The 72,089-nt window shown below is 43.3% G+C and overlaps 1 non-coding gene and 10 pseudogenes across 1 annotated transcript; 1 reads left to right on the top strand and 10 right to left on the bottom strand.

The window, feature by feature from the left end:
• LOC138364083 (pre-mRNA-splicing factor 38A pseudogene) overlaps positions 1-152 on the bottom strand; it is an 11,995-nt pseudogene extending 11,843 nt beyond the window's left edge.
• Positions 153-3,260: 3,108 nt separating this feature from the next.
• LOC138364082 (pre-mRNA-splicing factor 38A pseudogene) lies at positions 3,261-4,214 on the bottom strand (annotated as a pseudogene).
• Positions 4,215-7,320: 3,106 nt separating this feature from the next.
• On the bottom strand, positions 7,321-8,274 carry LOC138364081 (pre-mRNA-splicing factor 38A pseudogene; annotated as a pseudogene).
• A 3,108-nt stretch (positions 8,275-11,382) lies between these two features.
• On the bottom strand, positions 11,383-12,336 carry LOC138364080 (pre-mRNA-splicing factor 38A pseudogene; annotated as a pseudogene).
• A 3,108-nt stretch (positions 12,337-15,444) lies between these two features.
• Positions 15,445-16,398, bottom strand: LOC138364079 (pre-mRNA-splicing factor 38A pseudogene; annotated as a pseudogene).
• Positions 16,399-19,507: 3,109 nt separating this feature from the next.
• On the bottom strand, positions 19,508-20,462 carry LOC138364078 (pre-mRNA-splicing factor 38A pseudogene; annotated as a pseudogene).
• Positions 20,463-23,572: 3,110 nt separating this feature from the next.
• Positions 23,573-24,526, bottom strand: LOC138364077 (pre-mRNA-splicing factor 38A pseudogene; annotated as a pseudogene).
• A 3,109-nt stretch (positions 24,527-27,635) lies between these two features.
• On the bottom strand, positions 27,636-28,361 carry LOC138364076 (pre-mRNA-splicing factor 38A pseudogene; annotated as a pseudogene).
• Positions 28,362-31,707: 3,346 nt separating this feature from the next.
• LOC123748632 (pre-mRNA-splicing factor 38A pseudogene) lies at positions 31,708-32,655 on the bottom strand (annotated as a pseudogene).
• Positions 32,656-35,770: 3,115 nt separating this feature from the next.
• On the bottom strand, positions 35,771-36,718 carry LOC123748631 (pre-mRNA-splicing factor 38A pseudogene; annotated as a pseudogene).
• Positions 36,719-59,552: 22,834 nt separating this feature from the next.
• TRNAT-AGU (transfer RNA threonine (anticodon AGU)) lies at positions 59,553-59,625 on the top strand. The gene has a single exon. It is a non-coding gene; the product is annotated as a tRNA-Thr (tRNA).
• Positions 59,626-72,089: the final 12,464 nt, after the last annotated feature.

Raw genomic sequence — 72,089 nt, 5'->3', positions numbered from 1 at the left:
GCTTTGTCGACTAGTAATTCCGCCGAGAGGGCAAAGCATTCTTCTTTCCAGTATCTAGAGTCGTATATCCTAGTTCTTATAATTTTCTCAACTAAATACTGGGGGTTTGTGCCGTGAGTGGCCCGGGCTTCCCTGATCGTGCGGTTGGCCATGTCGCCTACTGATTACAGAGGCCATGTTCAGATTGATTGATGAGAGAGAGAGAGAGAGAAGATTAAGCCACCCAAAAGGTGGCACGGGCATGAATAGCCCGTAAGTGGTGGCCCTTTTGAGCCATTTCCAGTATCAATAGATGATACTGGAGATCTGTGGAGGTGCGACTGCACCCTGCGTGACGGGAGATGTCTCCCGGACCAAGTGGTGACCAGATGGTGTGCCATGTTTAGGATGGAGGCGTATTTATTAGTGTCCTAGAGAAGAGGGTAGGAGTCAGGTGTCAGTGAGGGATAGAAGACGGGTGGGGAGGAGCAAGATTATGAGAGCATATGAATATAAAAACAAAGATAACTGCAGAAGGCCTATTGGCCCGTACGAGGCAGCTCCTATTTATAACCACCCAATCCCACTCATAAACATGTCCAACCCGCGCTTGAAACAATCGAGGGACACCACCTCCACCACGTTATGCGGTAATTGGTTCCACAAATCAACAACCCTGTTACTGAACCAGTATTTACCCAAGTCTTTCCTAAATCTAAATTTATCCAATTTATACCCATTGTTTCGTGTTCTGTCTTGTGTTGATACTTTTAATACCCTATTATTATCCCGTTTGTTGTGTCCATCAATCCACTTGTAAACATAAGAACATAGAACAAAGGCAACTGCAGAAGGCCTATTGGCCCATACGAGACAGCTCCTATTTATAACCACCCAATCCCACTCATATACATGTCCAACCCATGCTTGAAACAATCGAGAGACCCCACCTCCACAATGTTACGTGGCAATTGGTTCCACAAATCAACAACCCTGTTACTGAACCAGTATTTACCCAAGTCTTTCCTAAATACAGATTTTTAAAAGTTTCCCAAAAACGTATGCAACAAAATGAAGTGTATCATTATTTATAAAATCAATAAATCTACGTAGATAAGAATAATGACGTAAGTTTTTAGAGGCGTAAACTCTACATATAGTGTGCAAGTTTCATGTAAATTGAATAATAAATAAAGGCTGTGAAACCAGATCTAGTTGTAAAAGTTGGAGTTGCGTAGCGCGCGCGACAAGTTACTCTACTCGCGGTCACTCGTGACAATGCGTGATTTACGCATTTGCGGCCAGCTCGTACCTTCTATGGAGAGCTCGCATGCATCTAGCTTTCAATGCTTGTCTCTTGTTCGTTTGGTAAGTCATATTGCAGTACAAATAACAATAATAGCATGAGTTCTGGGAGATATTGTGAGAGCGCGTCAGCGATAGAACCACTCCCCACGAGAGACATACAGTCACTGAGGGCCTGAGCCACGTACCACCCTCTCTCTCACACAATACTGTTGCCAATGAGTGAGTTTATATTCATTTTATGCATAACATGTTATTTTCAACGCTATTACGAAAAATAAGACTTCTACAACGTAAGATACAATACCCCGCGGCGCACTCACGCCGCGAGGACCAGATTCACGAAAGTTGCAGCGGGAAATTTGACTCTACGTTATTTTTCAAGATATCATTAAACGGTTTGGACCACAGTGTTGCCAGAACGTTGTAGTATTTTTCGTAATTTTTCGTAAATATTCCATTTTTCTTCAGGTTTTCGGTTACCATGGCTCCTTAAGCTCTTTCAGTTTAGCATCATCATAGTACTGGTTGTGTCTGACCTGTTTACTAGTACTTCTTTTTGTTTGGCGTGACTCACTATTTTTGATGGCCTCATAGGTATTATTTATGAGGTCATCATAAAACTGTTGTACATTCTCAGGCCCATAATTGTTATACCAATGTTCTATGCTGTCTATAAAGAATTTTTCTTGCTCTTTCCTTACTGTTAGCCTGCGTCTACTCAGCTTAAATTCTTACTAATCATAACTCCCAGATCCCTTTCGCAATCTCAACACCATCTAGCTCGTATCTTGTAACTCTATCATCATTACCTAACCTCAGAACTTTACATTTATCAGCATTAAACTGCATCTGCCAATCCTTTGACCATTTCAAAACCCTATCTAGATCAACTTGAAGTGATAGTAAGTCTTCTTCCGAATTAATTTCCCTACCGATTTTCGTATCATCGGCAAATTTGCAAATGTTGCTACTCAAACCTGAATCTAAATCATTTATATATATATTAAACAACAGAGGTCCCAGGACCAACCCGTCCTCGACTCAAGTCCATTACATTCAGCGGTCAACCCCACAGACGCATTCATAAATTTTAACATGCTGTTCATTCAAAACGGGCTAACCATCCAGTGTGATGGGGAATTTTTAGCATCACGTAACTAGCTTTTTGACACTGTACTCCCCCTTCATGTAGTCTAGGGTAGCTGCACAAATGCAGATGTACCTAATGTATTAATAAAAAAAAGGAATACCTCCATACACCTATTCTTGTAATGGTAGTGCTTACATATTTGCACTTTAACATACACATCAAAAGTACACGCACACACACAGACCAGCACAACCCCACACATGCACAAAACCACCCACATACATTAAGCATTTTTACTTAATTTAAAATAGAAACGTTTAAAAACATTAGTTATACGTTTGCACCAAAGGTCCATGAATTGAGTGACTGAAATTAACGTATTTTATATGTTAAAAACGACTTTATATAAATACCTTATATAAATGTCACCTTTCTGCGACCAACGTCAAAAACATCAAAAAACACATTTAAGATGGTTTTCACATTTTTCATCCAGATGAAGACCCTAATCACAGCTACTCTCCAAGCACCAGGCGCTAAGATATTTAAATATTTTATTTGTACTTGAATAAAGGTACATATTATTCTTTGGGATGGTAAATAATGAGATGTAAATAATAGCATTCATTTATTACAACAGTGTTTATTAATACATAGTTCTTATAAGACAGAAACGTGAATACAGGTCTTCAAATACATACAAGAGTCCAAAGAAGGCTTCGTGTATAATTATATATATAATGATAACACAGGAAGCTTGAGGTTCATATCATGAGGCGGCAGTCAAGTGTGAGGTCAACTCATGAGAGGGCAGTGAGATATTAGTGAGGTTGCAGGTCAAATGGAGCACTGTCAGCTCCTACCACATCCTCAAAAAGGTATCTCATTTACTACGTCCACTGCGATATTGTTTTCCTTTGCGTTCACAACGATTCCAATCCCTTCCTCTCTCTCTATTTGATTCTCTTTCTCCACGATTTTTTCGGTGATGGGGACGATGGGCTGGAGATCCTCGTCGCTGACGTTGTTCTGATCTGCTGCGATGTCTCTTTCTCGACCTTTCCTTGCCTCTTTCATGATCTGTCTTCTGTGAGTGACTTCTGCGAAGCTTTTCTCTTTCTCTGTCACATGGAAGGCCTCGGTGTGGGGAGCTAGAGTGGCCTCTGCCATCCTGGTCGTCACAGAGTGTTGTTCGGGATGGCTCTACTGGATCATTTCTTGGTCTTGGTGGAGGAAAGATGTCCTCCTCATCACTTTCCCTCTCGTGGTTGTCCAAATCATCATTTAATACGGATACTCGACCTTTAAGCTCGTTGTTGGCTTCATGAATCGGTCTCTTTTGGATCCTCGGTAAAATTATATCACATGAACATTCATCTCTTAATAAACAATCAATATATTCATCCATGTGAGTAAACTGGAACTGGCCGGAACGGTCAATAACGCGTAGTTTCCTAAAGTCATTAAGGAGAGGTTCCAGGTACTTGTAACAATTCAGTGATCCACATACAAGTCTCAAGTAAAATGCCCCCAAAGCACGAGCATACTTAAAATCCTCTTGTGTGATGAATTCTATAATTATGTCAGTCTCAGGTTGGATCTGGAGCATCTTTAGCACGAGACATAGGAATGGCGTGGGTATGCTGTTGGCTCCGTGAACACCACCAATACACCTGAGGGCTATTGCTTTGTCGACTAGTAATTCCGCCGAGAGGGCAAAGCATTCTTCTTTCCAGTATCTAGAGTCGTATATCCTAGTTCTTATAATTTTCTCAACTAAATACTGGGGGTTTGTGCCGTGAGTGGCCCGGGCTTCCCTGATCGTGCGGTTGGCCATGTCGCCTACTGATTACAGAGGCCATGTTTAGATTGATTGATGAGAGAGAGAGAGAGAAGATTAAGCCACCCAAAAGGTGGCACGGGCATGAATAGCCCGTAAGTGGTGGCCCTTTTGAGCCATTTCCAGTATCAATAGATGATACTGGAGATCTGTGGAGGTGCGACTGCACCCTGCGTGACGGGAGATGTCTCCCGGACCAAGTGGTGACCAGATGGTGTGCCATGTTTAGGATGGAGGCGTATTTATTAGTGTCCTAGAGAAGAGGGTAGGAGTCAGGTGTCAGTGAGGGATAGAAGACGGGTGGGGAGGAGCAAGATTATGAGAGCATATGAATATAAAAACAAAGATAACTGCAGAAGGCCTATTGGCCCGTACGAGGCAGCTCCTATTTATAACCACCCAATCCCACTCATAAACATGTCCAACCCGCGCTTGAAACAATCGAGGGACACCACCTCCACCACGTTATGCGGTAATTGGTTCCACAAATCAACAACCCTGTTACTGAACCAGTATTTACCCAAGTCTTTCCTAAATCTAAATTTATCCAATTTATACCCATTGTTTCGTGTTCTGTCTTGTGTTGATACTTTTAATACCCTATTATTATCCCGTTTGTTGTGTCCATCAATCCACTTGTAAACATAAGAACATAGAACAAAGGCAACTGCAGAAGGCCTATTGGCCCATACGAGACAGCTCCTATTTATAACCACCCAATCCCACTCATATACATGTCCAACCCATGCTTGAAACAATCGAGAGACCCCACCTCCACAATGTTACGTGGCAATTGGTTCCACAAATCAACAACCCTGTTACTGAACCAGTATTTACCCAAGTCTTTCCTAAATACAGATTTTTAAAAGTTTCCCAAAAACGTATGCAACAAAATGAAGTGTATCATTATTTATAAAATCAATAAATCTACGTAGATAAGAATAATGACGTAAGTTTTTAGAGGCGTAAACTCTACATATAGTGTGCAAGTTTCATGTAAATTGAATAATAAATAAAGGCTGTGAAACCAGATCTAGTTGTAAAAGTTGGAGTTGCGTAGCGCGCGCGACAAGTTACTCTACTCGCGGTCACTCGTGACAATGCGTGATTTACGCATTTGCGGCCAGCTCGTACCTTCTATGGAGAGCTCGCATGCATCTAGCTTTCAATGCTTGTCTCTTGTTCGTTTGGTAAGTCATATTGCAGTACAAATAACAATAATAGCATGAGTTCTGGGAGATATTGTGAGAGCGCGTCAGCGATAGAACCACTCCCCACGAGAGACATACAGTCACTGAGGGCCTGAGCCACGTACCACCCTCTCTCTCACACAATACTGTTGCCAATGAGTGAGTTTATATTCATTTTATGCATAACATGTTATTTTCAACGCTATTACGAAAAATAAGACTTCTACAACGTAAGATACAATACCCCGCGGCGCACTCACGCCGCGAGGACCAGATTCACGAAAGTTGCAGCGGGAAATTTGACTCTACGTTATTTTTCAAGATATCATTAAACGGTTTGGACCACAGTGTTGCCAGAACGTTGTAGTATTTTTCGTAATTTTTCGTAAATATTCCATTTTTCTTCAGGTTTTCGGTTACCATGGCTCCTTAAGCTCTTTCAGTTTAGCATCATCATAGTACTGGTTGTGTCTGACCTGTTTACTAGTACTTCTTTTTGTTTGGCGTGACTCACTATTTTTGATGGCCTCATAGGTATTATTTATGAGGTCATCATAAAACTGTTGTACATTCTCAGGCCCATAATTGTTATACCAATGTTCTATGCTGTCTATAAAGAATTTTTCTTGCTCTTTCCTTACTGTTAGCCTGCGTCTACTCAGCTTAAATTCTTACTAATCATAACTCCCAGATCCCTTTCGCAATCTCAACACCATCTAGCTCGTATCTTGTAACTCTATCATCATTACCTAACCTCAGAACTTTACATTTATCAGCATTAAACTGCATCTGCCAATCCTTTGACCATTTCAAAACCCTATCTAGATCAACTTGAAGTGATAGTAAGTCTTCTTCCGAATTAATTTCCCTACCGATTTTCGTATCATCGGCAAATTTGCAAATGTTGCTACTCAAACCTGAATCTAAATCATTTATATATATATTAAACAACAGAGGTCCCAGGACCAACCCGTCCTCGACTCAAGTCCATTACATTCAGCGGTCAACCCCACAGACGCATTCATAAATTTTAACATGCTGTTCATTCAAAACGGGCTAACCATCCAGTGTGATGGGGAATTTTTAGCATCACGTAACTAGCTTTTTGACACTGTACTCCCCCTTCATGTAGTCTAGGGTAGCTGCACAAATGCAGATGTACCTAATGTATTAATAAAAAAAAGGAATACCTCCATACACCTATTCTTGTAATGGTAGTGCTTACATATTTGCACTTTAACATACACATCAAAAGTACACGCACACACACAGACCAGCACAACCCCACACATGCACAAAACCACCCACATACATTAAGCATTTTTACTTAATTTAAAATAGAAACGTTTAAAAACATTAGTTATACGTTTGCACCAAAGGTCCATGAATTGAGTGACTGAAATTAACGTATTTTATATGTTAAAAACGACTTTATATAAATACCTTATATAAATGTCACCTTTCTGCGACCAACGTCAAAAACATCAAAAAACACATTTAAGATGGTTTTCACATTTTTCATCCAGATGAAGACCCTAATCACAGCTACTCTCCAAGCACCAGGCGCTAAGATATTTAAATATTTTATTTGTACTTGAATAAAGGTACATATTATTCTTTGGGATGGTAAATAATGAGATGTAAATAATAGCATTCATTTATTACAACAGTGTTTATTAATACATAGTTCTTATAAGACAGAAACGTGAATACAGGTCTTCAAATACATACAAGAGTCCAAAGAAGGCTTCGTGTATAATTATATATATAATGATAACACAGGAAGCTTGAGGTTCATATCATGAGGCGGCAGTCAAGTGTGAGGTCAACTCATGAGAGGGCAGTGAGATATTAGTGAGGTTGCAGGTCAAATGGAGCACTGTCAGCTCCTACCACATCCTCAAAAAGGTATCTCATTTACTACGTCCACTGCGATATTGTTTTCCTTTGCGTTCACAACGATTCCAATCCCTTCCTCTCTCTCTATTTGATTCTCTTTCTCCACGATTTTTTCGGTGATGGGGACGATGGGCTGGAGATCCTCGTCGCTGACGTTGTTCTGATCTGCTGCGATGTCTCTTTCTCGACCTTTCCTTGCCTCTTTCATGATCTGTCTTCTGTGAGTGACTTCTGCGAAGCTTTTCTCTTTCTCTGTCACATGGAAGGCCTCGGTGTGGGGAGCTAGAGTGGCCTCTGCCATCCTGGTCGTCACAGAGTGTTGTTCGGGATGGCTCTACTGGATCATTTCTTGGTCTTGGTGGAGGAAAGATGTCCTCCTCATCACTTTCCCTCTCGTGGTTGTCCAAATCATCATTTAATACGGATACTCGACCTTTAAGCTCGTTGTTGGCTTCATGAATCGGTCTCTTTTGGATCCTCGGTAAAATTATATCACATGAACATTCATCTCTTAATAAACAATCAATATATTCATCCATGTGAGTAAACTGGAACTGGCCGGAACGGTCAATAACGCGTAGTTTCCTAAAGTCATTAAGGAGAGGTTCCAGGTACTTGTAACAATTCAGTGATCCACATACAAGTCTCAAGTAAAATGCCCCCAAAGCACGAGCATACTTAAAATCCTCTTGTGTGATGAATTCTATAATTATGTCAGTCTCAGGTTGGATCTGGAGCATCTTTAGCACGAGACATAGGAATGGCGTGGGTATGCTGTTGGCTCCGTGAACACCACCAATACACCTGAGGGCTATTGCTTTGTCGACTAGTAATTCCGCCGAGAGGGCAAAGCATTCTTCTTTCCAGTATCTAGAGTCGTATATCCTAGTTCTTATAATTTTCTCAACTAAATACTGGGGGTTTGTGCCGTGAGTGGCCCGGGCTTCCCTGATCGTGCGGTTGGCCATGTCGCCTACTGATTACAGAGGCCATGTTTAGATTGATTGATGAGAGAGAGAGAGAGAGAAGATTAAGCCACCCAAAAGGTGGCACGGGCATGAATAGCCCGTAAGTGGTGGCCCTTTTGAGCCATTTCCAGTATCAATAGATGATACTGGAGATCTGTGGAGGTGCGACTGCACCCTGCGTGACGGGAGATGTCTCCCGGACCAAGTGGTGACCAGATGGTGTGCCATGTTTAGGATGGAGGCGTATTTATTAGTGTCCTAGAGAAGAGGGTAGGAGTCAGGTGTCAGTGAGGGATAGAAGACGGGTGGGGAGGAGCAAGATTATGAGAGCATATGAATATAAAAACAAAGATAACTGCAGAAGGCCTATTGGCCCGTACGAGGCAGCTCCTATTTATAACCACCCAATCCCACTCATAAACATGTCCAACCCGCGCTTGAAACAATCGAGGGACACCACCTCCACCACGTTATGCGGTAATTGGTTCCACAAATCAACAACCCTGTTACTGAACCAGTATTTACCCAAGTCTTTCCTAAATCTAAATTTATCCAATTTATACCCATTGTTTCGTGTTCTGTCTTGTGTTGATACTTTTAATACCCTATTATTATCCCGTTTGTTGTGTCCATCAATCCACTTGTAAACATAAGAACATAGAACAAAGGCAACTGCAGAAGGCCTATTGGCCCATACGAGACAGCTCCTATTTATAACCACCCAATCCCACTCATATACATGTCCAACCCATGCTTGAAACAATCGAGAGACCCCACCTCCACAATGTTACGTGGCAATTGGTTCCACAAATCAACAACCCTGTTACTGAACCAGTATTTACCCAAGTCTTTCCTAAATACAGATTTTTAAAAGTTTCCCAAAAACGTATGCAACAAAATGAAGTGTATCATTATTTATAAAATCAATAAATCTACGTAGATAAGAATAATGACGTAAGTTTTTAGAGGCGTAAACTCTACATATAGTGTGCAAGTTTCATGTAAATTGAATAATAAATAAAGGCTGTGAAACCAGATCTAGTTGTAAAAGTTGGAGTTGCGTAGCGCGCGCGACAAGTTACTCTACTCGCGGTCACTCGTGACAATGCGTGATTTACGCATTTGCGGCCAGCTCGTACCTTCTATGGAGAGCTCGCATGCATCTAGCTTTCAATGCTTGTCTCTTGTTCGTTTGGTAAGTCATATTGCAGTACAAATAACAATAATAGCATGAGTTCTGGGAGATATTGTGAGAGCGCGTCAGCGATAGAACCACTCCCCACGAGAGACATACAGTCACTGAGGGCCTGAGCCACGTACCACCCTCTCTCTCACACAATACTGTTGCCAATGAGTGAGTTTATATTCATTTTATGCATAACATGTTATTTTCAACGCTATTACGAAAAATAAGACTTCTACAACGTAAGATACAATACCCCGCGGCGCACTCACGCCGCGAGGACCAGATTCACGAAAGTTGCAGCGGGAAATTTGACTCTACGTTATTTTTCAAGATATCATTAAACGGTTTGGACCACAGTGTTGCCAGAACGTTGTAGTATTTTTCGTAATTTTTCGTAAATATTCCATTTTTCTTCAGGTTTTCGGTTACCATGGCTCCTTAAGCTCTTTCAGTTTAGCATCATCATAGTACTGGTTGTGTCTGACCTGTTTACTAGTACTTCTTTTTGTTTGGCGTGACTCACTATTTTTGATGGCCTCATAGGTATTATTTATGAGGTCATCATAAAACTGTTGTACATTCTCAGGCCCATAATTGTTATACCAATGTTCTATGCTGTCTATAAAGAATTTTTCTTGCTCTTTCCTTACTGTTAGCCTGCGTCTACTCAGCTTAAATTCTTACTAATCATAACTCCCAGATCCCTTTCGCAATCTCAACACCATCTAGCTCGTATCTTGTAACTCTATCATCATTACCTAACCTCAGAACTTTACATTTATCAGCATTAAACTGCATCTGCCAATCCTTTGACCATTTCAAAACCCTATCTAGATCAACTTGAAGTGATAGTAAGTCTTCTTCCGAATTAATTTCCCTACCGATTTTCGTATCATCGGCAAATTTGCAAATGTTGCTACTCAAACCTGAATCTAAATCATTTATATATATATTAAACAACAGAGGTCCCAGGACCAACCCGTCCTCGACTCAAGTCCATTACATTCAGCGGTCAACCCCACAGACGCATTCATAAATTTTAACATGCTGTTCATTCAAAACGGGCTAACCATCCAGTGTGATGGGGAATTTTTAGCATCACGTAACTAGCTTTTTGACACTGTACTCCCCCTTCATGTAGTCTAGGGTAGCTGCACAAATGCAGATGTACCTAATGTATTAATAAAAAAAAGGAATACCTCCATACACCTATTCTTGTAATGGTAGTGCTTACATATTTGCACTTTAACATACACATCAAAAGTACACGCACACACACAGACCAGCACAACCCCACACATGCACAAAACCACCCACATACATTAAGCATTTTTACTTAATTTAAAATAGAAACGTTTAAAAACATTAGTTATACGTTTGCACCAAAGGTCCATGAATTGAGTGACTGAAATTAACGTATTTTATATGTTAAAAACGACTTTATATAAATACCTTATATAAATGTCACCTTTCTGCGACCAACGTCAAAAACATCAAAAAACACATTTAAGATGGTTTTCACATTTTTCATCCAGATGAAGACCCTAATCACAGCTACTCTCCAAGCACCAGGCGCTAAGATATTTAAATATTTTATTTGTACTTGAATAAAGGTACATATTATTCTTTGGGATGGTAAATAATGAGATGTAAATAATAGCATTCATTTATTACAACAGTGTTTATTAATACATAGTTCTTATAAGACAGAAACGTGAATACAGGTCTTCAAATACATACAAGAGTCCAAAGAAGGCTTCGTGTATAATTATATATATAATGATAACACAGGAAGCTTGAGGTTCATATCATGAGGCGGCAGTCAAGTGTGAGGTCAACTCATGAGAGGGCAGTGAGATATTAGTGAGGTTGCAGGTCAAATGGAGCACTGTCAGCTCCTACCACATCCTCAAAAAGGTATCTCATTTACTACGTCCACTGCGATATTGTTTTCCTTTGCGTTCACAACGATTCCAATCCCTTCCTCTCTCTCTATTTGATTCTCTTTCTCCACGATTTTTTCGGTGATGGGGACGATGGGCTGGAGATCCTCGTCGCTGACGTTGTTCTGATCTGCTGCGATGTCTCTTTCTCGACCTTTCCTTGCCTCTTTCATGATCTGTCTTCTGTGAGTGACTTCTGCGAAGCTTTTCTCTTTCTCTGTCACATGGAAGGCCTCGGTGTGGGGAGCTAGAGTGGCCTCTGCCATCCTGGTCGTCACAGAGTGTTGTTCGGGATGGCTCTACTGGATCATTTCTTGGTCTTGGTGGAGGAAAGATGTCCTCCTCATCACTTTCCCTCTCGTGGTTGTCCAAATCATCATTTAATACGGATACTCGACCTTTAAGCTCGTTGTTGGCTTCATGAATCGGTCTCTTTTGGATCCTCGGTAAAATTATATCACATGAACATTCATCTCTTAATAAACAATCAATATATTCATCCATGTGAGTAAACTGGAACTGGCCGGAACGGTCAATAACGCGTAGTTTCCTAAAGTCATTAAGGAGAGGTTCCAGGTACTTGTAACAATTCAGTGATCCACATACAAGTCTCAAGTAAAATGCCCCCAAAGCACGAGCATACTTAAAATCCTCTTGTGTGATGAATTCTATAATTATGTCAGTCTCAGGTTGGATCTGGAGCATCTTTAGCACGAGACATAGGAATGGCGTGGGTATGCTGTTGGCTCCGTGAACACCACCAATACACCTGAGGGCTATTGCTTTGTCGACTAGTAATTCCGCCGAGAGGGCAAAGCATTCTTCTTTCCAGTATCTAGAGTCGTATATCCTAGTTCTTATAATTTTCTCAACTAAATACTGGGGGTTTGTGCCGTGAGTGGCCCGGGCTTCCCTGATCGTGCGGTTGGCCATGTCGCCTACTGATTACAGAGGCCATGTTTAGATTGATTGATGAGAGAGAGAGAGAGAGAAGATTAAGCCACCCAAAAGGTGGCACGGGCATGAATAGCCCGTAAGTGGTGGCCCTTTTGAGCCATTTCCAGTATCAATAGATGATACTGGAGATCTGTGGAGGTGCGACTGCACCCTGCGTGACGGGAGATGTCTCCCGGACCAAGTGGTGACCAGATGGTGTGCCATGTTTAGGATGGAGGCGTATTTATTAGTGTCCTAGAGAAGAGGGTAGGAGTCAGGTGTCAGTGAGGGATAGAAGACGGGTGGGGAGGAGCAAGATTATGAGAGCATATGAATATAAAAACAAAGATAACTGCAGAAGGCCTATTGGCCCGTACGAGGCAGCTCCTATTTATAACCACCCAATCCCACTCATAAACATGTCCAACCCGCGCTTGAAACAATCGAGGGACACCACCTCCACCACGTTATGCGGTAATTGGTTCCACAAATCAACAACCCTGTTACTGAACCAGTATTTACCCAAGTCTTTCCTAAATCTAAATTTATCCAATTTATACCCATTGTTTCGTGTTCTGTCTTGTGTTGATACTTTTAATACCCTATTATTATCCCGTTTGTTGTGTCCATCAATCCACTTGTAAACATAAGAACATAGAACAAAGGCAACTGCAGAAGGCCTATTGGCCCATACGAGACAGCTCCTATTTATAACCACCCAATCCCACTCATATACATGTCCAACCCATGCTTGAAACAATCGAGAGACCCCACCTCCACAATGTTACGTGGCAATTGGTTCCACAAATCAACAACCCTGTTACTGAACCAGTATTTACCCAAGTCTTTCCTAAATACAGATTTTTAAAAGTTTCCCAAAAACGTATGCAACAAAATGAAGTGTATCATTATTTATAAAATCAATAAATCTACGTAGATAAGAATAATGACGTAAGTTTTTAGAGGCGTAAACTCTACATATAGTGTGCAAGTTTCATGTAAATTGAATAATAAATAAAGGCTGTGAAACCAGATCTAGTTGTAAAAGTTGGAGTTGCGTAGCGCGCGCGACAAGTTACTCTACTCGCGGTCACTCGTGACAATGCGTGATTTACGCATTTGCGGCCAGCTCGTACCTTCTATGGAGAGCTCGCATGCATCTAGCTTTCAATGCTTGTCTCTTGTTCGTTTGGTAAGTCATATTGCAGTACAAATAACAATAATAGCATGAGTTCTGGGAGATATTGTGAGAGCGCGTCAGCGATAGAACCACTCCCCACGAGAGACATACAGTCACTGAGGGCCTGAGCCACGTACCACCCTCTCTCTCACACAATACTGTTGCCAATGAGTGAGTTTATATTCATTTTATGCATAACATGTTATTTTCAACGCTATTACGAAAAATAAGACTTCTACAACGTAAGATACAATACCCCGCGGCGCACTCACGCCGCGAGGACCAGATTCACGAAAGTTGCAGCGGGAAATTTGACTCTACGTTATTTTTCAAGATATCATTAAACGGTTTGGACCACAGTGTTGCCAGAACGTTGTAGTATTTTTCGTAATTTTTCGTAAATATTCCATTTTTCTTCAGGTTTTCGGTTACCATGGCTCCTTAAGCTCTTTCAGTTTAGCATCATCATAGTACTGGTTGTGTCTGACCTGTTTACTAGTACTTCTTTTTGTTTGGCGTGACTCACTATTTTTGATGGCCTCATAGGTATTATTTATGAGGTCATCATAAAACTGTTGTACATTCTCAGGCCCATAATTGTTATACCAATGTTCTATGCTGTCTATAAAGAATTTTTCTTGCTCTTTCCTTACTGTTAGCCTGCGTCTACTCAGCTTAAATTCTTACTAATCATAACTCCCAGATCCCTTTCGCAATCTCAACACCATCTAGCTCGTATCTTGTAACTCTATCATCATTACCTAACCTCAGAACTTTACATTTATCAGCATTAAACTGCATCTGCCAATCCTTTGACCATTTCAAAACCCTATCTAGATCAACTTGAAGTGATAGTAAGTCTTCTTCCGAATTAATTTCCCTACCGATTTTCGTATCATCGGCAAATTTGCAAATGTTGCTACTCAAACCTGAATCTAAATCATTTATATATATATTAAACAACAGAGGTCCCAGGACCAACCCGTCCTCGACTCAAGTCCATTACATTCAGCGGTCAACCCCACAGACGCATTCATAAATTTTAACATGCTGTTCATTCAAAACGGGCTAACCATCCAGTGTGATGGGGAATTTTTAGCATCACGTAACTAGCTTTTTGACACTGTACTCCCCCTTCATGTAGTCTAGGGTAGCTGCACAAATGCAGATGTACCTAATGTATTAATAAAAAAAAGGAATACCTCCATACACCTATTCTTGTAATGGTAGTGCTTACATATTTGCACTTTAACATACACATCAAAAGTACACGCACACACACAGACCAGCACAACCCCACACATGCACAAAACCACCCACATACATTAAGCATTTTTACTTAATTTAAAATAGAAACGTTTAAAAACATTAGTTATACGTTTGCACCAAAGGTCCATGAATTGAGTGACTGAAATTAACGTATTTTATATGTTAAAAACGACTTTATATAAATACCTTATATAAATGTCACCTTTCTGCGACCAACGTCAAAAACATCAAAAAACACATTTAAGATGGTTTTCACATTTTTCATCCAGATGAAGACCCTAATCACAGCTACTCTCCAAGCACCAGGCGCTAAGATATTTAAATATTTTATTTGTACTTGAATAAAGGTACATATTATTCTTTGGGATGGTAAATAATGAGATGTAAATAATAGCATTCATTTATTACAACAGTGTTTATTAATACATAGTTCTTATAAGACAGAAACGTGAATACAGGTCTTCAAATACATACAAGAGTCCAAAGAAGGCTTCGTGTATAATTATATATATAATGATAACACAGGAAGCTTGAGGTTCATATCATGAGGCGGCAGTCAAGTGTGAGGTCAACTCATGAGAGGGCAGTGAGATATTAGTGAGGTTGCAGGTCAAATGGAGCACTGTCAGCTCCTACCACATCCTCAAAAAGGTATCTCATTTACTACGTCCACTGCGATATTGTTTTCCTTTGCGTTCACAACGATTCCAATCCCTTCCTCTCTCTCTATTTGATTCTCTTTCTCCACGATTTTTTCGGTGATGGGGACGATGGGCTGGAGATCCTCGTCGCTGACGTTGTTCTGATCTGCTGCGATGTCTCTTTCTCGACCTTTCCTTGCCTCTTTCATGATCTGTCTTCTGTGAGTGACTTCTGCGAAGCTTTTCTCTTTCTCTGTCACATGGAAGGCCTCGGTGTGGGGAGCTAGAGTGGCCTCTGCCATCCTGGTCGTCACAGAGTGTTGTTCGGGATGGCTCTACTGGATCATTTCTTGGTCTTGGTGGAGGAAAGATGTCCTCCTCATCACTTTCCCTCTCGTGGTTGTCCAAATCATCATTTAATACGGATACTCGACCTTTAAGCTCGTTGTTGGCTTCATGAATCGGTCTCTTTTGGATCCTCGGTAAAATTATATCACATGAACATTCATCTCTTAATAAACAATCAATATATTCATCCATGTGAGTAAACTGGAACTGGCCGGAACGGTCAATAACGCGTAGTTTCCTAAAGTCATTAAGGAGAGGTTCCAGGTACTTGTAACAATTCAGTGATCCACATACAAGTCTCAAGTAAAATGCCCCCAAAGCATGAGCATACTTAAAATCCTCTTGTGTGATGAATTCTATAATTATGTCAGTCTCAGGTTGGATCTGGAGCATCTTTAGCACGAGACATAGGAATGGCGTGGGTATGCTGTTGGCTCCGTGAACACCACCAATACACCTGAGGGCTATTGCTTTGTCGACTAGTAATTCCGCCGAGAGGGCAAAGCATTCTTCTTTCCAGTATCTAGAGTCGTATATCCTAGTTCTTATAATTTTCTCAACTAAATACTGGGGGTTTGTGCCGTGAGTGGCCCGGGCTTCCCTGATCGTGCGGTTGGCCATGTCGCCTACTGATTACAGAGGCCATGTTCAGATTGATTGATGAGAGAGAGAGAGAGAGAAGATTAAGCCACCCAAAAGGTGGCACGGGCATGAATAGCCCGTAAGTGGTGGCCCTTTTGAGCCATTTCCAGTATCAATAGATGATACTGGAGATCTGTGGAGGTGCGACTGCACCCTGCGTGACGGGAGATGTCTCCCGGACCAAGTGGTGACCAGATGGTGTGCCATGTTTAGGATGGAGGCGTATTTATTAGTGTCCTAGAGAAGAGGGTAGGAGTCAGGTGTCAGTGAGGGATAGAAGACGGGTGGGGAGGAGCAAGATTATGAGAGCATATGAATATAAAAACAAAGATAACTGCAGAAGGCCTATTGGCCCGTACGAGGCAGCTCCTATTTATAACCACCCAATCCCACTCATAAACATGTCCAACCCGCGCTTGAAACAATCGAGGGACACCACCTCCACCACGTTATGCGGTAATTGGTTCCACAAATCAACAACCCTGTTACTGAACCAGTATTTACCCAAGTCTTTCCTAAATCTAAATTTATCCAATTTATACCCATTGTTTCGTGTTCTGTCTTGTGTTGATACTTTTAATACCCTATTATTATCCCGTTTGTTGTGTCCATCAATCCACTTGTAAACATAAGAACATAGAACAAAGGCAACTGCAGAAGGCCTATTGGCCCATACGAGACAGCTTCCTATTTATAACCACCCAATCCCACTCATATACATGTCCAACCCATGCTTGAAACAATCGAGAGACCCCACCTCCACAATGTTACGTGGCAATTGGTTCCACAAATCAACAACCCTGTTACTGAACCAGTATTTACCCAAGTCTTTCCTAAATACAGATTTTTAAAAGTTTCCCAAAAACGTATGCAACAAAATGAAGTGTATCATTATTTATAAAATCAATAAATCTACGTAGATAAGAATAATGACGTAAGTTTTTAGAGGCGTAAACTCTACATATAGTGTGCAAGTTTCATGTAAATTGAATAATAAATAAAGGCTGTGAAACCAGATCTAGTTGTAAAAGTTGGAGTTGCGTAGCGCGCGCGACAAGTTACTCTACTCGCGGTCACTCGTGACAATGCGTGATTTACGCATTTGCGGCCAGCTCGTACCTTCTATGGAGAGCTCGCATGCATCTAGCTTTCAATGCTTGTCTCTTGTTCGTTTGGTAAGTCATATTGCAGTACAAATAACAATAATAGCATGAGTTCTGGGAGATATTGTGAGAGCGCGTCAGCGATAGAACCACTCCCCACGAGAGACATACAGTCACTGAGGGCCTGAGCCACGTACCACCCTCTCTCTCACACAATACTGTTGCCAATGAGTGAGTTTATATTCATTTTATGCATAACATGTTATTTTCAACGCTATTACGAAAAATAAGACTTCTACAACGTAAGATACAATACCCCGCGGCGCACTCACGCCGCGAGGACCAGATTCACGAAAGTTGCAGCGGGAAATTTGACTCTACGTTATTTTTCAAGATATCATTAAACGGTTTGGACCACAGTGTTGCCAGAACGTTGTAGTATTTTTCGTAATTTTTCGTAAATATTCCATTTTTCTTCAGGTTTTCGGTTACCATGGCTCCTTAAGCTCTTTCAGTTTAGCATCATCATAGTACTGGTTGTGTCTGACCTGTTTACTAGTACTTCTTTTTGTTTGGCGTGACTCACTATTTTTGATGGCCTCATAGGTATTATTTATGAGGTCATCATAAAACTGTTGTACATTCTCAGGCCCATAATTGTTATACCAATGTTCTATGCTGTCTATAAAGAATTTTTCTTGCTCTTTCCTTACTGTTAGCCTGCGTCTACTCAGCTTAAATTCTTACTAATCATAACTCCCAGATCCCTTTCGCAATCTCAACACCATCTAGCTCGTATCTTGTAACTCTATCATCATTACCTAACCTCAGAACTTTACATTTATCAGCATTAAACTGCATCTGCCAATCCTTTGACCATTTCAAAACCCTATCTAGATCAACTTGAAGTGATAGTAAGTCTTCTTCCGAATTAATTTCCCTACCGATTTTCGTATCATCGGCAAATTTGCAAATGTTGCTACTCAAACCTGAATCTAAATCATTTATATATATATTAAACAACAGAGGTCCCAGGACCAACCCGTCCTCGACTCAAGTCCATTACATTCAGCGGTCAACCCCACAGACGCATTCATAAATTTTAACATGCTGTTCATTCAAAACGGGCTAACCATCCAGTGTGATGGGGAATTTTTAGCATCACGTAACTAGCTTTTTGACACTGTACTCCCCCTTCATGTAGTCTAGGGTAGCTGCACAAATGCAGATGTACCTAATGTATTAATAAAAAAAAGGAATACCTCCATACACCTATTCTTGTAATGGTAGTGCTTACATATTTGCACTTTAACATACACATCAAAAGTACACGCACACACACAGACCAGCACAACCCCACACATGCACAAAACCACCCACATACATTAAGCATTTTTACTTAATTTAAAATAGAAACGTTTAAAAACATTAGTTATACGTTTGCACCAAAGGTCCATGAATTGAGTGACTGAAATTAACGTATTTTATATGTTAAAAACGACTTTATATAAATACCTTATATAAATGTCACCTTTCTGCGACCAACGTCAAAAACATCAAAAAACACATTTAAGATGGTTTTCACATTTTTCATCCAGATGAAGACCCTAATCACAGCTACTCTCCAAGCACCAGGCGCTAAGATATTTAAATATTTTATTTGTACTTGAATAAAGGTACATATTATTCTTTGGGATGGTAAATAATGAGATGTAAATAATAGCATTCATTTATTACAACAGTGTTTATTAATACATAGTTCTTATAAGACAGAAACGTGAATACAGGTCTTCAAATACATACAAGAGTCCAAAGAAGGCTTCGTGTATAATTATATATATAATGATAACACAGGAAGCTTGAGGTTCATATCATGAGGCGGCAGTCAAGTGTGAGGTCAACTCATGAGAGGGCAGTGAGATATTAGTGAGGTTGCAGGTCAAATGGAGCACTGTCAGCTCCTACCACATCCTCAAAAAGGTATCTCATTTACTACGTCCACTGCGATATTGTTTTCCTTTGCGTTCACAACGATTCCAATCCCTTCCTCTCTCTCTATTTGATTCTCTTTCTCCACGATTTTTTCGGTGATGGGGACGATGGGCTGGAGATCCTCGTCGCTGACGTTGTTCTGATCTGCTGCGATGTCTCTTTCTCGACCTTTCCTTGCCTCTTTCATGATCTGTCTTCTGTGAGTGACTTCTGCGAAGCTTTTCTCTTTCTCTGTCACATGGAAGGCCTCGGTGTGGGGAGCTAGAGTGGCCTCTGCCATCCTGGTCGTCACAGAGTGTTGTTCGGGATGGCTCTACTGGATCATTTCTTGGTCTTGGTGGAGGAAAGATGTCCTCCTCATCACTTTCCCTCTCGTGGTTGTCCAAATCATCATTTAATACGGATACTCGACCTTTAAGCTCGTTGTTGGCTTCATGAATCGGTCTCTTTTGGATCCTCGGTAAAATTATATCACATGAACATTCATCTCTTAATAAACAATCAATATATTCATCCATGTGAGTAAACTGGAACTGGCCGGAACGGTCAATAACGCGTAGTTTCCTAAAGTCATTAAGGAGAGGTTCCAGGTACTTGTAACAATTCAGTGATCCACATACAAGTCTCAAGTAAAATGCCCCCAAAGCACTGAGCATACTTAAAATCCTCTTGTGTGATGAATTCTATAATTATGTCAGTCTCAGGTTGGATCTGGAGCATCTTTAGCACGAGACATAGGAATGGCGTGGGTATGCTGTTGGCTCCGTGAACACCACCAATACACCTGAGGGCTATTGCTTTGTCGACTAGTAATTCCGCCGAGAGGGCAAAGCATTCTTCTTTCCAGTATCTAGAGTCGTATATCCTAGTTCTTATAATTTTCTCAACTAAATACTGGGGGTTTGTGCCGTGAGTGGCCCGGGCTTCCCTGATCGTGCGGTTGGCCATGTCGCCTACTGATTACAGAGGCCATGTTTCAGATTGATTGATGAGAGAGAGAGAGAGAGAAGATTAAGCCACCCAAAAGGTGGCACGGGCATGAATAGCCCGTAAGTGGTGGCCCTTTTGAGCCATTTCCAGTATCAATAGATGATACTGGAGATCTGTGGAGGTGCGACTGCACCCTGCGTGACGGGAGATGTCTCCCGGACCAAGTGGTGACCAGATGGTGTGCCATGTTTAGGATGGAGGCGTATTTATTAGTGTCCTAGAGAAGAGGGTAGGAGTCAGGTGTCAGTGAGGGATAGAAGACGGGTGGGGAGGAGCAAGATTATGAGAGCATATGAATATAAAAACAAAGATAACTGCAGAAGGCCTATTGGCCCGTACGAGGCAGCTCCTATTTATAACCACCCAATCCCACTCATAAACATGTCCAACCCGCGCTTGAAACAATCGAGGGACACCACCTCCACCACGTTATGCGGTAATTGGTTCCACAAATCAACAACCCTGTTACTGAACCAGTATTTACCCAAGTCTTTCCTAAATCTAAATTTATCCAATTTATACCCATTGTTTCGTGTTCTGTCTTGTGTTGATACTTTTAATACCCTATTATTATCCCGTTTGTTGTGTCCATCAATCCACTTGTAAACATAAGAACATAGAACAAAGGCAACTGCAGAAGGCCTATTGGCCCATACGAACACAGCTTCTATTTATAACCACCCAATCCCACTCATATACATGTCCAACCCATGCTTGAAACAATCGAGAGACCCCACCTCCACAATGTTACGTGGCAATTGGTTCCACAAATCAACAACCCTGTTACTGAACCAGTATTTACCCAAGTCTTTCCTAAATACAGATTTTTAAAAGTTTCCCAAAAACGTATGCAACAAAATGAAGTGTATCATTATTTATAAAATCAATAAATCTACGTAGATAAGAATAATGACGTAAGTTTTTAGAGGCGTAAACTCTACATATAGTGTGCAAGTTTCATGTAAATTGAATAATAAATAAAGGCTGTGAAACCAGATCTAGTTGTAAAAGTTGGAGTTGCGTAGCGCGCGCGACAAGTTACTCTACTCGCGGTCACTCGTGACAATGCGTGATTTACGCATTTGCGGCCAGCTCGTACCTTCTATGGAGAGCTCGCATGCATCTAGCTTTCAATGCTTGTCTCTTGTTCGTTTGGTAAGTCATATTGCAGTACAAATAACAATAATAGCATGAGTTCTGGGAGATATTGTGAGAGCGCGTCAGCGATAGAACCACTCCCCACGAGAGACATACAGTCACTGAGGGCCTGAGCCACGTACCACCCTCTCTCTCACACAATACTGTTGCCAATGAGTGAGTTTATATTCATTTTATGCATAACATGTTATTTTCAACGCTATTACGAAAAATAAGACTTCTACAACGTAAGATACAATACCCCGCGGCGCACTCACGCCGCGAGGACCAGATTCACGAAAGTTGCAGCGGGAAATTTGACTCTACGTTATTTTTCAAGATATCATTAAACGGTTTGGACCACAGTGTTGCCAGAACGTTGTAGTATTTTTCGTAATTTTTCGTAAATATTCCATTTTTCTTCAGGTTTTCGGTTACCATGGCTCCTTAAGCTCTTTCAGTTTAGCATCATCATAGTACTGGTTGTGTCTGACCTGTTTACTAGTACTTCTTTTTGTTTGGCGTGACTCACTATTTTTGATGGCCTCATAGGTATTATTTATGAGGTCATCATAAAACTGTTGTACATTCTCAGGCCCATAATTGTTATACCAATGTTCTATGCTGTCTATAAAGAATTTTTCTTGCTCTTTCCTTACTGTTAGCCTGCGTCTACTCAGCTTAAATTCTTACTAATCATAACTCCCAGATCCCTTTCGCAATCTCAACACCATCTAGCTCGTATCTTGTAACTCTATCATCATTACCTAACCTCAGAACTTTACATTTATCAGCATTAAACTGCATCTGCCAATCCTTTGACCATTTCAAAACCCTATCTAGATCAACTTGAAGTGATAGTAAGTCTTCTTCCGAATTAATTTCCCTACCGATTTTCGTATCATCGGCAAATTTGCAAATGTTGCTACTCAAACCTGAATCTAAATCATTTATATATATATTAAACAACAGAGGTCCCAGGACCAACCCGTCCTCGACTCAAGTCCATTACATTCAGCGGTCAACCCCACAGACGCATTCATAAATTTTAACATGCTGTTCATTCAAAACGGGCTAACCATCCAGTGTGATGGGGAATTTTTAGCATCACGTAACTAGCTTTTTGACACTGTACTCCCCCTTCATGTAGTCTAGGGTAGCTGCACAAATGCAGATGTACCTAATGTATTAATAAAAAAAAGGAATACCTCCATACACCTATTCTTGTAATGGTAGTGCTTACATATTTGCACTTTAACATACACATCAAAAGTACACGCACACACACAGACCAGCACAACCCCACACATGCACAAAACCACCCACATACATTAAGCATTTTTACTTAATTTAAAATAGAAACGTTTAAAAACATTAGTTATACGTTTGCACCAAAGGTCCATGAATTGAGTGACTGAAATTAACGTATTTTATATGTTAAAAACGACTTTATATAAATACCTTATATAAATGTCACCTTTCTGCGACCAACGTCAAAAACATCAAAAAACACATTTAAGATGGTTTTCACATTTTTCATCCAGATGAAGACCCTAATCACAGCTACTCTCCAAGCACCAGGCGCTAAGATATTTAAATATTTTATTTGTACTTGAATAAAGGTACATATTATTCTTTGGGATGGTAAATAATGAGATGTAAATAATAGCATTCATTTATTACAACAGTGTTTATTAATACATAGTTCTTATAAGACAGAAACGTGAATACAGGTCTTCAAATACATACAAGAGTCCAAAGAAGGCTTCGTGTATAATTATATATATAATGATAACACAGGAAGCTTGAGGTTCATATCATGAGGCGGCAGTCAAGTGTGAGGTCAACTCATGAGAGGGCAGTGAGATATTAGTGAGGTTGCAGGTCAAATGGAGCACTGTCAGCTCCTACCACATCCTCAAAAAGGTATCTCATTTACTACGTCCACTGCGATATTGTTTTCCTTTGCGTTCACAACGATTCCAATCCCTTCCTCTCTCTCTATTTGATTCTCTTTCTCCACGATTTTTTCGGTGATGGGGACGATGGGCTGGAGATCCTCGTCGCTGACGTTGTTCTGATCTGCTGCGATGTCTCTTTCTCGACCTTTCCTTGCCTCTTTCATGATCTGTCTTCTGTGAGTGACTTCTGCGAAGCTTTTCTCTTTCTCTGTCACATGGAAGGCCTCGGTGTGGGGAGCTAGAGTGGCCTCTGCCATCCTGGTCGTCACAGAGTGTTGTTCGGGATGGCTCTACTGGATCATTTCTTGGTCTTGGTGGAGGAAAGATGTCCTCCTCATCACTTTCCCTCTCGTGGTTGTCCAAATCATCATTTAATACGGATACTCGACCTTTAAGCTCGTTGTTGGCTTCATGAATCGGTCTCTTTTGGATCCTCGGTAAAATTATATCACATGAACATTCATCTCTTAATAAACAATCAATATATTCATCCATGTGAGTAAACTGGAACTGGCCGGAACGGTCAATAACGCGTAGTTTCCTAAAGTCATTAAGGAGAGGTTCCAGGTACTTGTAACAATTCAGTGATCCACATACAAGTCTCAAGTAAAATGCCCCCAAAGCACGAGCATACTTAAAATCCTCTTGTGTGATGAATTCTATAATTATGTCAGTCTCAGGTTGGATCTGGAGCATCTTTAGCACGAGACATAGGAATGGCGTGGGTATGCTGTTGGCTCCGTGAACACCACCAATACACCTGAGGGCTATTGCTTTGTCGACTAGTAATTCCGCCGAGAGGGCAAAGCATTCTTCTTTCCAGTATCTAGAGTCGTATATCCTAGTTCTTATAATTTTCTCAACTAAATACTGGGGGTTTGTGCCGTGAGTGGCCCGGGCTTCCCTGATCGTGCGGTTGGCCATGTCGCCTACTGATTACAGAGGCCATGTTCAGATTGATTGATGAGAGAGAGAGAGAGAGAAGATTAAGCCACCCAAAAGGTGGCACGGGCATGAATAGCCCGTAAGTGGTGGCCCTTTTGAGCCATTTCCAGTATCAATAGATGATACTGGAGATCTGTGGAGGTGCGACTGCACCCTGCGTGACGGGAGATGTCTCCCGGACCAAGTGGTGACCAGATGGTGTGCCATGTTTAGGATGGAGGCGTATTTATTAGTGTCCTAGAGAAGAGGGTAGGAGTCAGGTGTCAGTGAGGGATAGAAGACGGGTGGGGAGGAGCAAGATTATGAGAGCATATGAATATAAAAACAAAGATAACTGCAGAAGGCCTATTGGCCCGTACGAGGCAGCTCCTATTTATAACCACCCAATCCCACTCATAAACATGTCCAACCCGCGCTTGAAACAATCGAGGGACACCACCTCCACCACGTTATGCGGTAATTGGTTCCACAAATCAACAACCCTGTTACTGAACCAGTATTTACCCAAGTCTTTCCTAAATCTAAATTTATCCAATTTATACCCATTGTTTCGTGTTCTGTCTTGTGTTGATACTTTTAATACCCTATTATTATCCCGTTTGTTGTGTCCATCAATCCACTTGTAAACATAAGAACATAGAACAAAGGCAACTGCAGAAGGCCTATTGGCCCATACAACACAGCTTCCTATTTATAACCACCCAATCCCACTCATATACATGTCCAACCCATGCTTGAAACAATCGAGAGACCCCACCTCCACAATGTTACGTGGCAATTGGTTCCACAAATCAACAACCCTGTTACTGAACCAGTATTTACCCAAGTCTTTCCTAAATACAGATTTTTAAAAGTTTCCCAAAAACGTATGCAACAAAATGAAGTGTATCATTATTTATAAAATCAATAAATCTACGTAGATAAGAATAATGACGTAAGTTTTTAGAGGCGTAAACTCTACATATAGTGTGCAAGTTTCATGTAAATTGAATAATAAATAAAGGCTGTGAAACCAGATCTAGTTGTAAAAGTTGGAGTTGCGTAGCGCGCGCGACAAGTTACTCTACTCGCGGTCACTCGTGACAATGCGTGATTTACGCATTTGCGGCCAGCTCGTACCTTCTATGGAGAGCTCGCATGCATCTAGCTTTCAATGCTTGTCTCTTGTTCGTTTGGTAAGTCATATTGCAGTACAAATAACAATAATAGCATGAGTTCTGGGAGATATTGTGAGAGCGCGTCAGCGATAGAACCACTCCCCACGAGAGACATACAGTCACTGAGGGCCTGAGCCACGTACCACCCTCTCTCTCACACAATACTGTTGCCAATGAGTGAGTTTATATTCATTTTATGCATAACATGTTATTTTCAACGCTATTACGAAAAATAAGACTTCTACAACGTAAGATACAATACCCCGCGGCGCACTCACGCCGCGAGGACCAGATTCACGAAAGTTGCAGCGGGAAATTTGACTCTACGTTATTTTTCAAGATATCATTAAACGGTTTGGACCACAGTGTTGCCAGAACGTTGTAGTATTTTTCGTAATTTTTCGTAAATATTCCATTTTTCTTCAGGTTTTCGGTTACCATGGCTCCTTAAGCTCTTTCAGTTTAGCATCATCATAGTACTGGTTGTGTCTGACCTGTTTACTAGTACTTCTTTTTGTTTGGCGTGACTCACTATTTTTGATGGCCTCATAGGTATTATTTATGAGGTCATCATAAAACTGTTGTACATTCTCAGGCCCATAATTGTTATACCAATGTTCTATGCTGTCTATAAAGAATTTTTCTTGCTCTTTCCTTACTGTTAGCCTGCGTCTACTCAGCTTAAATTCTTACTAATCATAACTCCCAGATCCCTTTCGCAATCTCAACACCATCTAGCTCGTATCTTGTAACTCTATCATCATTACCTAACCTCAGAACTTTACATTTATCAGCATTAAACTGCATCTGCCAATCCTTTGACCATTTCAAAACCCTATCTAGATCAACTTGAAGTGATAGTAAGTCTTCTTCCGAATTAATTTCCCTACCGATTTTCGTATCATCGGCAAATTTGCAAATGTTGCTACTCAAACCTGAATCTAAATCATTTATATATATATTAAACAACAGAGGTCCCAGGACCAACCCGTCCTCGACTCAAGTCCATTACATTCAGCGGTCAACCCCACAGACGCATTCATAAATTTTAACATGCTGTTCATTCAAAACGGGCTAACCATCCAGTGTGATGGGGAATTTTTAGCATCACGTAACTAGCTTTTTGACACTGTACTCCCCCTTCATGTAGTCTAGGGTAGCTGCACAAATGCAGATGTACCTAATGTATTAATAAAAAAAAGGAATACCTCCATACACCTATTCTTGTAATGGTAGTGCTTACATATTTGCACTTTAACATACACATCAAAAGTACACGCACACACACAGACCAGCACAACCCCACACATGCACAAAACCACCCACATACATTAAGCATTTTTACTTAATTTAAAATAGAAACGTTTAAAAACATTAGTTATACGTTTGCACCAAAGGTCCATGAATTGAGTGACTGAAATTAACGTATTTTATATGTTAAAAACGACTTTATATAAATACCTTATATAAATGTCACCTTTCTGCGACCAACGTCAAAAACATCAAAAAACACATTTAAGATGGTTTTCACATTTTTCATCCAGATGAAGACCCTAATCACAGCTACTCTCCAAGCACCAGGCGCTAAGATATTTAAATATTTTATTTGTACTTGAATAAAGGTACATATTATTCTTTGGGATGGTAAATAATGAGATGTAAATAATAGCATTCATTTATTACAACAGTGTTTATTAATACATAGTTCTTATAAGAACGAAACGTGAATACAGGTCTTCAAATACATACAAGAGTCCAAAGAAGGCTTCGTGTATAATTATATATATAATGATAACACAGGAAGCTTGAGGTTCATATCATGAGGCGGCAGTCAAGTGTGAGGTCAACTCATGAGAGGGCAGTGAGATATTAGTGAGGTTGCAGGTCAAATGGAGCACTGTCAGCTCCTACCACATCCTCAAAAAGGTATCTCATTTACTACGTCCACTGCGATATTTTTTTCCTTTGCGTTCACAACGATTCCAATCCCTTCCTCTCTCTCTATTTGATTCTCTTTCTCCACGATTTTTTCGGTGATGGGGACGATGGGCTGGAGATCCTCGTCGCTGACGTTGTTCTGATCTGCTGCGATGTCTCTTTCTCGACCTTTCCTTGCCTCTTTCATGATCTGTCTTCTGTGAGTGACTTCTGCGAAGCTTTTCTCTTTCTCTGTCACATGGAAGGCCTCGGTGTGGGGAGCTAGAGTGGCCTCTGCCATCCTGGTCGTCACAGAGTGTTGTTCGGGATGGCTCTACTGGATCATTTCTTGTTCTTGGTGGAGGAAAGATGTCCTCCTCATCACTTTCCCTCTCGTGGTTGTCCAAATCATCATTTAATACGGATACTCGACCTTTAAGCTCGTTGTTGGCTTCATGAATCGGTCTCTTTTGGATCCTCGGTAAAATTATATCACATGAACATTCATCTCTTAATAAACAATCAATATATTCATCCATGTGAGTAAACTGGAACTGGCCGGAACGGTCAATAACGCGTAGTTTCCTAAAGTCATTAAGGAGAGGTTCCAGGTACTTGTAACAATTCAGTGATCCACATACAAGTCTCAAGTAAAATGCCCCCAAAGCACGAGCATACTTAAAATCCTCTTGTGTGATGAATTCTATAATTATGTCAGTCTCAGGTTGGATCTGGAGCATCTTTAGCACGAGACATAGGAATGGCGTGGGTATGCTGTTGGCTCCGTGAACACCACCAATACACCTGAGGGCTATTGCTTTGTCGACTAGTAATTCCGCCGAGAGGGCAAAGCATTCTTCTTTCCAGTATCTAGAGTCGTATATCCTAGTTCTTATAATTTTCTCAACTAAATACTGGGGGTTTGTGCCGTGAGTGGCCCGGGCTTTCCCTGATCGTGCGGTTGGCCATGTCGCCTACTGATTACAGAGGCCATGTTCAGATTGATTGATGAGAGAGAGAGAGAGAGAAGATTAAGCCACCCAAAAGGTGGCACGGGCATGAATAGCCCGTAAGTGGTGGCCCTTTTGAGCCATTTCCAGTATCAATAGATGATACTGGAGATCTGTGGAGGTGCGACTGCACCCTGCGTGACGGGAGATGTCTCCCGGACCAAGTGGTGACCAGATGGTGTGCCATGTTTAGGATGGAGGCGTATTTATTAGTGTCCTAGAGAAGAGGGTAGGAGTCAGGTGTCAGTGAGGGATAGAAGACGGGTGGGGAGGAGCAAGATTATGAGAGCATATGAATATAAAAACAAAGATAACTGCAGAAGGCCTATTGGCCCGTACGAGGCAGCTCCTATTTATAACCACCCAATCCCACTCATAAACATGTCCAACCCGCGCTTGAAACAATCGAGGGACACCACCTCCACCACGTTATGCGGTAATTGGTTCCACAAATCAACAACCCTGTTACTGAACCAGTATTTACCCAAGTCTTTCCTAAATCTAAATTTATCCAATTTATACCCATTGTTTCGTGTTCTGTCTTGTGTTGATACTTTTAATACCCTATTATTATCCCGTTTGTTGTGTCCATCAATCCACTTGTAAACATAAGAACATAGAACAAAGGCAACTGCAGAAGGCCTATTGGCCCATACAACACAGCTTCTATTTATAACCACCCAATCCCACTCATATACATGTCCAACCCATGCTTGAAACAATCGAGAGACCCCACCTCCACAATGTTACGTGGCAATTGGTTCCACAAATCAACAACCCTGTTACTGAACCAGTATTTACCCAAGTCTTTCCTAAATACAGATTTTTAAAAGTTTCCCAAAAACGTATGCAACAAAATGAAGTGTATCATTATTTATAAAATCAATAAATCTACGTAGATAAGAATAATGACGTAAGTTTTTAGAGGCGTAAACTCTACATATAGTGTGCAAGTTTCATGTAAATTGAATAATAAATAAAGGCTGTGAAACCAGATCTAGTTGTAAAAGTTGGAGTTGCGTAGCGCGCGCGACAAGTTACTCTACTCGCGGTCACTCGTGACAATGCGTGATTTACGCATTTGCGGCCAGCTCGTACCTTCTATGGAGAGCTCGCATGCATCTAGCTTTCAATGCTTGTCTCTTGTTCGTTTGGTAAGTCATATTGCAGTACAAATAACAATAATAGCATGAGTTCTGGGAGATATTGTGAGAGCGCGTCAGCGATAGAACCACTCCCCACGAGAGACATACAGTCACTGAGGGCCTGAGCCACGTACCACCCTCTCTCTCACACAATACTGTTGCCAATGAGTGAGTTTATATTCATTTTATGCATAACATGTTATTTTCAACGCTATTACGAAAAATAAGACTTCTACAACGTAAGATACAATACCCCGCGGCGCACTCACGCCGCGAGGACCAGATTCACGAAAGTTGCAGCGGGAAATTTGACTCTACGTTATTTTTCAAGATATCATTAAACGGTTTGGACCACAGTGTTGCCAGAACGTTGTAGTATTTTTCGTAATTTTTCGTAAATATTCCATTTTTCTTCAGGTTTTCGGTTACCATGGCTCCTTAAGCTCTTTCAGTTTAGTATCATCATAGTACTGGTTGTGTCTGACCTGTTTACTAGTACTTCTTTTTGTTTGGCGTGACTCACTATTTTTGATGGCCTCATAGGTATTATTTATGAGGTCATCATAAAACTGTTGTACATTCTCAGGCCCATAATTGTTATACCAATGTTCTATGCTGTCTATAAAGAATTTTTCTTGCTCTTTCCTTACTGTTAGCCTGCGTCTACTCAGCTTAAATTCTTACTAATCATAACTCCCAGATCCCTTTCGCAATCTCAACACCATCTAGCTCGTATCTTGTAACTCTATCATCATTACCTAACCTCAGAACTTTACATTTATCAGCATTAAACTGAATCTGCCAATCCTTTGACCATTTCAAAACCCTATCTAGATCAACTTGAAGTGATAGTAAGTCTTCTTCCGAATTAATTTCCCTACCGATTTTCGTATCATCGGCAAATTTGCAAATGTTGCTACTCAAACCTGAATCTAAATCATTTATATATATATATTAAACAACAGAGGTCCCAGGACCAACCCGTCCTCGACTCAAGTCCATTACATTCAGCGGTCAACCCCACAGACGCATTCATAAATTTTAACATGCTGTTCATTAAAAACGGGCTAACCATCCAGTGTGATGGGGAATTTTTAGCATCACGTAACTAGCTTTTTGACACTGTACTCCCCCTTCATGTAGTCTAGGGTAGCTGCACAAATGCAGATGTACCTAATGTATTAATAAAAAAAAGGAATACCTCCATACACCTATTCTTGTAATGGTAGTGCTTACATATTTGCACTTTAACATACACATCAAAAGTACACGCACACACACAGACCAGCACAACCCCACACATGCACAAAACCACCCACATACATTAAGCATTTTTACTTAATTTAAAATAGAAACGTTTAAAAACATTAGTTATACGTTTGCACCAAAGGTCCATGAATTGAGTGACTGAAATTAACGTATTTTATATGTTAAAAACGACTTTATATAAATACCTTATATAAATGTCACCTTTCTGCGACCAACGTCAAAAACATCAAAAAACACATTTAAGATGGTTTTCACATTTTTCATCCAGATGAAGACCCTAATCACAGCTACTCTCCAAGCACCAGGCGCTAAGATATTTAAATATTTTATTTGTACTTGAATAAAGGTACATATTATTCTTTGGGATGGTAAATAATGAGATGTAAATAATAGCATTCATTTATTACAACAGTGTTTATTAATACATAGTTCTTATAAGACAGAAACGTGAATACAGGTCTTCAAATACATACAAGAGTCCAAAGAAGGCTTCGTGTATAATTATATATATAATGATAACACAGGAAGCTTGAGGTTCATATCATGAGGCGGCAGTCAAGTGTGAGGTCAACTCATGAGAGGGCAGTGAGATATTAGTGAGGTTGCAGGTCAAATGGAGCACTGTCAGCTCCTACCACATCCTCAAAAAGGTATCTCATTTACTACGTCCACTGCGATATTTTTTTTCCTTTGCGTTCACAACGATTCCAATCCCTTCCTCTCTCTCTATTTGATTCTCTTTCTCCACGATTTTTTCGGTGATGGGGACGATGGGCTGGAGATCCTCGTCGCTGACGTTGTTCTGATCTGCTGCGATGTCTCTTTCTCGACCTTTCCTTGCCTCTTTCATGATCTGTCTTCTGTGAGTGACTTCTGCGAAGCTTTTCTCTTTCTCTGTCACATGGAAGGCCTCGGTGTGGGGAGCTAGAGTGGCCTCTGCCATCCTGGTCGTCACAGAGTGTTGTTCGGGATGGCTCTACTGGATCATTTCTTGGTCTTGGTGGAGGAAAGATGTCCTCCTCATCACTTTCCCTCTCGTGGTTGTCCAAATCATCATTTAATACGGATACTCGACCTTTAAGCTCGTTGTTGGCTTCATGAATCGGTCTCTTTTGGATCCTCGGTAAAATTATATCACATGAACATTCATCTCTTAATAAACAATCAATATATTCATCCATGTGAGTAAACTGGAACTGGCCGGAACGGTCAATAACGCGTAGTTTCCTAAAGTCATTAAGGAGAGGTTCCAGGTACTTGTAACAATTCAGTGATCCACATACAAGTCTCAAGTAAAATGCCCCCAAAGCATGAGCATACTTAAAATCCTCTTGTGTGATGAATTCTATAATTATGTCAGTCTCAGGTTGGATCTGGAGCATCTTTAGCACGAGACATAGGAATGGCGTGGGTATGCTGTTGGCTCCGTGAACACCACCAATACACCTGAGGGCTATTGCTTTGTCGACTAGTAATTCCGCCGAGAGGGCAAAGCATTCTTCTTTCCAGTATCTAGAGTCGTATATCCTAGTTCTTATAATTTTCTCAACTAAATACTGGGGGTTTGTGCCGTGAGTGGCCCGGGCTTCCCTGATCGTGCGGTTGGCCATGTCGCCTACTGATTACAGAGGCCATGTTCAGATTGATTGATGAGAGAGAGAGAGAGAGAAGATTAAGCCACCCAAAAGGTGGCACGGGCATGAATAGCCCGTAAGTGGTGGCCCTTTTGAGCCATTTCCAGTATCAATAGATGATACTGGAGATCTGTGGAGGTGCGACTGCACCCTGCGTGACGGGAGATGTCTCCCGGACCAAGTGGTGACCAGATGGTGTGCCATGTTTAGGATGGAGGCGTATTTATTAGTGTCCTAGAGAAGAGGGTAGGAGTCAGGTGTCAGTGAGGGATAGAAGACGGGTGGGGAGGAGCAAGATTATGAGAGCATATGAATATAAAAACAAAGATAACTGCAGAAGGCCTATTGGCCCGTACGAGGCAGCTCCTATTTATAACCACCCAATCCCACTCATAAACATGTCCAACCCGCGCTTGAAACAATCGAGGGACACCACCTCCACCACGTTATGCGGTAATTGGTTCCACAAATCAACAACCCTGTTACTGAACCAGTATTTACCCAAGTCTTTCCTAAATCTAAATTTATCCAATTTATACCCATTGTTTCGTGTTCTGTCTTGTGTTGATACTTTTAATACCCTATTATTATCCCGTTTGTTGTGTCCATCAATCCACTTGTAAACATAAGAACATAGAACAAAGGCAACTGCAGAAGGCCTATTGGCCCATACAACACAGCTTCTATTTATAACCACCCAATCCCACTCATATACATGTCCAACCCATGCTTGAAACAATCGAGAGACCCCACCTCCACAATGTTACGTGGCAATTGGTTCCACAAATCAACAACCCTGTTACTGAACCAGTATTTACCCAAGTCTTTCCTAAATACAGATTTTTAAAAGTTTCCCAAAAACGTATGCAACAAAATGAAGTGTATCATTATTTATAAAATCAATAAATCTACGTAGATAAGAATAATGACGTAAGTTTTTAGAGGCGTAAACTCTACATATAGTGTGCAAGTTTCATGTAAATTGAATAATAAATAAAGGCTGTGAAACCAGATCTAGTTGTAAAAGTTGGAGTTGCGTAGCGCGCGCGACAAGTTACTCTACTCGCGGTCACTCGTGACAATGCGTGATTTACGCATTTGCGGCCAGCTCGTACCTTCTATGGAGAGCTCGCATGCATCTAGCTTTCAATGCTTGTCTCTTGTTCGTTTGGTAAGTCATATTGCAGTACAAATAACAATAATAGCATGAGTTCTGGGAGATATTGTGAGAGCGCGTCAGCGATAGAACCACTCCCCACGAGAGACATACAGTCACTGAGGGCCTGAGCCACGTACCACCCTCTCTCTCACACAATACTGTTGCCAATGAGTGAGTTTATATTCATTTTATGCATAACATGTTATTTTCAACGCTATTACGAAAAATAAGACTTCTACAACGTAAGATACAATACCCCGCGGCGCACTCACGCCGCGAGGACCAGATTCACGAAAGTTGCAGCGGGAAATTTGACTCTACGTTATTTTTCAAGATATCATTAAACGGTTTGGACCACAGTGTTGCCAGAACGTTGTAGTATTTTTCGTAATTTTTCGTAAATATTCCATTTTTCTTCAGGTTTTCGGTTACCATGGCTCCTTAAGCTCTTTCAGTTTAGCATCATCATAGTACTGGTTGTGTCTGACCTGTTTACTAGTACTTCTTTTTGTTTGGCGTGACTCACTATTTTTGATGGCCTCATAGGTATTATTTATGAGGTCATCATAAAACTGTTGTACATTCTCAGGCCCATAATTGTTATACCAATGTTCTATGCTGTCTATAAAGAATTTTTCTTGCTCTTTCCTTACTGTTAGCCTGCGTCTACTCAGCTTAAATTCTTACTAATCATAACTCCCAGATCCCTTTCGCAATCTCAACACCATCTAGCTCGTATCTTGTAACTCTATCATCATTACCTAACCTCAGAACTTTACATTTATCAGCATTAAACTGCATCTGCCAATCCTTTGACCATTTCAAAACCCTATCTAGATCAACTTGAAGTGATAGTAAGTCTTCTTCCGAATTAATTTCCCTACCGATTTTCGTATCATCGGCAAATTTGCAAATGTTGCTACTCAAACCTGAATCTAAATCATTTATATATATATTAAACAACAGAGGTCCCAGGACCAACCCGTCCTCGACTCAAGTCCATTACATTCAGCGGTCAACCCCACAGACGCATTCATAAATTTTAACATGCTGTTCATTCAAAACGGGCTAACCATCCAGTGTGATGGGGAATTTTTAGCATCACGTAACTAGCTTTTTGACACTGTACTCCCCCTTCATGTAGTCTAGGGTAGCTGCACAAATGCAGATGTACCTAATGTATTAATAAAAAAAAGGAATACCTCCATACACCTATTCTTGTAATGGTAGTGCTTACATATTTGCACTTTAACATACACATCAAAAGTACACGCACACACACAGACCAGCACAACCCCACACATGCACAAAACCACCCACATACATTAAGCATTTTTACTTAATTTAAAATAGAAACGTTTAAAAACATTAGTTATACGTTTGCACCAAAGGTCCATGAATTGAGTGACTGAAATTAACGTATTTTATATGTTAAAAACGACTTTATATAAATACCTTATATAAATGTCACCTTTCTGCGACCAACGTCAAAAACATCAAAAAACACATTTAAGATGGTTTTCACATTTTTCATCCAGATGAAGACCCTAATCACAGCTACTCTCCAAGCACCAGGCGCTAAGATATTTAAATATTTTATTTGTACTTGAATAAAGGTACATATTATTCTTTGGGATGGTAAATAATGAGATGTAAATAATAGCATTCATTTATTACAACAGTGTTTATTAATACATAGTTCTTATAAGACAGAAACGTGAATACAGGTCTTCAAATACATACAAGAGTCCAAAGAAGGCTTCGTGTATAATTATATATATAATGATAACACAGGAAGCTTGAGGTTCATATCATGAGGCGGCAGTCAAGTGTGAGGTCAACTCATGAGAGGGCAGTGAGATATTAGTGAGGTTGCAGGTCAAATGGAGCACTGTCAGCTCCTACCACATCCTCAAAAAGGTATCTCATTTACTACGTCCACTGCGATATTGTTTTTCCTTTGCGTTCACAACGATTCCAATCCCTTCCTCTCTCTCTATTTGATTCTCTTTCTCCACGATTTTTTCGGTGATGGGGACGATGGGCTGGAGATCCTCGTCGCTGACGTTGTTCTGATCTGCTGCGATGTCTCTTTCTCGACCTTTCCTTGCCTCTTTCATGATCTGTCTTCTGTGAGTGACTTCTGCGAAGCTTTTCTCTTTCTCTGTCACATGGAAGGCCTCGGTGTGGGGAGCTAGAGTGGCCTCTGCCATCCTGGTCGTCACAGAGTGTTGTTCGGGATGGCTCTACTGGATCATTTCTTGGTCTTGGTGGAGGAAAGATGTCCTCCTCATCACTTTCCCTCTCGTGGTTGTCCAAATCATCATTTAATACGGATACTCGACCTTTAAGCTCGTTGTTGGCTTCATGAATCGGTCTCTTTTGGATCCTCGGTAAAATTATATCACATGAACATTCATCTGTTAATAAACAATCAATATATTCATCCATGTGAGTAAACTGGAACTGGCCGGAACGGTCAATAACGCGTAGTTTCCTAAAGTCATTAAGGAGAGGTTCCAGGTACTTGTAACAATTCAGTGATCCACATACAAGTCTCAAGTAAAATGCCCCCAAAGCATGAGCATACTTAAAATCCTCTTGTGTGATGAATTCTATAATTATGTCAGTCTCAGGTTGGATCTGGAGCATCTTTAGCACGAGACATAGGAATGGCGTGGGTATGCTGTTGGCTCCGTGAACACCACCAATACACCTGAGGGCTATTGCTTTGTCGACTAGTAATTCCGCCGAGAGGGCAAAGCATTCTTCTTTCCAGTATCTAGAGTCGTATATCCTAGTTCTTATAATTTTCTCAACTAAATACTGGGGGTTTGTGCCGTGAGTGGCCCGGGCTTCCCTGATCGTGCGGTTGGCCATGTCGCCTACTGATTACAGAGGCCATGTTCAGATTGATTGATGAGAGAGAGAGAGAGAGAAGATTAAGCCACTCAAAAGGTGGCACGGGCATGAATAGCCCGTAAGTGGTGGCCCTTTTGAGCCATTTCCAGTATCAATAGATGATACTGGAGATCTGTGGAGGTGCGACTGCACCCTGCGTGACGGGAGATGTCTCCCGGACCAAGTGGTGACCAGATGGTGTGCCATGTTTAGGATGGAGGCGTATTTATTAGTGTCCTAGAGAAGAGGGTAGGAGTCAGGTGTCAGTGAGGGATAGAAGACGGGTGGGGAGGAGCAAGATTATGAGAGCATATGAATATAAAAACGAAGATAACTGCAGAAGGCCTATTGGCCCGTACGAGGCAGCTCCTATTTATATCCACCCAATCCCACTCATAAACATGTCCAACCCGCGCTTAAAACAATCGAGGGACACCACCTCCACCACGTTATGCGGTAATTGGTTCCACAAATCAACAACCCTGTTACTGAACCAGTATTTACCCAAGTCTTTCCTAAATCTAAATTTATCCAATTTATACCCATTGTTTCGTGTTCTGTCTTGTGTTGATACTTTTAATACCCCATTATTATCCCGTTTGTTGTGTCCATCAATCCACTTGTAAACATAAGAACATAGAACAAAGGCAACTGCAGAAGGCCTATTGGCCCATACGAGACAGCTCCTATTTATAACCACCCAATCCCACTCATATACATGTCCAACCCATGCTTGAAACAATCGAGAGACCCCACCTCCACAATGTTACGTGGCAATTGGTTCCACAAATCAACAACCCTGTTACTGAACCAGTATTTACCCAAGTCTTTCCTAAATACAGATTTTTAAAAGTTTCCCAAAAACGTATGCAACAAAATGAAGTGTATCATTATTTATAAAATCAATAAATCTACGTAGATAAGAATAATGACGTAAGTTTTTAGAGGCGTAAACTCTACATATAGTGTGCAAGTTTCATGTAAATTGAATAATAAATAAAGGCTGTGAAACCAGATCTAGTTGTAAAAGTTGCAGTTGCGTAGCGCGCGCGACAAGTTACTCTACTCGCGGTCACTCGTGACAATGCGTGATTTACGCATTTGCGGCCAGCTCGTACCTTCTATGGAGAGCTCGCATGCATCTAGCTTTCAATGCTTGTCTCTTGTTCGTTTGGTAAGTCATATTGCAGTACAAATAACAATAATAGCATGAGTTCTGGGAGATATTGTGAAGGCGCGTCAGCGATAGAACCACTCCCCACGAGAGACATACAGTCACTGAGGGCCTGAGCCACGTACCACCCTCTCTCTCTCACACAATACTGTTGCCAATGAGTGAGTTTATATTCATTTTATGCATAACATGTTATTTTCAACGCTATTACGAAAAATAAGACTTCTACAACGTAAGATACAATACCCCGCGGCGCACTCACGCCGCGAGGACCAGATTCACGAAAGTTGCAGCGGGAAATTTGACTCTACGTTATTTTTCAAGATATCAGCTATATAAGGTGCCAGCTATAGTGCCATCATCCAAAAACCAGATGTTGAACTCGCTGGACAAGCTTTCGGTGATTTCTTTTAAGACTAAGCAGAAAAGAAGGGGAGCAAGAGGATCACCTTGCTGAACACCTTCACATGATCTGATTTCATGTTCACCAAAGAGCAGTTTTGACTCGCCACTGTAGCACGATAGTATGAACGGGTAGAGGGGCCGGAAATGGCGATGTACGGCACAAAGTACAGCATCTCTTCTGACCATGTTGAAGGCATTCTTAAAGTCCAGTTTGAGCAAGGCCTTTTCATCAGAAATGTTGGTGATGTATGCTCGTGCTGCATGGGCAGCCGCTTCACAGCCTTGGGGGAATCCAAATCCTAGCTGGATTGGTTTCAGCAATTCAGCCTGCTTGCTGGCTGATTACCCTCGTAGCAGCCTTGGCAATCAGGCGTCGGAGAGTGTTGCCAACAGCGATTGGCCTGATTCCTTCGTCCTTCTTTTTGAGAGCACAGAGGGAGGCACCAAAAAAGAGAGGCCTGATGACCTCAGGTATATCACCAGCCAGGCACATATTGACGAACCTTGTGAGTTCCATAAGAAGATCTTGTGCAGCATCACCAACCGCAGGATTTAACATTTGCTTGATGTGTTGAGGTTTTAACCTTGTAAAGCCGCCTGCTGACCCAGGTGGAAAAGAAAGGGCTGCTTTGTAGACCTCAGATTCACCAACGATTAATGGGACTGAAATGGTGTCGGCTGATGGCGGAACGATGTTGTCGCCTTGAGGGGCTCTGGGTGGGTGCTTGCTTTGCAACTAGGGCCCGTGCTGTGGCTGAGTTTTGAGGAGCAATTTTCTCGTCACTAGTGAGGACTCTAATAGCACTTGCGGTATTTCCCTCTTCAATTTTCTTGGTGATTTGTGCTCTGATTTTGTACGTTTCCGGTATGTTGTTGTTACCATTTCTGCGGTGGATGTGTTTTGCTCGGAGAGGCAGGCGAACTAGGTTGTCCCCCCTTGGGTATTCATTTATCGCCCTCAGGACCGAGGAAGCAAGTGATTTTTCCCTCCTTGGAGGGACGGTGAGGCATACATTGCCAAACAGAAGGACATTATACCATGCTTGAATGTTTTCCGGGGCATCATTGACCTTTTTCAGAAGATTACAGAGTTTGGCTGCTGCATTTGGGATGTGTGGTAATGTTCTAGCAGACGTCGCTATGATCGCTTGGGTGAGGTTTTCAGATGAGATTAAGTTAATGGGAGTCTCTTCTCTAACTGTCAATGGCAGCTGGCCATTGCTTCCCTTTGGAAGCAGGTGGGAACCACTGCATCTTACCTCGTTGGCGGTGTGAAAGCGGATAACACCACCGTTGGAGTTTATGGCGGTGTTTTTGTTGCATACTCGGTAAAAACCTCTTTTAGGAGCAGTTGTTGGCACCTCAAGGCTTGTGGAGTCCTGCCCGACCGCTGGGACCCCTTCCATTTCAACTCGGTTGGGAGAGTTAAACTGTGCTTGTTCTATAGAGGGGGGCAAACGCGCTGGGTCATGGCCAAGCAACTGCCAGCAACTGGGTGTGGAGGCATCAACTGGGTGTGGAGCCAGCAACTGGGTGTGGAAAAAGCACCTGGGTGTGGAGCCAGCACCTGGGTGTGGAGCCAGCAACTGGGTGTGGAGGCCGTGGCTGGGTGTGGAGGCATCAACTGGGTGTGGAGCCAGCAACTGGGTGTGGAGGCCGCGGCTGGGTGTGGAGGCATCAACTGGGTATGGAGGCATCAACTGGGTGTGGGGGCATCAGCTGGGTGTGGAGGCATCAACTGGGTGTGGGGGCATAAACTGGGTGTGGAGGCATCAACTGGGTGTGGAGCCAGCAACTAGGTGTGGGGGCCGCGGCTGGGTGTGGAGCCATCAACTGGGTGTGGAGGCATCAACTGGGTGTGGAGGCATCAACTGGGTGTGGAGGCATCAACTGGGTGTGGAGGCATCAACTGGGTGTGGAGGCCGCGGCTGGGTGTGGAGGCATCAACTGGGTATGGAGGCATCAACTGGGTGTGGGGGCATCTGCTGGGTGTGGAGGCATCAACTGGGTGTGGGGGCATCAATTGGGTATTGAGGCATCAACTGGGTGTGAGGGCATCAGCTGGGTGTGGAGGCATCAACTGGGTGAGGGGGCATCAACTGGGTGTGGAGGCATCAACTGGGTGTGGGGGCATCAACTGGGTATGGAGGCATCAACTGGGTGTGGGGGCATCAGCTGGGTGTGGGGGCATCAACTGGGTATGGAGGCATCAACTGGGTGTGGGGGCATCAGCTGGGTGTGGAGGCATCAACTGGGTGTGGGGGCATCAACTGGGTGTGGGGGCATCAACTGGGTGTGGAGGCATCAACTGGGTGTGGGGGCATCAACTGGGTATGGAGGCATCAACTGGGTGTGGGGGCATCAGCTGGGTGTGGGGGCATTAATTAATGGATTACCAGAGAAAAGGGACGCCGTGTGTGTTGCGTTTGGTGATGTCTCGTGGTGTTTTGATGCGCTCTGGCGCAAGGCATATGCCTGTGGTGGTAATGGCGTTGGGGACGCCGTGTGTGTTGTGTTGAGGGCGTTGGGGACGCCGTGTGTTGTGTTGAGGGCGTTGGGGACGCCGGGTGTTGTGTTGAGGGCGTTGGGGACGCCGGGTGTTGTGTTGATGGCGTTGGGGACGCCGTGTGTTGTGTTGATGGCGTTGGGGACGCCGTGTGTGTTTTGTTGATGGCGTTGGGGACGCCGTGTGTTGTGTTGAGGGCGTTGGGGACGCCGGGTGTTGTGTTGTTGGCGTTGGGGACGCCGTGTTGTGTTGAGGGCGTTGGGGACGCCGTGTGTTGTGTTGAGGGCGTTGGGGACGCCGTGTGTTGTGTTGAGGGCGTTGGGGACGCCGTGTGTTGTGTTGAGGGCGTTGGGGACGCCGGGTGTTGTGTTGATGGCGTTGGGGACGCCGTGTGTTGTGTTGATGGCGTTGGGGACGCCGTGTGTTGTGCTGAGGGCGTTGGGGACGCCGTGTATTGTGTTGAGGGCATTGGGGACGCAATTGGGTGGTGTAGTGTGGTAGCGTTTGGACGCCTGGTATGGAGTGTGGTGTTGTGGAGTACATAGCGGCACAGGAGGCCAGGTGGTGGTGGGTACGGTGAGTATCGGTGTAATGAGGTCAGGTGCGTCAGGACGCAGAGCCTGGCTGTTGAGAGACGTGGTGTTATAATGAGGTCATCAGTGGTTGGGTTGACCAGAGGTGATGGTGTGTCGGAGTGGGTAAGTATTATGGATAAGATTATAATGTAGAATTTCAAAATTTCAGGTGTTGGTGGTTACAGTGAGCGAGCCAAGTAGATATACTAATTTCTCATTAATTAAGTTGTTACAGGAATCTCGCTAGAAGCGAGCCAGTGGCAGTATGATGCTTTAGTGACATTAGTTGTGAAATTATTTTAATGAGGTATTTATTGTGATAATGTATGTGTATGTATATACTATATATTACCTCATCGGCACCATTACTGAGTGTTAGGCTTGAGAAGGTCCCCCGGGATCATGTCACAGAGTTTCAGGTAGAGTAGAAGGGAAGCCATGAGGCTACACTCAGTTATTCTAGAAAAAAAAGGGGGAGGAAGTGAAGCCAGCGTGACGTTATAGGCGAAATTCGCCCCCTGACATCAAAGCAGGGATAAGGGCCAGCTGCAATGGCTTTGCAGCTGCGTTCAGGCTATATACGGGGAGAGAGTAAGGAGCCGAGGGGGTTATGTAATAATGGGATTGAGCCAGGGGGCTCCGAGGGAATATTTTGCAGGTACAGCGGTCGGGAAGGTGTGAATACAGGTGGACACACTCTGGGCAGATGGGCCTAGAGTAATGTGCTACAGCTGTGGTGAGCACAGCAAGGAAGGATGACCAGAGAGCTGTGAGGTATCTACAGCGTTCTGGGGTTGGTGCCCTGAAACGAGACGTCAGCACAGACCCGAGGGAACATGACCCTGGGGTAGGAATCTCCGTTGCTCTGGAGGTCAGGATCACGTTAGCTCAGAGCAACGATGGGACATTGACAACATTCATCAGGCTGGACAGCCTGGGTTTTGTCTGGGTCATGGAGGATCTATGACCTAGCAACCATGGGACACGAAGACAAGAGAGGTGATGCTGCCAATTGTGGAGGAGGCCAGTGAAACATTGTGTGATCATTGTAAGCCTTATGTCAACAGTACAGGGCAAGATGTTAAATTATAATTAACTTATTACTAAGGATGAAGAACCTTAGATATATATGTGTTGTGTATATATTAATGACTAGTGTCATTTCTGTTTAAGTGCCAGCATTCTGGTCAATGTAATTTTATGGTTATGTTTGTATGTAATTATATGTCAGCAGTTTAGGTATATGTGCATTGTTGGAGATGGGAAAAATTATTACAGACTATTTTACTTGTGCTATGATGTGAATATAATGAATATGTTGGAGAAGTGTTGTGAGTCATGTCGGGCAAAATTTTAATTTATTTCATTGTGTGTATGATGAACTTATTGGATGATTTTTTAGTTGTACACATATGGTGGGTGCATCCTCCAGGTCCTTGCATTAATGGAACCATTGCAATGATGCATATGGGGACATATGTGTGTTTAAGGAGGGGAGTGGTGTTGTAATCCACAAGTTAGTAGGAATTATTAGCTAGAGGATCATTACTACAACACTTAACGAATGATGATTGAAAGTACATGCAAGTAGACAGACTATGGATCACATATCTAAGAAAGGTCAATGGATTAAGGCCGAAGCTGTTTAGCCAAATTAATAATTCCTGGAAAGAGGAATTATTCTTCGTCAGGCTTCTAGGAACAAGGTTACCGCTCTAGGGATAAGGTTAATCGGATTATACCTTCCTTGAGAGGCGTGGTGAAATGATTGAGGCCATGACCCCTCACAGTGTTCAAGAGAGAACTGGATAAGCACCTCCAAAGGATACCTGATCAACCAGGCTGTGACTCATACGTCAGGCTGCGAGCAGCCGCGTCTAACAGCCTGGTTGATCAGTCCAGCAACCAGGAGGCCTGGTCGACGACCGGGCAGCGGGGACACTAAGCCCCGGAAGCACCTCAAGGTAGCCTCAAGGTAGGTATGGCTGACTGGAGTCAGTCTGATTGTGGAGGGTGAACTATCAAGTCCTTTGGATCCCCGTTTGCGGCAGCAGCGAAGTGTAGCAGACAGCTATGCGAGAGCCTGTTGTGATCTTAGTGACCAAGTTAAGTCTGCAGTATGTGAGTATTGAATGTAAGACTAACCGGGTGTGGAGCGTTGTAGTAATCATTCCGTATTAGGGACTTAGGCGGAAGTTACGAGTGTGGGTGGTGATCGCGGAGGTCAAGTGGTCTATGGGTATTGGAAGTGTATTGACCTAATAGAGTATGTTAATTAATATAGTATTATTTGTCAGAGTCTATTCTTTGCAATTAAATGACAAAACCCGATGGCCTTTAAATACCTTCCGTATGTTCATTCATTGTGTTCCAGTACATACCTAGTGGTACGCCTCAAGGGTCTGGTGTGTGTAGGAGTACACGGTGGTAGTAACGGTTGCTGAGGCAAGGTGTTATGTGTTGTGTAATCGCTGTGTTCGGAATGAACCGGGGTTCAGCATCACGACAAGGCATCAACTGGGTGTGGGGGCATCAACTGGGTATGGAGGCATCAACTGGGTGTGGGGGCATCAGCTGGGTGTGGGGGCATCAACTGGGTGTGGGGGCATCAACTGGGTGTGGGGGCATCAACTGGGTGTGGAGGCATCAACTGGGTGTGGGGGCATCAGCTGGGTGTGGAGGCCGCGGCTGGGTGTGGAGGCCGGTAGGGCGAGGGTCAGCTCAGGTAGTGAGGTGCGGAGGTGGGGGGAAAGATCTGTATGGAGGGGAGGCGTGGTATCGAGTGGGCTATACACATGACACACAATATACATTCATATATATGTACACCAGGGTACATGTGTATATATATATATATATATATATATATATATATATATATATATATATATATATATATATATATATATATATATATATATATATATATATATATATATATATATATATATATATATATATGTCAACATGTGTCTGGCTGGTGAGATACCTGAGGTCATCAGGCCTCTCTTTTTTGGTGCCTCCCTCTGTGCTCTCAAAAAGAAGGACGAAGGAATCAGGCCAATCGCTGTTGGCAACACTCTCCGACGCCTGATTGCCAAGGCTACTACGAGGGTTGTCAGCCAGCAAGCGGCTGAATTACTGAAACCAATCCAGCTAGGATTTGGAATCCCCCAAGGCTGTGAAGCGGCTGCCCATGCAGCACGAGCATACATCACAAACATTTCTGATGAAAAGGCCCTGCTCAAACTGGACTTTAAGAATGCCTTCAACATGGTAAGAAGAGATGCAGTACTTTGTGCCGTACATCGCCATTTCCGGCCCCTCTACCCGTTCATACTATCGTGCTACAGTGGCGAGTCAAAACTGCTCTTTGGTGAACATGAAATCAGATCATGTGAAGGTGTTCAGCAAGGTGATCCTCTTGCTCCCCTTCTTTTCTGCTTAGTCTTAAAAGAAATCACCGAAAGCTTGTCCAGCGAGTTCAACATCTGGTTTTTGGATGATGGCACTATAGCTGGCACCGTAGACCACCTCTTGTCAGATATCAGGAAAATAAGGGAGCAAGAAGTAATCCTGGGTCTCGTCCTGAACCCTTCCAAGTGTGAAGTAGTCTCCTCCAACCCAGACATCGTAGCTAGAATAAGGTCTGCCTTGCCTGGAGCCCATGTCATTAGGGCCGAGAACAGCACCCTCCATGGAGCTCCCCTCGGGTCTAACGCCATTGAGGAGATCCTCGACAAGAAAATCGCAGACCTTAGGAGGATGGAAGACAGAATAGGTGACATCGATGCCCACGATGCTTTTTATCTCCTCACCAAATGCCTATCCCTTCCGAGGCTAACCTACTTTCTGAGGTGCGCCCCATCTTACAACAACCCAAAGCTTGACGAGTATGACCTCCTACTGAAGACCATGCTGGAAAAAGTTGTTAACCTCTCTCTCAACGAATGCCAGTGGAAACAAGCCACTCTTCCTGTCAGGCTCGGTGGCTTGGGTGTCCGCACCGCCACCCAAATTGCAGTCCCAGCCTTCCTGTCTTCCTCCTCAGCATCAGATGACCTGGTTAAGGAAATTCTACCTGACACCCTGAGTGATGTAGCGGGGATACAGGACCCCCACTACACGGAATGTGACACGAAATGGGGTGCCATGACAGACCCAGCACTCAGACCAGCCATGCCGAAAGCCAAGAAACAATCCAGTTGGGACAGCCCCATTGTAGACAAAGAAGCCACAGCTTTGCTGGAGGCAGCAACAACCCCCAGTGATCGTGCACGCCTCACAGCTGTGCAGGCTCCCCATGCAGGGGACTTCCTTCTGGCAGTCCCTATGTCTACGACAGGCACACGTCTTGATCCGCAGGAGCTCCGTATTGCAGTCGCTCTCCGCCTTGCTGCCCCTATCCACACTGTTCACAGGTGTATTTGCGGCGAGGCAGATGCTGACGAATATGGATTGCATGGCCTGCACTGTGGAAAATCGGGTGGTTGGCACACTAGACACGACGAAGTCAACGACATCATTAAAAGAAGCCTTGCCTCTGCTCAGTGTCCAGCGGAGAGAGAGCCCCGCAACCTACTGAACCGTGACTCTGTTAGCTTTGCCGGCCGACCAGACGGAATCACACTGCGTCCGTGGAAGGGTGGCAGGCAGTTAGCATGGGACTATACTTGCGTATCCACCCTGGCAACGACATACATCACCCCGGCACGGCAGGAGCCGCAGCGACACACAGAGAAAAACAAAAGTCAGTCAAGTACAGGCAATTAGATCAAAGGTACAATTTCGTTCCAATAGGGTCTGAGACCCTAGGCCCATGGGGTGAGAGTGCAAGAAGGTTTCTTAAGGATCTTGGTTCCAAGCTCATTGACACCACAAGAGACCCTAGAGCAGCAAGTTTTCTCTTTCAGCGCCTCAGTGTCGCAATCCAGAGGGGAAATGCCCGCTGCATCCTCGGTTCCTGCCCGGCGTCGGAGGAGTTCGAGGAAATCTACAGCCTCTAGGATGTGAACTTTTTCTTGTGTCCTCTTAATGTTCATTTTTTGTATAAAATCAGATATGTAACTGTATAACCTTGCATAATAAAGTGTACATCATAATAAAAAAAAAAAAGGGGGTGGTAGGAGAAGTGAACACTCTTTCGTATTCAGAGTTAAATGTCAAGTTTTTCCCTGAGTGCTCTGTGTTCCCTTCTCTGAGGCTGTGGGTCCCTATAATTACACCAGTGGTGGTACCCCCCTATATATATATATATATGTATATATATATATATGTATATATATATATATATGTATATATATATATATGTATATATATATATATATGTATATATATATGTATATATATATATACCATCACGACCGGACAAAAGGAAGTGATAGCCTAAGCTATTTGAACCACTTCCCCGCCGGCACTCGGATAGTAATCTTGGGCATAGCATTTTATCAAATCACCTCATTCTTTGGGGCAACACGTGAGGAACACAAATGCAAACAAGCCTGAATGGTCCCCAGGACTATATACAACTGAAAACTCACACCCCAGAAGTGACTCGAACCCATACTGCCAGGAGCAACGCAACTGGTATGTACAGGGACGCCTTAATCCGCTTGACCATCACGACCGGACAAAAGGAAGTGATAGCCTAAGCTATTTGAACCAATTCCCCGCCGGCACTCGGATAGTAATCTTGGGCATAGCATTTTATCAAATCACCTCATTCTTTGGGGCAACACGTGAGGAACACAAATGCAAACAAGCCTGAATGGTCCCCAGGACTATATACAACTGAAAACTCACACCCCAGAAGTGACTCGAACCCATACTGTCAGGAGCAATGCAACTCGTATGTACAGGGACGCCTTAATCCGCTTGACCATCACCTGGTCCTGGGGACCATTCAGGCTTGTTTGCATATATATATATATATATATATATATATATATATATATATATATATATATATATATATATATATATATATATATATATATATATATATAGAAGGGGTACCACCTCTGGTGCAAGTGTAGGGACCCATAGCCTCGGAGAAGAAAATAAAGAGTACTCAGAGAAGACCTTGTGGATCCTCACTGAACACTTTGATATTTTCTTCTCCTACCACCCCTATTCTTTTGTTAAGTGTGTATATTTATCTAACTTTATTTGAAAATGTCATTACACAAAAAAAGTTACAATATATATATATATATATATATATATATATATATATATATATATATATATATATATATATATATATATATATATATATATATATATATATATATATACAATATATATATATATATATATATATATATATATATATATATATATATATATATATATATATATATATATATATATATGTCGTACCTAGTAGCCAGAACGCACTTCTCAGCCTACTATGCAAGGCCCGATTTGCCTAATAAGCCAAGTTTTCATGAATTAATTGTTTTTCGACTACCTAACCTACCTAACCTAACCTAACCTAACTTTTTCGGCTACCTAACCTAACCTAACCTATAAAGATAGGTTAGGTTAGGTTAGGTAGGGTTGGTTAGGTTCGGTCATATATCTATGCCAGTTTTAACTCCAATAAAAAATAATTGACCTCTTACAAAATGAAATGGGTAGCTTTATCATTTCATAAGAACAAAATTAGAGAAAATATATTAAATCAGGAAAACTTGGCCTATTAGGCAAATCGGGCCTTGCATGGTAGGCTGAGAAGTGCGTTCTGGCTACTAGGTACGACATATATATATATATATATATATATATATATATATATATATATATATATATATATATATATATATATATATATATATATATATATATATATACATATATATATACATATCTATATATATATATATATATATATATATATATATATATATATATATATATATATATATATATATATATATATACATATATATATATATACATATATATATATACATATATATATATACATATATATATATATATACATATATATATATATTAGTATATTTTGGTAGCAGTCTTTCCTGTAGACATATATTATTAAATATGACCGAAAAAGTAAGATTAATAATTCTAACACGAATTTTCTCAATCTTTCGTACATTTCTTTTCAATGTTGGAAGTAAATCAAAAATCAAATCTCCAAAATTCATTTTTATTTCTAGTCTGACGCGACACGAGCGCGTTTCGTAAAACTTATTACATTTTCAAAGACTTTAGTTTACAAATACACAACTGAATAGAACTTACGCATCTCCGACTTTGTTTATATCTGCATTTGAGAGAGGTGGATGGGGTGAGGTGGCATTAATAGGGTATTAATTTCATTAACACAAGACAGAACAAGAGGTGGCATTAATAGGGTATTAATTTCATCAACACAAGACAGAACACGAAACAATGGGTATTGAATAGAAGTGATTGTAGAAAGCCTATTGGTCCATATTTCTTGATGCTTCTATATTGGAGCGGAGTCTTGAGGTGGGTAGAAGATAGTTGTGCATTAATTGGCTGTTGATTGCTGGTGTTGACTTCTTGATGTGTAGTGCCTCGCAGATGTCAAGCCGCCTGCTATCGCTGTATCTATCGATGATTTCTGTGTTGTTTGCTAAGATTTCTCTGGTGATGGTTTGGTTGTGGGAAGAGATTATATGTTCCTTAATGGAGCCCTGTTGCTTATGCATCGTTAATCGCCTGGAAAGAGATATTGTTGTCTTGCCTATATACTGTTTTTTTGAGGCTTAGAATCCCCAAGAGGGCATTTGAAGGCATAGACGACGTTGGTCTCTTTTAAAGCGTTCTGCTTTGTGTCTGGAGAGTTTCTCCCGAGTAGGCTGGCCGTTTTTTTTGGTTTTATAGTAAATCGTCAGTTGTATCTTCTGATTTTTGTCTGTAGGGATAACGTTTCTATTAACAATATCTTTCAGGACCCTTTCCTCCGTTTTATGAGCTGTGGAAAAAAAGTTCCTGTAAAATAGTCTAATAGGGGGTATAGGTGTTGTGTTAGTTGTCTCTTCAGAGGTTGCATGGCGTTTCGCTTTCCTTCTTATGATGTCTTCAACGAAACCATTGGAGAAGCCGTTGTTGACTAGGACCTGCCATACCCTACAGAGTTCTTCGTCGACCTGCTTCCATTCTGAGCTGTGGCTGAGAGCACGGTCGACATAAGCATTAACAACACTCTTCTTGTACCTGTCTGGGCAGTCACTGTTGGCATTGAGGCACATTCCTATGTTTGTTTCCTTAGTGTAGACTGCAGTGTGGAAACCTCTGCTCCTTTCCATGACTGTTACATCTAGAAAGGACAGCTTCCCATCCTTCTCCATCTCGTAAGTGAAACGCAACACAGAATTCTGCTCAAATGCCTCCTTCACCTCCTGCAGATGTCTGACATCAGGTACCTGTGTAAAAGTGTCATCAACATACCTGCAGTATATGGCCGGTTTCAAGTTCATGTCGACTAAGACTTTTTGCTCGATGGTACCCATGTAGAAGTTCGCAAACAGGACACCTAGGGGAGAACCCAAGGCGACCCCATTTACTTGCTTATACATGTGCCCATCCGGGCTCAGGTAGGGTGCCTCTTTAGTACAAGCTTGGAGTAGTTTCCTTAGAATGTTTTCTGGTATGTCAAGAGGAGTACAGGCCGGATCACGATACACTCTGTCAGCTATCATCCCGATTGTTTCATTCACAGGTACGTTGGTAAACAGTGATTCTACGTCCAACGAGGCTCTTATCCCTGTGGCCCGTGTTCCCCATAGTAAGTCAACGAATTCCTTTGGAGACTTCAGGCTGAAGGTGCAAGGGACATAAGGAGTCAGCAAGCCGTTGAGTCGTTTCGCCAGTCTGTACGTGGGTGTGGGTATCTGGCTGATGATTAGCCGAAGTGGGTTTCCAGGCTTATGTGTCTTGACATTTCCATACGCATATCCAGGTTTATATTCCCCAATAATCTTTGGCAGGTGGAGTCCGGATTTCTTGGTGTTCACAGTTTCGATCAATTTGTTGACCTTTGCTTTCAATTCGGCAGTAGTGTCCTTTGTACTCTGCCCTCATACTCTCTGACCAAACTAAATTCCAAAGGGTAACGATCCTGCAGACACAAATAGGCGAGTACACACACAGACTTAGGTATACACACACACACACACACACACATATGTATACACACACACACACACACACACACACAAAAGCAACACAGAACACACACACACGGGGGGACGGATTGGGTAGGTGACACACACGATTAGTGAGGTCCGCGGAAATTCGTCAATTTCTCGGGACATTGAAGGAGTATAGAGGCTAGATTATAGTATTTGGCCTCTCGCAGTGTGTAGCTAGCAGGGTGCAACATAGCATAGTCATATCGCTAGCGATAGTGCGAAGATTTGGCGAAGAAACCAAAGTGGAGCTAGTGGCATCACCGGTGCATGTAAGTGTGCGACCTGACCGGGTGGTACGCCCCGCCGTGGAACTACCTGATTGTGTTGTTGAGTGGTGACTGTGATCAGTGGTACAGTGAATTAGTGAACTGTCACACAACGATACAGTGACTGGCTCCAGAGCTTTGTGTAGACAGAGAAGAACCGACCTCATCAATCTACCAGCACTTAGTGAATCACCTAGTGGGAGACAACGACGGATAACCATCGTCCTTACTCATCTAGTTGTGTGAGCGGGAGGAGACTGGTATGTACCCCCTCTCTGGTCAATTAATCAGGTGTACAGATTAAGGTAAAATATTATCAAATTCTTCTTCAGGATATCATATATAATTAAAAATCTCAGGGTGGCTCATTTATGCAGAGGTAACGCGTAAGGGATATCTTGACACATACAAGCACGCCCGCCCATGTACGTATACACGTACACAAGTGTGCACACGCTAAAACAGACACACGCACACACACACACACACACACACACACACACACACACACACACACACAATCGTTCAGTCAGGGGAAAAGGCATTAACACCTGGGATCAGGACCTTACTATCCCCCCCCTCTCTTGACCCCCCATCTGACCTGACCTGACCTGGTCGCCATCTCCGCCCCCCCCCCACCCCCAGTCCCCCGCATCGCCCATACACACACTCTTCCCCTCCCCACTCTCTCCCCCCCTCCCTCTCCCACTCCCTCTCTCCCACTCTCTCTCTCTCCCACTCTCTCTCTCTCCCACTCTCTATCTCTCCCACTCTCTCTCTCTCCCACTATCTCTCTCCTGCTCTCTCTCTCTCTCTCTCTCTCTCTCTCTCTCTCTCTCTCTCTCTCTCTCTCTCTCTCTCTCTCTCTCTCTCTCTCTCTCTCTCTCTCTCTCTCTCTCTCTCTCTCTCTCTCTCTCTCTCTCTCTCTCTCTCTCTCTCTCTCTCTCTCTCTCTCTCTCTGTCTCTCTCTCTCTCTGCCCACACACACTCACACACACACACACACACACACACACACACACACACACACACACACACACACACACACACACACACACACACACACACACACACACACACACACACACACACACACGCACACACACACACACACCTCCCCCCCTCTCTCCCTCACCTGCTCTCTCCCTCTCCATCTCTCTCCCTCTCCTCTCTCTCCCTCTCCCGCCTCTCTCTCCTTCTCCTCCCCCCTCCCCTTCTACTTTCTTCTCACTTCAGTGGAAGGGTCGGATACCCCCCCACCCACCCATTTATCTCTCCCTTTATCACTCCCTTTCTCTCTTTCTCTTTCTCTCTCTCTTCCTCTCTCTCTCTCTCTCCCTCCCCATCCCGCTTTGCCCTCCTGACAAATCCTATCACGGCACAACTATAAGAACAGAGTCAAGCATGACAGCCAGAGGTACCAGGGGAACAGGGAAGAGCCAAGGTGACGAAATGAAGGAAATGTTCACCCAGTTTCTGGAGGACATCAAGAGTGAGATGCAAGAAATGATGCTGGAAATGAAGAACGAAATAAGGAACCTGAAAAGAGAGCTGACAGCAGCAAAGGAGGAGATTAGAGCCCTCAAAGAGAATGGTATTGAGGCTGAGAATCAGAAAACCATCCAGGGAGAAGGTGGTAATAGTTTTTTGGATGAGAATGCCACAATAAAAGCGACATTTGCGGAAATACTAAAAAAAATAACTCTGAAGTAATGACTGCAGTGATGGAGGTAGCCATGAAAGCAGCCACCTCACAGGAGGCGGCACGCTCCACTAGCCAACTGCTGGAAAGGAACAGATCAGTGGTTGCTGTGGGTATTAAAGAGCAGGAAGGCTCTAATAGGACAGAGTGGAATGACAAGGACAAAGGAGCAGTGAATGAAGTACTAAAGGCACTAGACATGGAAGGGGTTGAGCATAGCATTGAGAAGGTTTTCAGACTAGGATGGTACAACAAAGACTGAGACCGAATGATAAAGATAGTGTTTGCAAACGAGAGCACAAAGGAGAAGATCCTATCAAGGAAGAGCTCCCTGAAAACCGTGGGAAAAATAAAAAATGTATTCCTCCAGAGAGACATGACAAGGGAGGAGAGAGCCGTGGCGGCAGAAGCAAGGAAGAGGCGCAGGGCGAGAGGGGAAAACCAGGAAGTCACAGCTCCCAACACAACACCCCCAGAGGCGAGGGGGGAACCCACAACCAGCTACCCAGTAACACCTGAAGGGAGAACAACCCCGCCTCCCTCCTCTGCATAGAAAACCCCCTACCCCAAACCCTCCCTGCCCCCACTCAAATGTTCAGCCAAATCTCCCTCCCCGCACACCCAATCCCCACCCTTCTACCCCTCCCCTCCTCCCGAGTCCTCCCTCCCCCCCTTTCCTTCCCGTCCTCCCTCCCCTTTCACCCCATACCCTCCCTGTCCCTCCCCCTTCACTGGATCCCCCGCCCCTCATCCCAGTATCCTCTGAGACCCTGTTATCCACCGCACAGGTCCTCACACCCATGGAGCAGCCTCCCCCACCAGCAGAACACTCACCAAGGAGGCGATTTGAGAAGGGACAGAAGAAAGTGAGCCTCAAAGCGATGTACACTAACATAGATGGAATTACAAATAAAGCAAATGAGCTTGGAGAACGGGTACTAGAGGAAAACCCAGACATAATAGCCCTCACAGAAACAAAGATCACGAAAACGATAACAAACGCAGCGTTCCCACAGGACTATTATGTTATAAGGAAAGAGAGGGAAGGAAGAGGTGGGGATGGTGTAGCTCTGCTGGTAAGAAAAGGCTGGGATTTTGAGGAGATGGATATTAGGGCTGTGAAGGTTTCAGTGACTACATAGCAGGTACCGTAACAAATGGAGGGAAAAAAATTATAGTCGTAGTCATATATAATCCACCACCAAATGACAGAAGACCTAGACAGGAATATGATAGAAACAACATGGCCACCATTAACATAATAGAAAGAGCAGCTTCTGTTGCTAGCAGGAATGGATCTAAAGTACTAATTATGGGAGACTTCAACCATGGGAAGATTGATTGGAAGAACAGAGACCCGCATGGAGGACCAGAAACATGGAGAGCTAAGCTGCTGGACGTGGCAACAAGAAACTTTCTAAGCCAGTACATCAAAGAACCAACAAGAATGAGAGGAGAAGATGAACCAGCAATGCTTGATTTGATATTTACCCTAAATGAGTGGGATATAAAGGAAGTTAAGATGGAAGCGCCCTTGGGAATGAGTGACCACAGTGTATTGAACTTTGAGTACCTGGTAGAGCTAGGACTTATCTCCCCCAAAAAAGAACTAGGAATAAAAAAGGCTGGCATACCGAAAGGGGAATTATGCACAGATGAGAAGTTTCCTAAGTGAAATACCTTGGGACACAGACATCAGAGATAAGTTTGTACAGGGTATGATGGACTATGTTACCCAAAAGTGTCAGGAGGCAGTAAACAGTTTCATCCCGGCCCAAAGGGAAAAATCCGAGAAGCAACAGAAGAATCCATGGTATAATAGGGCATGTATGGAAGCGAAGAAACTGAACAAAAGGGCGTGGAGGAACTTCCGGAATAACAGAACACCAGAATGCAGAGAGAGAAACCAGAGAACCAGGAATGAGTACGTCAGGGTGAGAAGAGAAGCAGAGAAAAGTTTTGAAAATGATATAGCAAACAAAGCCAAGACCGAACCAAAGCTACTCCACAGTCACATCAGAAGGAAAACAACAGGGAAAGAACAGGTATTGAAACTTCGAACAGGCGAGGACATGTATACAGAGAATGACAGAGAGGTGTGTGAAGAACTCAACATGAGGTTCCAGGAGGTCTTCACAATAGAACAAGGTGAGGTCACTGTGCTAGGAGAAAGGGAGGTAAACCAGGCGGCCTTGGAAGAGTTCGAAATTACCAGAGAGGAGGTCAAGAGACACCTGCTAGATCTGGATGTTAGAAAGGCTGTTGGTCCAGATGGGATCTCACCTTGGATACTGAAAGAGTGTGCAGAGGCACTTTGCTTGCCACTCTCCATAGTGTATAGTAAGTCACTGGAGACGGGAGACCTACCAGAAATATGGAAGACGGCGAATGTGGTCCCAATATACAAAAAGACCGACAGGCAAGAGGCACTGAACTACAGGCCAGTGTCCCTGACTTGTATACTATGCAAGGTGATGGAGAAGATCGTGAGAAAAAACCTGGTAACACATCTGGAGAGAAGGGACTTCGTGACAAATCGACAACATGGGTTCAGGGAGGGTAAGTCTTGCTTTACAGGCTTGATAGAATTCTACGATCAGGTGACAAAGATTAAGCAAGAAAGAGAGGGCTGGGCGGACTGCATTTTCTTGGATTGTCGGAAAGCCTTTGACACAGTACCGCATAAGAGGCTGGTACATAAGCTGGAGAGACAGGCAGGTGTAGCTGGTAAGGTGCTCCAGTGGATAAAGGAGTATCTAAGCAATAGGAAGCAGAGAGTTACAGTGAGGGGTGAGACCTCCGATTGGCCTGAAGTCACCAGTGGAGTCCCACAGGGGCTCTGTACTCGGTCCTATCTTGTTTCTGATATATGTAAATGATCTCCCGGAGGGTATCGATTCATTTCTCTCAATGTTTGCGGACGATGCTAAAATTATGAGAAGGATTAAAACAGAAGAGGACTGTTTGAGGCTTCAAGAAGACCTAGACAAGCTGAAGGAATGGTCGAACAAATGGTTGTTAGAGTTTAACCCAACCAAATGTAATGTAATGAAGATAGGTGTAGGGAGCAGGAGGCCAGATACACGGTATCATCTGGGAGAGGAAATTCTTCAGAAGTCAGAGAAGAAAAAAGACTTGGGGGTTGATATCACGCCAGACCTGTCTCCTGCAGCACATATCAAGCGGATAACATCAGCGGCATATGCCAGGCTGGCCAACATACGAACGGCATTCAGAAACTTGTGTAAAGAATCATTCAGAACTTTGTATACCACATATGTCAGGCCAATCCTGGAGTATACAGCCCCAGCATGGAGTCCATATCTAGTCAAGGATAAGACTAAACTGGAAAAGGTTCAAAGGTTTGCCACCAGACTAGTACCCGAGCTGAGAGGTATGAGCTACGAGGAGAGACTACGGGAATTAAACCTCACTTCACTGGAAGACAGAAGAGTTAGGGGGGGACATGATCACCACATTCAAGATTCTGAAGGGAATTGATAGGGTAGATAAAGACAGTCTATTTAACACAAGGGGAACACGCACAAGGGGACACAGGTGGAAACTGAGTGCCCAAATGAGCCACAGAGATATTAGAAAGAACTTTTTTATTGTCAGAGTGGTCGACAAATGGAATGCATTAGGAAGTGATGTGGTGGAGGCTGACTCCATACACAGTTTCAAGTGTAGATATTATAGAGCCCAATAGGCTCATGAATCTGTACTCCTGTTGATTGCCGGTTGAGAGGCGGGACCAAAGAGCCAGAGCTCAACCCCCGCAAACACAACTAGGTGAGTACAACTAGGTGAGTACACACACACACACACACACACACGCACACACACACACACACACACACACACACACACACACACACACACACACACACACACACACACACACACACACACACACACACACACACACACACACTCACACACACACACATGTATACATACACACAGACCAGCAGAATGCTCGCCAAGAAAGGGACAAGAAAATGAACTGAAGAAAGTGAGCTTCAAGGCAATGTACACTAACATAGATGGAATTACAAATAAAACCAGTGAACTCGGAGAATGGGCACTAGAAGAAAACCCAGACATAATAGCACTCACAGAAACAAAGCTAACAAACACCATAACAAATGCAGTGTTTCTACAGGGCTACTATGTAGTGAGGAAAGATAGAGAAGGGAGAGGAGGAGGTGGTGTAGCTTTGCTACTAAGAGAAGGTTGGAGTTTCGAAGAGATGGTAATTCAGAACTGTGAAGGTTTCAGTGACTACATATCCAGCACCATAGCAATTGGAGGACAGAAAATTATAGTAGTAGTCATATATAACCCCCCACCGAATGTCAGAAGACCCAGACAGAAATATGATAGAAACAACTTGGCCACGATCAATATAATAGAGAGAGCAGCTTCGATGGCTAGCAGGAACGGATCCAGGCTACTAATCATGGGAGACTTCAACCATGGAAAGATAGATTGGGGGAACAGAGACCCACATGGAGGCCCAGACACATGGAGAGCTAAGCTGCTGGATGTGGCAACAAGAAACTTTCTAAGTCAACACGTCAAGGGACCGACAAGAACGAGAGGAGGGGATGAACCAGCCTTGCTTGATCTGATATTTACCCTAAATGAGTCGGTTATAAGGGAAGTTAAGTTGGAAGCCCCCTTGGGAATGAGTGATCATAGTGTATTGAGCTTTGAGTACCTGGTTGAGCTAGGAATTATCACCCCCAAAAAAGGACTGGGAAACAAAGGGCTAGCGTACCGAAAGGGAAACTATGAGGAGATGAATAAATTCCTATGGGATATACATTGGGACACAGAACTCGGAACCAAGTCCGTACAAGACATGATGAACTATGTCACCCAAAAATGTCAGGAGGCTGTAAGCAGGTTTGTCCCAGCCCAACAGGAAAAAACAGAGAAACAAAGGAAGAATCCGTGGTTTAATCGGGAATGTATGAAAGCAAAGGAGCTGAACAAAAGGGCATGGAGGAACTTCCGTAATAACGGAACACCAGAAAGTAGAGAGAGATACCAGAGAACCAGAAACGAGTATGTTAGTGTGAGAAGAGCAGCTGAGAAAAGGTATGAAAATGATATAGCTAATAAAGCCAAGACCGAACCAAAGCTACTACACAGTCACATCAGGAGGAAGACAACAGTGAAGGAACAGGTGATGAAACTTAGGGTGGGCGAGGACAGGTACACAGAGAATGACAAAGAGGTGTGTGAAGAACTGAACAAAAGGTTCCAGGAGGTCTTTACAATAGAACAGGGAGAAGTCACGGCGCTAGGAGAGGTGGCAGCAAACCAGGTGACCTTGGAAAGGTTCGAAATTACAAGAGATGAGGTGAAGAAGCACCTATTGGAGCTGGATGTGAGAAAAGCTGTTGGGCCGGATGGAATCTCACCATGGGTATTGAAAGAGTGTGCAGGAGCACTTTGCTTGCCACTCTCCATAGTGTATAGTAGGTCACTGGAAACGGGAGACCTACCAGAAGTATGGAAGACTGCTAATGTAGTACAAATATTTAAAAAGGGTGACAGACAAGAGGCACTGAACTACAGACCAGTGTCCTTAACTTGTATACCATGCAAGGTGATGGAGAAGATTGTGAGAAAAAACCTAGTAACACATCTGGAGAGAAGAGACTTCGTGACAACCCATCAACATGGGTTCAGGGAGGGTAAATCTTGCCTTACAGGCTTGATAGAATTCTATGATTAGATGACAAAGATTAAGCAAGAAAGAGAAGGATGGGCGGACTGCATATTTTTTTGGACTGTCGGAAAGCTTTTGACACAGTACCCCATAAAAGGTTGATGCATAAACTGGAAAAACAGGCAGGAGTAACTGGTAGGGCGCTCCAGTGGATAAGAGAGTACCTAAGCAATAGGAAGCAGAGAGTTATAGTGAGGGGTGAGACCTCAGAATGGCGTGAAGTCACCAGTGGAGTCCCACAGGGCTCTGTGCTTGGACCTATCCTGTTTCTGATATACGTAAATGATCTCCCAGAGGGTATAGACTCATTCCTCTTAATGTTTGCTGACGACGCCAAAATTATAAGAAGGATTAAGACAGGAGGACAGCTTGAGGCTTCAAGAAGACCTGGACAAGCTGCAGGAATGGTCGAACAAATGGATGTTAGAGTTTAACCCAAGCAAATGTAATGTAATGAAGATAGGGGTAGGAAGCAGGAGACCAGATACAAGGTATCACTTGGGAAATGAAATACTTCAAGAGTCAGAGAGAGAGAAGGACCTGGGGGTTGATATCACGCCAGACCTGTCCCCTGAAGCTCATATCAAGAGGATAACATCAGCAGCATATGCCAGGTTGGCTAACATAAGAACGGCCTTTAGAAACTTGTGTAAGGAATCTTTCAGAACATTATATACCACATATGTCAGACCAATCCTGGAGTATGCGGCTCCAGCATGGAGTCCATATCTAGTCAAGCATAAGACTAAACTGGAAAAAGTTCAAAAGTTTGCCACCAGACTAGTACCCGAGCTGAGAGGTATGAGCTACGAGGAGAGACTACGGGAATTGAACCTCACTTCGTTGGAAGACAGAAGAGTTAGGGGGGACATGAACACCACATTCAAGATTCTCAAGGGAATCGACAGGGTTGATAAAGACAGGCTATTTAACACAAGGGGCACACGCACTAGGGGACACAGGTGGAAACTAAGTGCCCAAATGAGCCACAGAGATATTAGAAAGAACTTTTTTAGTGTCAGAGTGGTTGACAAATGGAATGCATTAGGAAGTAATGTGGTGGAGGCTGACTCCATACACAGTTTCAAGTGTAGATATGATAGAGCCCAATAAGCTCAGGAACCTGTACACCTGTTGATTGACGGTTGAGAGGCGGGACCAAAGAGTCAGAGCTCAACCCCCGCAAGCACAACTAGGTGAGTACAACTAGGTGAGTACACACACACACATACACACAGACAACCTTGGAGAGCCTTCATAGCTCAGTGGGCAGAGCGCTGGTCTAGTAAACCAGAGGTCGGGAGTTCGAGTCTCTCTGAAGGCAAAGTTGTTAACATTATTAACTAGAATGTGTCGCTTCGTCTTTTGACGGTCTAAAAGATATTCCTCTTTAGGAGCCTCGTGGCTGAGTGGACAGCGCTTGGTGATTATAGTCCTAATGGCCTGGGTTCGATTCCTGGCAGAGGTAGTAGCAAATGGATAGAGTTTCTTTCATCACGATGCATCTGTTCACCAAGCAGCAAATAGGTACCTGGGAGTAAGGCATCTGCTACGGGCTGCTTCCTTGGGATACATATATATATATGAATGTATGTTTGTGTGTGTGTGTGTGTGTGTGTGTGTGTGTGTGTGTGTGTGTGTGTGTGTGTGTGTGTGTGTGTGTGTGTGTGTGTGTGTGTGTGTGTGTATGTGTGTGTGTGTGTGTAGTACCTATTTGTGCTTACCTATTTGTGCTTGCAGGATCGAGCATTGACTCTTGGATCCCGCCTTTCCAGCTATCGGTTGTTTACAGCAATGACTCCTGTCCCATTTCCCTATCATACCTAATTTTAAAATTATGAATAGAGTTTGCTCATGTGTGTGTGTGTGTTGTGTGTGTGTGTGTGTGTGTGTGTGTGTGTACTCACCTAGTTGTGTTTGCGGGGGTTGAGCTCTGCCTCTTTGGTCCCGCCTCTCAACCGTCAATCAACAGGTGTACAGATTCCTGAGCCTATCGGGCTCTGTCATATCTACACTTGAAACTGTGTATGGAGTCAGCCTCCACCACATCACTTCCTAATGCATTCCATTTGTCAACCACTCTGACACTAAAAAAGTTCTTTCTAATATCTCTGTGGCTCATTTGGGCACTCAGTTTCCACCTGTGTCCCCTAGTACGTGTGCCCCTTGTGTTAAATAGACTGTCTTTATCTACCCTATCAATCCCCTTCAGAATCTTGAATGTGGTGATCATGTCCCCCCTAACTCTTCTGTCTTCCAGCGAAGTGAGGTTTAATTCCCGTAGTCTCTCCTCGTAGCTCATACCTCTCAGCTCGGGTACTAGTCTGGTGGCAAACCTTTGAACCTTTTCCAGTTTAGTCTTATCCTTGACTAGATATGGACTCCATGCTGGGGCTGCATACTCCAGGATTGGCCTGACATATGTGGTATACAAAGTTCTGAATGATTCTTTACACAAGTTTCTGAATGCCGTTCGTATGTTGGCCAGCCTGGCATATGCCGCTGATGTTATCCGCTTGATATGTGCTGCAGGAGACAGGTCTGGCGTGATATCAACCCCCAAGTCTTTTTCCTTCTCTGACTCCTGAAGAATTTCCTCTCCCAGATGATACCTTGTATCTGGCCTCCTGCTCCCTACACCTATCTTCATTACATTACATTTGGTTGGGTTAAACTCTAACAACCATTTGTTCGACCATTCCTTCAGCTTGTCTAGGTCTTCTTGAAGCCTCAAACAGTCCTCTTCTGTTTTAATCCTTCTCATAATTTTAGCATCGTCCGCAAACATTGAGAGAAATGAATCGATACCCTCCGGGAGATCATTTACATATATCAGAAACAAGATAGGACCGAGTACAGAGCCCTGTGGGACTCCACTGGTGACTTCACGCCAATCGGAGGTCTAACCCCTCACCGTAACTCTCTGCTTCCTATTGCTTAGATACTCCCTTATCCACTGGAGCACCTTACCAGCTACACCTGCCTGTCTCTCCAGCTTATGTACCAGCCTCTTATGCGGTACTGTGTCAAAGGCTTTCCGACAATCCAAGAAAATGCAGTCCGCCCAGCCCTCTCTTTCTTGCTTAATCTGTGTCACCTGATCGTAGAATTCTATCAAGCCTGTAAGGCAAGATTTACCCTCCCTGAATCCATGTTGGCGATTTGTCACGAAGTCCCTTCTCTCCAGATGTGTTACCAGGTTTTTTCTCACGATCTTCTCCATCACCTTGCATGGTATACAAGTCAAGGACACTGGCCTGTAGTTCAGTGCCTCTTGTCTGTCGCCCTTTTTGTATATTGGGACCACATTCGCCGTCTTCCATATTTCTGGTAGGTCTCCCGTCTCTAGTGACTTACTATACACTATGGAGAGTGGCAAGCAAAGTGCCTCTGCACACTCTTTCAGTATCCAAGGTGAGATCCCATCTGGACCAACAGCCTTTCTAACATCCAGATCCAGCAGGTGTCTCTTGACCTCCTCTCTCGTAATTTCGAACTCCTCCAAGGCCGCCTGGTTTACCTCCCTTTCTCCTAACACAGTGACCTCACCCTGTTCTATTGTGAAGACCTCCTGGAACCTCTTGTTGAGTTCCTCACACACCTCTCTGTCATTCTCTGTATACCTGTCCTCGCCTGTTCTAAGTTTCAATACCTGTTCTTTCACTGTTGTTTTCCTTCTGATGTGACTGTGGAGTAGCTTTGGTTCGGTCTTGGCTTTGTTTGCTATATCATTTTCAAAATTTTTCTCTGCTTCTCTTCTCACCCTGACGTACTCATTCCTGGTTCTCTGGTATCTCTCTCTGCTTTCTGGTGTTCTGTTATTCCGGAAGTTCCTCCACGCCTTTTTGTTCAGTTTCTTCGCTTCCATACATGCCCTATTATACCATGGATTCTTCTGTTGCTTCTCGGATTTTTCCCTTTGGGCCGGGATGAACCTGTTTACTGCCTCCTGACACTTTTGGGTAACATAGTCCATCATACCCTGTACAGACTTGTCTCTGAGGTCTGTGTCCCAAGGTATTTCACTTAGGAAACTTCTCATCTGTTCATAATTCCCCTTTCGGTATGCCAGCCTTTTGATTCCTAGTTCTTTTTGGGGGGAGATAAGTCCTAGCTCTACCAGGTACTCAAAATTCAATACACTGTGGTCACTCATTCCCAAGGGCGCTTCCATCTTAACTTCCCTTATATCCCATTCATTTAGGGTAAATATCAAATCAAGCATTGCTGGTTCATCTTCTCCTCTCATTCTTGTTGGTTCTTTGGTGTGCTGGCTTAGAAAGTTTCTTGTTGCCACGTCCAGCAGCTTAGCTCTCCATGTTTCTGGTCCTCCATGCGGGTCTCTGTTCTTCCAATCTATCTTCCCATGGTGTGTGTGTGTGTGTGTGTGTGTGTGTGTGTGTGTGTGTGTGTGTGTGTGTGTGTGTGTGTGTGTGTGTGTGTGTGTGTGTGTGTGTGTGTGTGTATGTGTGTGTGTGTTACAGAATAAATATGAAGTAGATATGTGGAGGAAAGTAGATTAGTTAGAAACGCGGGGTCCAAGAGCTAATAGCTCTTGCAGACACATATAGTAAATACACATACCCAGCGCATACTTCATTGTTTACCTGACATATAACATATGCGATATACGAGGCTCTGAATAATTCTTTACAAACATTTCTATAGGCAGTTCTTAGGATGGCCAACATAAGAACTCCCTTTAGAAATTGATGCAATGAATCATTCATAATCTTGTATACCACAAATGTCAGACCAGTCCTGGAGTATGCAGCTCCATCGTGGAGTCCATATCTCGTCAAGCACATGGCGAAGTTAGAGAAAGTTCAGATGTATGACATCAGACTTGTCTCAGAACTGAGAAGTATGAGTTACGAGGGAAAGTTACATAAAATTAACATCACGTCATTGAAAGATACAAGATTATCAAAAAGAAACATGATTACCACATATAAATTTCTCATAGAAATTCTCATTGTAATTCTCATTGTAGGTATGGAACACACCTACTAGAGAACACGGGTGGAAACGGAGTCGTTAACAGATGAAGTGCACCAAGTAGTGAGCTGGTGGTGACAGGCGCCAAACACAATTTCAAATGTGACACTGTCGAAGGAAGAAATGAAACAGGAAGCTCCTCAAGTACTTTCGTATTAATCAATAAATCTTCATACACGAAATTACTTAAGGAACTTCCCATTGCATTTCTTCCTTCCGTAGTCAACGGTGTCACATTATTCACCAAGGTTTAATTTCTTCGTGATTTTCACACACAATTTCAAATGTAAATATGACAGAGTCCAAAAGTCTCCTGCACTTTTACACCACTTGTTTGACAGCTGAGAGGCGGGACCAAAGAGCCAAAGCCCAACACCCGCAAGCACTATTATGTGGGGTACATCCCGGGATCTGTACAAGCCAACTGTGGTGCCAATAATCAAGGGAGGAGACATTCAAGAAAAACAAACTACCGGCCGGGATAACTAACATAATTCCTGTCAAAAAGTAATCAAGAAGTAATCCTTTGGAAAAAGTAATCATCAAGAAAATTGTGGAACACTTTCTAGAAACCTCTAGAAAGAAAACTTCCTTTCTAAAAAGGACGAAATTTGTAACGGAGCTGTAAGCGGGCATTAGTTAGGTAACGGAGTTATAAGCGGGTATTAGTTAGGTAACGGAGCTGTAAGCAGGTATTAGTTAGGTAAATGACATTCCTGATACACTTAATAGCATCACCACGATAACTAGAGAAATATAAGGCAGGGTAAACTACACTCTCTATGACTGCCAGAAGGCGTTTGAAATTGTCCATTATGCAAGATCAGTGAATAACAGGCAAGTAAAGATGGGACTACTGGAATGGCACGGAACTGGGGTAACTGAAACTAACAAGGAACAGTGTGAATCAAAGTCAGAGAAACTGTCAGACTGTAGAGGTGAGCCAAGCGGGCCCTCAGGGTCAGACTGTAGAGGTGAGCCAAGCGGGGCCTCAGGGTCAGACTGTAGAGGTGAGCCAAGCGGGGCCTCAGGGTCAGACTGTATAGGTGAGCCAAGCGGGCCCTCAGGGTCAGACTGTAGAGGTGAGCCAAGCGGGGCCTCAGGGTCAGACTGTAGAGGTGAGCCAAGCGGGCCCTCAGGGTCAGACTGTAGAGGTGAGCCAAGCGGGCCCTCGGGGTCAGACTGTAGAGGTGAGCCAAGCGGGGCCTCAGGGTCAGACGGTAGAGGTGACCCAAGCGGGCCCTCGGGGTCAGACGGTAGAGGTGAGCCAAGCGGGCCCTCAGGGTCAGACTGTAGAGGTGAGCCAAGCGGGCCCTCAGGTGTTGTAATCCACAAGTTAGTAGGAATTATTAGCTAGAGGATCATTACTACAACACTTAACGAATGATGATTGGAAGTACATGTAAGTAGACAGACTATGGATCACATATCTAAGAAAGGTCAATGGATTAAGACCGAAGCTGTTTAGCCAAATTAATAATTCCTGGAAAGAGGAATTATTCTTCGTCAGGCTTCTAGGATCAAGGTTACCGCTCTAGGGATAAGGTTAATCGGATTATACCTTCCTTGAGAGGCGGGGTGAAATGTTTGAGGCCATGGCTGACTGGAGGCAGTCTGATTGTGGGAGTTGAACTAGCAAGTCCTTTGGATCCCCGTTTGCGGCAGCAGCGAAGTGTAGCAGACAGCTATGCGAGAACCTGATGTGATCTTAGTGACGAAGTTAAGTCTGCAGTATGTGAGTATTGAATGAAAGACTAACCGGGTGTGGAGCGTTGTAGTAATCATTCCGTATTAGGGACTTAGGCGGAAGTTACGAGTGTGGGTGGTGATCGCGGAGGTCAAGTGGTCTATGGGTATTGGAAGTGTATTGACCTAATAGAGTATGTTAATTAATATAGTATTATTTGTCAGAGTCTATTCTTTGTAATTAAATGACAAAACCCGACGGCCTTTAAATACTTTCCATCTGTCCCCTCATATTGTTCTTGGTTTGGTTGGTGAGGGAATGTTAGGAAATTGGTACACGACATATTTGGTGGCAGTGCAAACAGGTTTTGGAACACTGAGAGATAAAGGAAGTGTGTTACTGGTTTTTTTGGTGAGGGAATGTTCGAGAATTGGTAGACGTCGGGTTGTGTTCAGGACGGTGGATATTGGAGTGAGGAAGGGAAGGTGTGTGGGCCTGTGAGTGGCCATAGTGGGGTGTGGGGCCAAGGTGTGTGGCCAAGTGGAGTGGCCACGTTGTGCGGCAGGGAAAAGTCCCCTAAGGGTTGGAAACAGTAGTGTGGGGAACTGATAAGTGACGTTGTTAATGGTGGCTTAAAATTATAAGTGATTCTAGTGAGATTAAGGGAATAAGGCCAAGTAAGTTTACTGTACGGTAAGCGTCAAGCTGGTTCATACACGAGCACATAAGGGGCGAGTAGCCATGACGGGTACGGGTAGTAATAGGGGCGCCAGTGGCCAGGCCACGAGTAATGTCGGTCAGGTGAGACCAGGTCAGAGGAGTTAGTTAATTAAAGGGACTAGGCCATTGTGGGGCACATGTGGGGTTTATTTCTTTCTTTCCAGATTCCCGCAACGAGAGACGGCTAAGATGCAAGTCTGGACCACTGAAGCATCGGGATCCAAAACAAGTGCAGTGTTCGTAGTGCGGATTATACAGTGTTCGTAGTGCGGATTATACAGTGTTCGTAGTGCGGATTATACAGTGTTCGTAGTGCGGATTATACAGTGTTCGTAGTGCGGATTATACAGTGTTCGTAGTGCGGATTATACAGTGTTCGTAGTGCGGATTATACAGCGTGGCGAGGTAAACTAGCGCGGCCAAACGATGGGTGGGCCAAGCGAGCCGCACCTTGGAGCTTGTTTTATATCGTCGGTATGGTGGTAATAGTGATAAAAGGTGGTAAGGACAAATCAAGCGTGAAAACTACGTAATATGACGTAAATTAAATTTCACGTAAAGTGTAAACCTAATATTTTAAAGATAATTAAATATTACGTAAAGATTCGAGCGATTTCATGCGTTACATCGATACAGAAAATAGGGGAAGTGAATTGTGAACTCCTAGGCATAGCAAGCGACGCGTAATTTGACGTCTGGGGTTCGATGTCTCGTGTACAGTGGAGAGGTCCATGGAGATTTTTTTGTGGATGCAGGTAGCATTATGGAGAGTGTTACCTGGGACACGGGGAGCGTGTCCCGTCGGTGGGGGAGTGTGGCGTCCAGAGGTGGCGACGCAGTGTGTACTGGCGTTTGGACGCCAAGTGTAGTGCATGATTGTATATTGGCGGAAAGACGAGGGTGAGTAGTGTAATGCATGTGTAGTGGCGTATTAGACGCCAGCGTAATGCATAGTATTTACTGTAGTGAAATGTGCATGTTTTGACTGTTGATATTATGGATGTAGTATAGTGCATGACATTGTTGGCATTGTAGCGCCAAGGTGTAGCATGTGTAGCATAACTGGTTGTTGTAACACCGGGTGTATTGTAGACATTAGCGTTGAAGTATGTTAACGCAGGTGGTAGAGTGTGGCCACTACACAAGAAATTATACCTGACGAGTGTTGGTCAGGTAATTAACGGATTACGAGAGAAAAGGGAGTGTGTGTGGCGTCTGGTTACTTATTGGTGGTGACGTCTCGTGGTGTTTTGATGCGCTCTGGCGCAAGGCATATGCCTGTGGTGGTAATGGTGGTGGGGGACGCCGTGTGTGTTGTGTTGATGGCGTTGGGGACGCCGTGTGTTGTGCTGAGGGCGTTGGGGACGCCGTGTGTTGTGTTGAGGGCGTTGGGGACGCCGTGTGTTGTGCTGAGGGCGTTGGGGACGCCGTGTGTTGTGTTGAGGGCGTTGGGGACGCCGTGTATTGTGTTGAGGGCGTTGGGGACGCCGTGTGTTGTGTTGAGGGCGTTGGGGACGCCGGGTGTTGATGGCGTTCGGGACGCCATTGGGTGGTGTAGTGTAGTGGCGTTTGGACGCCTGGTATGGAGTGTGGTGTTGTGGAGTATATGGTGGCGCAGGGGCGCCAGGTAGTGGTCGGTAAGGTGAGTATTGGCGTAGCAAGGTCGGTGAGTTAGGATGCAGGAAGTGATTGTGGGGATGTGTGGTGTTATACTAAGGTCATCAGCGGTTGGGATGACCAGAGGTGATGGTGTGTCAGAGTAGGTAAGTCTTATGGATAAGATGAAATGTGGATAATTGCAGGAGTTGGTGGCTGCAGTAGGCGAGCCAAGTCTATATATCTAGCAAGACTCATAAAAGACTAATAAAAATTCATTATTTTCATTAAAATTTTCATTAAGTCGGAGTGGGTAAGTCTTATGGATAAGATTATAATGTAGAATTTCAAAATTTCAGGTGTTGATGGTTGCAGTGGGCGAGCCAAGTAGATATACTAATTTCTCATTAATTAAGTTGTTACAGGAATCTCGCTAGAGGCGAGCCAGTGGCAGTATGATGCTTTAGTGACATTAGTAGTGAAATGATTTTAATGTGGTATTTATTGTGATACTGTATGTGTATGTATATACTGTATATTACCTCATCGGCACCATTACTGAGTGTTAGGCGTGAGAAGGTCCCCCGGGATCATGTCACAGAGCTTCAGGTAGAGTAGAAGGGAAGCTATGAGGCTACACTCAGTAATTCTAGAAAAAAAGGGGGAGGAAGTGAAGCCAACGTGACGTTATAGGCGAAATTCGTCCCCTGACATCAAAGTAGGGATAAGGGCCAGCTGCAATGGTTTTGCAGCTGCGCTCAGGCTATATACGGGGAGAGAGTAAGGAGCCGAGGGGGTGTTATGTAATAATGGGATCGAGCCAGGGGGCTCCGAGGGAATATTTTGCAGGTACAGCGGTCGGGAAGGTGTGGATAAAGGTGGACACACTCTGGGCAGATGGGCCTAGAGTAATGTTCTACAGTTGTGGTGAGCACAGCAAGGAAGGATGACGAGAGAGCTGTGAGGTATCTACAGCGTTCTGGGGTTGGTGCCCTGGAACGAGACGTCAGCACAGACCCGAGGGAACATGACCTTGGGGTAGGAATCTCCGTTGCTCTGGAGGCCAGGATCACGTTAGCTCAGAGCAACGATGGGACATTGACAACATTCACCAGGCTGGACAGCCTGGGTTTTGTCTGGGTCATGGAGGATCTATGACCTAGCAACCATGGGACACGAAGACAAGAGAAGTGATGCTGCCAATTGTGGAGGAGGCCAGTGAAACATTGTGTGATCATTGTAAGCCTTATGTCAACAGTACAGGGCAAGATGTTAAATTATAATTAACTTATTACTAAGGATGAAGAACCTTAGATATATATGTGTTGTGTATATATTAATGACTAGTGTCATTTCTGTTTAAGTGCCAGCATTCTGGTCAATGTAATTTTATGTTTATGTTTGTATGTAATTATATGTCAGCAGTTTAGGTATATGTGCATTGTTGGAGATGGGAAAAATTATTACAGACTATTTAACCTGTGATATGATGTGAATAAAATGTATATGTTGGAGAAGTGTTGTGAGTCATGTCGGGGAAAATTTTAATTTATTTCATCGTGTGTATGATGAACTTTTTGGATGATTTCTTAGTTGTACACATATGGTGGGTGCATCCTCCAGGTCCTTGCACTAATGGAACCATTGCAATGATGCATATGGGGACATATGTGTGTTTAAGGAGGGGAGTGGTGTTGTAATCCACAAGTTAGTAGGAATTATTAGCTAGAGGATCATTACTACAACACTTAACGAATGATGATTGGAAGTACATGTAAGTAGACAGACTATGGATCACATATCTAAGAAAGGTCAATGGATTAAGACCGAAGCTGTTTAGCCAGATTAATAATTCCTGGAAAGAGGAATTATTCTTCGTCAGGCTTCTAGGATCAAGGTTACCGCTCTAGGGATAAGGTTAATCGGATTATACCTTCCTTGAGAGGCGGGGTGAAATGTTTGAGGCCATGGCTGACTGGAGGCAGTCTGATTGTGGGAGTTGAACTAGCAAGTCCTTTGGATCCCCGTTTGCGGCAGCAGCAAAGTGTAGCAGACAGCTATGCGAGAACCTGATGTGATCTTAGTGACGAAGTTAAGTCTGCAGTATGTGAGTATTGAATGAAAGACTAACCGGGTGTGGAGCGTTGTAGTAATCATTCCGTATTAGGGACTTAGGCGGAAGTTACGAGTGTGGGTGGTGATCGCGGAGGTCAAGTGGTCTATGGGTATTGGAAGTGTATTGACCTAATAGAGTATGTTAGTTATTATAGTATTATTTGTCAGAGTCTATTCTTTGTAATTAAATGACAAAACCCGACGGCCTTTAAACACCTTCCATATGTTCATTCATTGTGTTCCAGTACAAACCTAGTGGTACGCCTCAAGGGTCTGTTCTGTGTAGGAGTACACGGTGGTAGTAACGGTTGCTGAGGCAAGGTGTTATGTGTTGTGTAATCGCTGTGTTCGGAATGAACCGGGGTTCAGCGTCACGACACAGGGTCAGACTGTAGAGGTGAGCCAAGCGGGGCCTCAGGGTCAGACTGTAGAAGTGAGCCAAGCGGGCCCTCAGGGTCAGACTGTAGAGGTGAGCCAAGTGGGGCCTCAGGGTCAGACTGTAGAGGTGAGCCAAGCGGGCCCTCAGGGTCAGACTGTAGAGGTGAGCCAAGCGGGCCCTCAGGGTCAGACTGTATAGGTGAGCCAAGCGGGCCCTCGGGGTCAGACTGTAGAAGTGAGCCAAGCGGGCCCTCAGGGTCAGACTGTAGAGGTGATCCAAGCGGGGCCTCAGGGTCAGACTGTAGAGGTGAGCCAAGCGGGCCCTCAGGGTCAGACTGTAGAGGTGAGCCAAGCGGGCCCTCAGGGTCAGACTGTATAGGTGAGCCAAGCGGGCCCTCGGGGTCAGACTGTAGAAGTGAGCCAAGCGGGCCCTCAGGGTCAGACTGTAGAGGTGATCCAAGCGGGGCCTCAGGGTCAGACTGTAGAGGTGAGCCAAGCGGGCCCTCAGGGTCAGACTGTAGAGGTGAGCCAAGCGGGCCCTCAGGGTCAGACTGTAGAGGTGAGCCAAGCGGGCCCTCAGGGTCAGACTGTAGAGGTGAGCCAAGCGGGGCCTCAGGGTCAGACTGTATAGGTGAGCCAAGCGGGCCCTCAGGGTCAGACTGTAGAGGTGAGCCAAGCGGGCCCTCAGGGTCAGACGGTAGAGGTGAGCCAACCGGGGCCTCAGGATCAGACTGCAGAGGTGAGCCAAGCGGGTCCTCAGGGTCAGACTGTAGAGGTGAGCCAAGCGGGCCCTCAGGGTCAGACTGTAGAGGTGAGCCAAGCGGGCCCTCAGGGTCAGACTGTAGAGGTTATCTTGAGAGGATTTCGGGGCTTTTTTAGTATCCCCGCGGCCCGGTCCTCGACCAGGCCTCCACCCCCAGGAAGCAGCCCGTGACAGCTGACTAACACCCAGGTACCTATTTACTGCTAAGTGAACAACAGGTTTAAAGAAACTCTGCCTATTTGTTTCCGCCTCCACCGGGGATCAAACCCAGAACCTTAGGACTACGAACCCCGAGCGCTGTCCACTCAGCTGTCAGTCCCCTATCAGGGGTGAACACACCATCAGCACTAACACCAGAATTACTCGGAAGTAGGATAACATCGGAGTCATATGGGAAGCTGGCAGATATGAATGGTATTTACAAATTTAAACTGTTTCTTTCAAGACACTTTGCTCTTCCTACATTAGATCTGTACCAGAGTATGCAGCACCAGCACGGAATCCGCACCTCTGTTATGAACTTTATGTTATGTCTTTCCAAATAACTTTCATATCTATTTTATAAAGATTAGGTCAGCATATTCCTTACTAATATTAAATTTGGGTTAGTTTAATTTAAATAAATATACTATTAAATTAAGTTATGTAAGTAATTAAATTAAATTCTTACCTACTAAACTAAATTATTTAAATAATCGTAATAAATAAATATAAAATTAATTAAATAATTACAATAACTAATAAATAAGTTAAATAATGAAATAATTACGTATGTTAAATTATATTATTTGGTAATTAAATTAAATAATTCAAATAAACTAGGAAGTAAATATATATTTCCTTCATAATTTCTTACATATTTTCCAATAGGTATATAAGCCATTCAGTGAAAAACTTGTCGTATGACTCTACATACAAAAGAGTATCTGCTTTTTTTTTTTTTTGAGATATATACAAGAGTTGTTACATTCTTGTACAGCCACTAGTACGCGTAGCGTTTCGGGCAGGTCCCTGGAATACGATCCCCGCCGCGAAGAATCGTTTTTTCATCCAAGTACACATTTTACTGTTGCGTTAAACAGAGGCTACAGTTAAGGAATTGCACCCAGTAAATCCTCTCCGGCTAGGATACGAACCCATGACATAGCGCTCGCGGAACGCCAGGCGAGTGCCTTACCACTACACCACGGAGACTGCTTCTCCTCTGACCACCTTTTTTCATCAATATATATTTTATTTACAAGGTTACACAGTTACACGACTAATGGGTAACAAAAAATGAACATTAAGAAGAAAGCAAAGTAGGTGGTTCCCTCTAGGCTGCAGATGTCTTAGAACTCTTTCGACGCCGGGCAGGAGCTGAGGATGCAGCGGGAACCTGGCTCTCTGGATCGCCACACTGAGGCGCTGAAAAGGAAGCTCACTGCTCTAGGGTCTCTTGTTGTTTCAATGAGCCTGGCTCTCTGCTGGACACTGGGCATTATATATATTTATATATATATATATATATATATATATATATATATATATA

This window comes from Procambarus clarkii, chromosome 12 (assembly GCF_040958095.1).
Source record: "Procambarus clarkii isolate CNS0578487 chromosome 12, FALCON_Pclarkii_2.0, whole genome shotgun sequence".
Lineage (NCBI taxonomy): Eukaryota > Metazoa > Arthropoda > Malacostraca > Decapoda > Cambaridae > Procambarus > Procambarus clarkii.
Note: the sequence above shows the minus strand (reverse complement) of the source record. Positions and strands in the feature narration are given on the sequence as shown.